Source organism: Lichenostomus cassidix, chromosome 12 (genome assembly GCF_008360975.1).
Source record: "Lichenostomus cassidix isolate B80296 chromosome 12, HeHo_3.0, whole genome shotgun sequence".
Classification (NCBI taxonomy): domain Eukaryota; kingdom Metazoa; phylum Chordata; class Aves; order Passeriformes; family Meliphagidae; genus Lichenostomus; species Lichenostomus cassidix.
Genome location: NC_139493.1, coordinates 10,893,672 through 10,952,844, shown reverse-complemented (window position 1 = coordinate 10,952,844; position 59,173 = coordinate 10,893,672). Strand labels below are relative to the sequence as shown.

The 59,173-nt window shown below is 42.2% G+C and overlaps 2 protein-coding genes across 2 annotated transcripts; one reads left to right on the top strand and one right to left on the bottom strand.

Annotated features, from left to right (window-relative positions):
* Positions 1-4,781: 4,781 nt before the first annotated feature.
* Positions 4,782-20,763, top strand: RUVBL1 (RuvB like AAA ATPase 1). The gene is made up of 11 exons (XM_085072606.1): positions 4,782-5,092; positions 5,815-5,901; positions 6,522-6,654; positions 10,577-10,728; positions 11,984-12,073; positions 12,913-13,062; positions 14,412-14,475; positions 14,877-15,075; positions 16,667-16,769; positions 19,773-19,864; positions 20,175-20,763. Exons 1-11 carry the CDS (start codon positions 4,952-4,954, stop codon positions 20,332-20,334), a joined length of 1,371 nt encoding a protein of 456 aa, XP_084928732.1. The 5' UTR covers positions 4,782-4,951; the 3' UTR covers positions 20,335-20,763.
* Positions 20,764-38,517: 17,754 nt separating this feature from the next.
* Positions 38,518-49,762, bottom strand: SEC61A1 (SEC61 translocon subunit alpha 1). The gene is made up of 12 exons (XM_085072605.1): positions 49,641-49,762; positions 48,343-48,410; positions 47,624-47,689; positions 47,454-47,532; positions 46,580-46,711; positions 45,128-45,237; positions 44,769-44,922; positions 44,396-44,556; positions 43,842-44,039; positions 43,362-43,553; positions 41,679-41,755; positions 38,518-40,878 (listed from the first exon to the last, which is right to left on the bottom strand). The coding sequence occupies exons 1-12, from the start codon at positions 49,645-49,647 to the stop codon at positions 40,692-40,694; spliced, it is 1,431 nt and encodes a 476-aa protein (XP_084928731.1). The 5' UTR covers positions 49,648-49,762; the 3' UTR covers positions 38,518-40,691.
* Between the last annotated feature and the right edge of the window lie 9,411 nt (positions 49,763-59,173).

Here is a 59,173-nt window from a genome sequence, read left to right as displayed (position 1 = left end):
CAGGCTTTGAATAGTTTCCTGTTAAATCATAAGGTTCATATACACTTCCTTGTGCTGAATCTGTTACAGCAATATGCACTTGCAAAGGGAAGGGAAAGTTTTCATCAATTCCCATAAGGCCCTAAACAGTTAGAATCTATACAAATATCCCTGTATCATATTACCTACCCTTTACTTCTTTTCTTTTAGCATTATTAGATCATTCAGAAGGAAGAAGCAGGAAAAGGTCTGATTCTCAACTAGAAAAGGCATTATCCAGAGGTCCTTCCAAAACATCTAAAATAACAGCCATTTCTCAACAAGCCTTGACAAAGTAGAAAGGTCTAAAAGTTTTCACAAGTCTTGAGACAACTGGCAATGAGGTCAAGGAGGTCCCATTCAGCACTCACAATGTAAGAGGCCACAGCAGAGCTCAGGTGAGATCCATTTTGGTCTGCCAACTTAACACAGAGATGCATTTTGCTCAGCCAGAGTTTAGAAAGATACTGGATAGAACTCATGAATGATGAAAAAGGATAATTCTTTCTGTTAAGGATAGCTAAGGAAGGAGGATAAAAATCTGCAGGAAAAATGGATTTAATTCCACTCCTCACATAACAATGGTCGCCCTTCTTTTACACCTGAGTGACCTGCAAGAAGGAGAGGTGTAAGGCAGAAATGGGGGTTTAGTTTTCTCCTTTTAGATACAGAAAATATTTTCAACCCTCTAGATAGGGAAGCAGTTGTCGTTCTGTAGAGGGAAGGAAAAACCCCAATACCTATAGCTTTGTTGTTACCACTCAGAATATACCTCTGTCTCCAGGATGTGAGAGCCTGTGGATCTGATGTGGCCACATATCACTTGAGGAAATATTAGAGTGCACATACTACCTGTGAAATGAGTAATTTAAATCCCCAATATCAAGAAGAAGGAATCTGATGAAGACATACATAAGCACTTTAATTCAGTATTTAGAAAGGTCTTTTCTGTTAGCTTACAAAGTTTTAAAATTAATTACAAATTGGGAAATTAAGATGTGACATTTGGTAAGACACCTCACTCCTATTGCTTTGAAGAGTCAAAAAAAATCAGCTTCCTTTGCAGGAAGCACAACAATTCAGCACCACTACCACCACCACCGCCTACCCCACATGAAGGTCTTGGTATTACTAAAAGGGAGAGGGGAACCTGGCAAAATGAAAGAATCCCAACTTCCCCAGATTCTTCTATATCCCTCAACAAAATTTGTACCATTTAGCTGTTTTCCCCTAAATACACCATTCTCCTTCCCAGTTGTCCTTTCCTATATGGAATTTCTTCCTTAAAATGTGTTCACTTTAATTGCTAAAGTTTATGGACTCGTGGGAGAAAGGGCAGGAAGTCAGACTTCTGGGATAGGGTAAAAATGTAAAGGTCATTCACACACTCACACACACGTACTCTCTCTCACTCCAAAAATAATACACTATTTGACAGTTTCAGGATTCAGCATGTCCCACTGAAATTTGAAAGCTTATGTGAAACTAGGCCACGTCCTGTAACCTCAAACATTTAGTCTAGGAAAACAGCTCTCAAGTCTCCAGCTCCCACGTCGGGTATCACATGACGTCTGTGCCAAATAGGAGACCTCAAACCAGGGGGCAAAAGAAACGTTGGTAAAATGAGTTGATTAAACCTGGGGAATAACAGTGCAGACTGTTAGTGACAGGTATTATTTTTTCTGGTTAGCTGGCTAGTGAAATATTAAATTATACTCAAAGCATTCATAGAATGAGCTGGGCAGAATGGTCACACAACCTACTTAGGTTCCATCTGATGGCCTGGACAAAGGAGAAAGAAGACTTATGCTTTGGAATTAAATTATTTTATCCTCTCCCTTTAATATGTGAACTATTAAAAAAATCACAAAAACCTTGTAAAAGTTGAGTTTTGATATTTCCTGATACTGATGCGCCACAACACAAGACACCAGCTATAAAAGATGATTTACATTATTGAAGCTCAGTTCTAAACTTTCCAGTAGTTCCATTTGTACTCTGCTCTTTCTGGGGAATAAACAATTAATCCTGTGTGGTCTGAAGGATTATTGTTTATTTTCCCTCACCCAAATGTCCTCTTTTGGCCCTCTTTAACTGCAACTTCAGGAAAACACTCAAAGAATATATGGAATGAGTAAAACAATCAATACAATGAGCAATGCCAAACCTGGCACAGTTAAGTAATACCTGTGAGCAAATGAGGGAGAAGCCAGCCCCACATTTATCAAGCAAACCATTGTTTACTGGTTCTTATTTATATTGAAGTATCCTCCTCCACTACAAACACAAACCCCAATAATTTTAATCATGTTTTCTGCAGGTCAATACTAAAATTGTACCTTCATTGTGGCAGCAGATTTTATTTACTGAACAGCAATGGTCACTATCAGACAGAAGTTTTAGGCTCTAAATTGTGGGTCTGAGACATCATATTGCTGTAGACAAACAACACTCTGGTATCCACTTTTAGCAGCAAAAATCCCTAATTCATATTTCTAAACTTAAGGAATCTTATGTAGCATATCTGATTTTTATAGACATAGACTATTTTTATCCTTCCTCTAAGCTACAGTGAAGATTAACAGCAACACTCTATTCCTACCATCTACATTCCTGTATATTGGATTTCACCAAAAATAAATAAGCAAATATTATTAAATAGACTTTGAAATGCCATAAGCTCAAAAACAGGTCTTGGTGCAACATCAAACAAGATAACATGGACCATATGGACAGGTTTCAGTCTAAGTTACCAAATTATTATGTATTTCACCCTTTTGAAAAGGAGGGTCATACCTAGCCTGAACCCCTTGATAGCAACATCACTGTCTTCAGAGCTCTTACCAGACGTGCTAATTATTCTTCCAGAACTGGCAGAAACTTGAACTGTGACCAGACTTACCCACAGCACTTGCGGCAGTTTAATGCACTGGAGAAATCAAAATTGTATATTTGCACTTTTACAAAGGAAAAAGTCTGCAGTTCAGTACCTATTAGGCATTTGTATTCTGTGACTAATATGACCCTGAGAGGATGTACAGAGTCTAACAGCATACACACTTTTCTAATTATTTAAAGACTAGCTCATATTTGTTAGTCAAAAATGCTTATCTGAACAGTTGTAAAGCAGGATACACTTACAAAGGTGTTGAACCACACATGTGTGCAATTATATTGTAATTACAATTTTAAACTCGAATATGTAAATACAAACTGACAGAACAATTAACAGAAAAAGAAAGCAACAAATAGCAACGTTTTTTCTTTGCCAGATGACATTTTTAACAAAACTAATGGAAGCAATAGAACAAAGGGGGAATGAATAGCATGCATATGGTTCACTGGGCTTCTGCAAACTGAACCATAACTCCCATCCTCACTAAAACTGTTTGTGCTGTCACAGGACTGCTTTTGCAATTCCCATGACAGTGCATCAGAAAGCCAAGATGGCATCAGACTTCAGTTCTGCCACATTAATCCACTGGCTTTAAACACTGCAGCCACAGCCATGGTTTTATAATCACAGAAAACTCTATATACCCCTGTCTTTTTCGTAGGAGAGATCCCAATAGCTACAAACAAGGAGAACCCACTGGAACTGCAGATTCCCAGTTCCCATCTAGCATTTCACTGTGAGTGGTCTCCATATCAAGCTTTTAAATACTTCATAGAAGATGCAGCAGAATTACCACCGAGCCACAGTTAGGAGCTACAACAGCCTAGAAGCTGAAGCATCACAGACTCATGGAACTTGGACGTTTCTGTGAGGCCATGAAACGAACTGTGGAGAAGCTGGAGTGTTTTCACCCATTTCAATTGCTCAAAGCTCACAAGGAATACGTGCTGTAGGTGCAGCACATGTCCCAGCCTCAGATGCTTACAGGAAAGCTTTGGAGATGTGGAATAGAATTATCGTGCAGTTTCACTGAACACTAAAAACTAGTGAGCAACACCGAGCAGGTGAGAGATCACCCTTGTATTCCTTGGCAGGGGAGCTGGGCTAGATATCTCCAGTAGTCTCTTCCAGCTTTAACAATTCCTTGAATCTCTGACAAAGTTTTAGAAAACCCTTGGAGAGCCTCAGCTGAGTTTGGCGAGCTGAAGGCAGCAGAAGCTCTGCTGAGGCTCACGGCTCCTGGCGCGCTGTCAGGGCGAGTGACAGCACAGGGACAGGGGCAGCAGCCCCACACCCAGACAGGGACAGCCGGGGCTTCCCCAGGGTCGCCAGCGGCGAGAAACGCTGGCACCAGCGCCACACGGATTCTAGGGAGGCAGAAAGTGCTGATGGTGCTGCAGGGCCGAGAAACCTGCGAGCGAGAAGGAGCTGGTTGCCCTCCGAGAGGGCTGCGCTCGCCTCTCCCCACACCGCCCCTGCCAGTGCACGGAATCGCAGAGCCAGTTAGGTTGGAAAGACCTCCGAGATCGCCGAGTCCAGCTCATGACGGACCACCCCCTAGTGAACCAGACCCTGGCACCGAGTGCCACGTCCCGCTCCCTGAGCACTTCTAGGGACACTGACCGGGACACTGACCGGGACACTGACCGGGACACTGACCGCGCCACCTCCCCCTTCCCGGCCCCACTCCTCCGCAGCGCCCGCGCCCACCCGGACCCTCCGCGCGCGCCGCACGCGGAAACGGGCAGGCGGACCCTAAAAACCTGCGCCCCTGCGGGTGACGGGCGGGCCGCGCGGCCAATGAGCGCCCAGAGCGCAGCCACGGCGGCCAATGGCGGGGCGGGGGCGGGGCGCGTCGGGCGCGCGCTGGGAGCCCCGGTAACGCGCGGGCCGCGTGTGAGGCGTGCGGGGCGGCCGGGCCGGAGCTGCCCCTGCTCTGCTGTGCCCCTGCTCTGCTCGGCTCTGCTCTACTGTGCTCCTTCTCTGCCCCTGCTCTGCTCTGCCCCTTCCCTGCCCCTGCCTCGCTCCTGCCCCGCCATGAAGATCGAGGAGGTGAAGAGCACCTCGAAGACCCAGCGCATCGCCGCCCACAGCCATGTCAAGGGGCTGGGGCTGGACGAGAGCGGCGCCGCCAAGCCGGCGGGAGCCGGGCTCGTGGGGCAGGAGAACGCGCGGGAGGTGAGCGGGGCGGGCCGGGGGGTCTGACAAGTCCCGGCAGCGAGTGGAAGTCCTGCCTGGGCTCCTCCGTGTCGCTGCTGCGGTGGGAGATGCGGTCGGGGCTGTCCTGGCGCCGCTCCTGCCTCGCGCAAGGACGGTGATGCTTTCCCGGCTTTCAGGCGTAGAAATAAGGGTGTTACAGGCGACGGAACCGAGCAAAAGTCAGCAGATTTGATGTAGGTTGGGATTGGAGCATCCGTTTCAATGCAGCACCCTGGTAAAACCATACCAGAGTCATACAGTGGTTTGGGTTGGAAGAGACCTTAGAGATCATCTCGTTCCACCCCCGTGCCCTGGGCAGGGACACCTTTACTGGACCTGGCTGCTCAGAGCCTCGTCCAGCCTGGCCGGGAAAGAGGATCTTAGAGGATCTACGGCTCGGGCAGCGAAGATTAGTTTCCTGCTTTACTTTCAGACCTCTCTCTGTGCGTGGGACTGCGGGAGGGAAAAGCAGTCGGAGCTCACAGATTGAGTTATGTTGTCTGTGATTTTTAATGTCTGTGTCAGATAAAGTTATTGTAAAAAGTACAGAAAGTTCCTCTAATCTTGCCTTCCTTTTTGTGTACATGAAATTGAAATATTCACGTTTAGTAAAAGCTATTATTTCTAAACACTTTTAATGATGTTGAAACAAAAGATACTGCAGCAATACTTGTGTTAACAGTATAAATGCTTATTTGTAGGCGTGTGGGGTTATAGTGGAGCTAATCAAAAGCAAAAAGATGGCTGGCAGAGCTGTGCTGTTGGCAGGACCTCCTGGAACTGGCAAGGTATTATTTTTCTATTTTGTTAGGAAATAAGTATTTCAAAATCTATTTTATTTGAGTTTGTTGTCAAAACCATTTTAGGGTAGTGATTACATAATGTTTGCATCTACCAGATTTTTTTTTCATCAACATGTGGATACAGTTTCTTGCTTTATATTTTTACTTTTGCCATGTCATCAGCATTGGCAGTACCCAGTGGTGTGTTCAGCATCTTTAATGTGAAACCACCTCTTGTACGTTACTAAACACAAACGTTACATGGGCTCTGAAAGAGTTTTAATTTTATACTAAAAGCCAGAATAGTTTTTGTTTGGTTTATTTTTACCCCCATGCTATTTCAGGCTTTTTGCATCTGTATGAGATGTCAGATTCAAATGCCTTGTCAATACTGTCTTTGAGGCTTTTTAAAAGCTTTTGGCCAAAGCCACGTTTTTTGGAGGAGGGATGTTATATGTGAGAAATACATGTCAAGCAGAATAGTCTTACCATTTAACTGATATATAGAAAGTGATATGATAAGGAAAGTTAACGTTGTGCAGAAATAATCCTTTCTTAATTATCTTCAGAATTAATGTGTGGATTTTGTGGTTTTTGGTTTTGTTTTGTTTTTTGTTCTTTTAAAGACTGCTTTGGCTTTAGCTATTGCTCAGGAACTGGGAAGCAAAGTTCCATTTTGTCCTATGGTTGGAAGTGAGGTCTATTCCACTGAGATCAAGAAAACAGAGGTTCTAATGGAAAACTTCCGACGTGCAATTGGTAAGCTTCAAGAAAACAGAAGAATTAAGTATTTGCATGATACTTATTTTGCTTTTTCCCAAACATCACAGGAAAAATTTTTCAGTGGTCATGACGTTCTCAGATTTTTGTATGCTTATTTTCTTCAGTGCTGATCCTAATTTAGTGACTCTCACACTTAGTGGAGTCAGGTTTTCTGCTTAAAACCCACAATTTAATTATTATATTATGGTTTATACTTCACCAGATTCTTTTCTCATCCTCCACATTGACCTCTCGGTTTTGCTTGTAATTCTGAATAAAGCTGAAAGAAAAAAAATTTTTACTTTCTTACCTTAGCAGAAATTCTTGTAGACAGAAAACTGCTCCTCCTGGTTTTTTTACTTTTAGTGCTTTCATCCCAATAAAAAAACAATCAGTCTTAATCAGAGGCTCCCAAATGGCAGCTTTAGTGTGACTTACTGTCCCAGCAAGCTCAAAGAAAGCTCCATGCCAACTGAATAAACACTTTATGTCTTCCTCACTTCCACGGTGCATTTACAAGTTTGAGTAAAGTAAATTGGTTTAATTTGCAATACAGCCTCAGTGACTATCTAAAATCTTCTGAAATTGCTGCTGACAGCTAAAAAATGCAGATAGAAGTGGCTTTCATTTGTGTGAGGATTGGCTAAAGACAGCCTAGTTGATTTTAGTCCTGAATGTATTAACAGTTACTTGTCCTGTTTTAGTACCATGTTTCCTCTTGGACTTCATCTGGCAGCAGCAGGGTGAAGAAGTCTCTCAGTTCTTCAGTGAAACAAAAGTACTCCATTGACTTTTATAAGAAAGCAACTTTCAGTAGTCTCTGGTCCTCTGGTTACCATGAAACTGGCAAGGCCTGGGGGAGGGAAGCCAGAGACTCAGTAGTCTGCAAAATTTCCTTGATGTGATGAAGTTCCCTGTCAAGAGATTTGGAAACCTGAACCAGCAGATGAAACTTATGCCATCCATGTTGTCATTTCTAGAGATAGCAGTATTTTAACTCTCTGAGGTTTAACAGCCAGCTACATTGTTAGTTCCCTGCATTCCCTGAATGTCAGTAGAGAGACACTTCTAAACAAATATTAGTGTTAATGAAAGATGGAACTTCTTTTACTCTTTTCTTTTGAATTCCATGGCACATTTTCATAACACAGCCTTTATTGAATATGAGCATAAAAACATTCTCAGAAATACTTTAAAGGACTAATAACCACCATTTCTTGTAATTAAACACTTTCTAGCTGGGTTTTAATCTCATGTAGGTTTTAGTTTCCCTGCTTGGTAAAGAAATATTTTACAAGGGTGCATTTTTTAAAAAATGATTTTGTGCAGTAGCATCTGGGTCTGGTTGCAAAGGAAGCTTCTGCTCACATGTCCATCAGTACATCAAGTATTCATTTAGGTTTTACTGAGTTTTGTTTGTTTACATGTCTCCTTGGTAGCAGGTTGTGTGTACATCATCATTGCTCATATCATACATTTTACTTCCAAGGGGTTTAGCCACTTCAATTTTTTTAAATTACCAGAGATGTTAAGATCAGTTTTTTTACTTAATGGTTGGGGTTTTTTCTTGGAAAAAGAAAGCGTCTGACTGGTTTGGACCCATTACTTGATAAGAAAGCAGGAATTACTCTTGAGTTTTCAGAATTTTTATTGTTGATAGTCTTCTAGTAACAGACTTAACATAGTCTCACGGCCAAGTAGTGTTTGGCATGCAGTAGAGAGGTTATAAATATGTAAGAAACATAAAGGGACAGAGTGGGAAATAAGGAGATTGAATTGTTGCACAGGTTAAAATAAACTTAACCTGGGAGAGATTAATCCAGTATAGAGCTCATTAGCAGCTGGTGAAGATGATGATAGCAGCTAATGTTAGAGGTCAGTTGCAGTAAAAAATAACTGCTGCTGTAGCCGCTTCAATAGCATAACTGTTCCTTGTGTTGCCAGGTTGTACCTGTCAGTGAGTCAAACAGGCACTGTTTAGCTCCATGGAGTGCTGTTGAACCAAAACATGAAATAGCTCATAATTGCTGCCTTGGATTCGTGTCTGATTTGGAAGTAGAAGATCTCTCTGTTTAAGAACTCTTTTGAGAATGAAGTTCATAGTTGACACATGCAGATTAATTTGGAATCAAAGGATAATCGGCAGCAAGTTCAAAGCATCAATTACCTTTGTTCAGATCATGTTCATCTGTAAATATTTTCTACAGACACATCTCTGAGAGCACATTAGTCTGGATTAGAGGCAGCTTCTGAAGCAAATCCCTGGGTTTGCCCTCGCTGACTTGGCTTTGACTTGTGCTGTGGAACAGAATGAGCACGTGGATTCTTTTCAGATGAAATGGAACTGGAAGATTCATTGCATGCTTCAGAGCATACGAAACATACCCTGAACACAAACAGGCTGCCAGGTTTTCAGAGCAGAATAGAGCTCCTGCTGAAAGTTTAAAAGCAAAACAAAAAGAACAAGCTAACCTGGTGCAGTTTATGGCAATAGCATTTTCAATGTGCAGATTCCCGTATTGCTTCACACTCCTTGCCTATGAGCCAGCGTGATGCAGCCTTGTCTAGGTCAGTTTTATAACTCAAAGGTTCATTAATCTCTGTCTGATGTTTTGGCATACCTGAAAAACATTTTAAAAATTACTGAAATTAACTTCATATACAACTTTTTATGTAGTCTCAAGTAAAAGAAAGCAAACATTTCTTACCAAGAATTTGTCATGTTATCCACAGTTAAGCTGTTTCTCGCATTTCAGATCCTGGGTTGAATCTGGGCCCAGTAGAGGGAGACAGACTCGTATTTGTCAGTTCTTTACAGTTCCTATCAGCAGCTCAAAATTACTGGTGAAGTGTCTGATCTATTTCAAAGCAAAATGAAAAGTTACGGAACAAGGAAAGTTTTATAAAGTCACAGTCCCCTCAGACTCTGCAGGATGACTTCCTTATATCTTGTTACAGCCCATTCATTATTTTTGGTATGGCATGTGTGTCTCATAAAATACTTTGTAGGGTCTCTTCAGATGTGGATTCTTTGAACTTCTGTGTAGCTAGAACATGTGCATAGTTGTAGTGGTGGTGGTGATGATTGTGGGTTTGCTTTGAAACAGTTTACCTGTAAATCTTTTCAGCTCTATATTATTTATCAATTTAAAATAACCTTGTTAATTACAGTAATTGTGACTAGAACAGAAGATACCCAGATACTGATGATTGCTTAACTGTCTGAAGAATAACAAAGTGAAGATGTAATCTTTAGCTATTTTGAAGTAGTTTTAAATTTGCATTTTAGCAGTTTCTGCTAAATTTTATCTAGCTCACCTTTTGCTATTAACTTGAAAAAAATTTTAAATTATACATTAATCCTTTAGTAATTTTATGATGTTCTAGCACAATATTTGTTAATCAATTTATGTTATATTTTTAACTCAGTTGCTAAAATGTAAAGTTTTTCATGAAGTTACTTTTTCTCTTCTATCTTTTTTTTAACTTTGCGGGGCTTTTCTGATGGTCCAAAAATTGTGTAAAACTGGCTGTTATAGTGATGTCACTGGTTTCAGAACATGATCTGTGTTTCTGGCTTTAGCATAGGGGAACAAATCAAGCAAATTCCCTCCTTGTGGGCGTGAAAAGAGAGAGGATCCTTACATTTCCTTCAAGAACTAATAATAATAGAAGAAAGAAATTTCTAAAATTTTAATAAACTTCTTAGCAGGTCAGAACTTGGGCTGAGCTTTCATTTTAATGCAGAGGTTGAATATTCTCAATACTGAAGAAGAGTAACAATAATTCATCTTTCTGCATTTAAAAGTGAAATATTACCATGAAATGTAATGCAGCCTAACAATATGTTATGTTTTGTTGACTGTAAAACAGCAGACTCTAAGTGTATACTGAAACTATTCTTAACAATTTCTTGCAGGGTTGAGGATTAAAGAGACCAAGGAGGTTTATGAAGGAGAAGTCACAGAGCTAACTCCCTGTGAGACTGAGAATCCTATGGGGGGATATGGCAAAACCATCAGCCATGTAATTATAGGACTCAAAACTGCAAAGGGAACCAAACAGTTGAAGGTATGTGTGGTAGAGTCTCAGAGATTTTCTTAAGTGTTTTGGGTTTGCAGCTTCTATTTTTAGCACTTATTTCCATTTCAAGTCCTTGATCCCCATCTCTGTCAAGTGGGGCTGCCAGGAGGCTGTTTTCTTTTGCTAGACAACTTTATTCTGACTGTTTATGTTTATCTGCTTTAAGTTGAATATTTAGATATTGGTCTTGTCTCCTACTAATTGAAATAGGAGCTAAACCATCATCACTTGGTTAGCAGCTGCTGTTATTTCTATGCTTGGCAGTACACACTTTATATCTTCAGTGAGTTAAAAGTGAGTTTTAGTACGAAGAGATCCTGATGCAGTTTTGTAGATCACTAGTACCACAAAAAATGGGCTGAGTTGGCAATCTGAACTTTGTTCTGTCTCACTCTTTGATAAACTCTAACCTTGGCTATAAATTCATGTTCATGGTAATAAACATTTGAGAAAGGCCTTGTTTGGTTTTGTTTTCCTGATTGTTAACCAAATTTTTGAGGATGGCTTTGGAAAATCTTGCCTGTTTCAATATAAATTGTTCTTTCTGTTACATCCTTTCTTTCTACATGGGGGTGTCATGCTCTAGTGAATATTTGACAGAAGACTGGAAATTGAGCTGGTATGTTGCCAGCTCAGGCCCACTTTCCTTTTGTTTTCTTGTCTCCATTCAATTTCCCTGTCAGACTAGGAGAGAACTAAAAGCTGTCTCTGTTGCTAAGAATCATCTTTCATTTGTTGACTCTGAAAACAAGGAAATTAAGAGCAAAAGTGAATAAACATGTACCAAGAGAAACAAAGGCATCTAATATATTCCACTCTCCCTCAAACAGCTCCACAGAGGATAAGGACTCAAGAAATCAAGGAACATAATTCACAGCTATAGCCAGATTTTTTTATAAAAGTTTTCCTAGAAAGCTAGAGAACTACAGTTTCCTAGGTATAAATACATTGTCACATTACTCAGAGGTATGCTTTGTAAATGGTATCATTATGTTTCTGGCACTGTCAGTTCCTTTTGGATAGCAGATTTTTTTGGTGAGACAGTAAGTTCTGTGCATCTTCTAGATTTATTCTCTATCCCTCCCCAAGTGTTACAGCTTTATAAAATCCTAGAGGTGTTGTGAGGGTAAGTTGCAGTTTAATTTTGTCTGGTGGGAGTGAGCTTCAAACTGAATTTCTTTACCTTGATTACCATAACAATATGGAACTGTTTTGGCCAACTGTGCTGTTTGCTTGTCTCCAGCTGGACCCGAGCATTTTTGAAAGCTTGCAGAAGGAGCGAGTGGAAACCGGTGACGTTATTTATATTGAAGCAAACAGTGGAGCTGTCAAGGTAAAAGAAAAGTTCTGTACTTTTATGCAGGTGTATGTTTCTTGCAGACCTTTCTCTGCCTTTGTCAGAAGGCTCTCTGATTTATTAACCTTAACTGACATGAAATGGTTACATGGAAATTCTAAAAAGAGCCCAGTGCTTTCCTTATCTGGAGAGAAAAGTCTCTTCAGCACCCAAAGAATGTGGTGATCTGGTTCACAATTAAGGTCATCTGGCAAGGAAGCTATCACTGATGCTGTCTGGATGAGTTTTCTTTTCTGTAAGATCAAGGCATCTCTAAGGGAAGAGGGGAAAAACCAAGCAACTTTAGTCATTTTCAGGCTGACATGTGCAGCGTATTTAATCTTTCTTTTATCGCTCTGGTATTTTCTCCACAAGATATATACATGTAGAAGGGAATACTGCATTAGTTAGCATTCTTTTCATATCTGATGTAGAAAGTAGTGTATAGTGATACTTGCTGTTTAATGGATGAGCATAATATTTTCTATCATATAATAAATCACCCACCTACAAAGGAGTCTTGAACAGTTCTCCCAATCTCTGGTTAATCTTCTGGATTTGTCCTTTAGCAAGAATTGCATATGGTTAAAAGAAGGGGAGAGAGGGATGGAATATTCTTGCCACTGAAAATAGCAGGTGTTTTTCAACCGAGTTTTTGAGCTTTGATCAGTAGATAGGGTATGCCTGTTGCTAAGCAGGGAGTGGGATGTCTGGATTGTCAGCTGAGGCTTGTCAGAACTGGGATTGTGAACTAACCCCTTTATCGAGTTCATGTCACTCAAGGTTTTGGCACTGAAATGAATTCTATACCTGGGTTTCTCTTTGCTGTTCCTCAGAGGCAAGGCAGGTGTGATATCTATGCTACGGAATTTGACCTTGAAGCTGAAGAGTATGTTCCCTTGCCAAAAGGTGACGTGCACAAGAAAAAGGAAATTATTCAGGATGTCACCCTGCATGACTTGGATGTGGCCAATGCTCGACCTCAGGTATCTCACTTCACAGATGAAGTCTTTACAGAAAAATTATTTGACACAGATGTGATGTTACCAGAATAATTGAGATAAAGGAAGTTGAGCTGTCCTAACTCACCCTCAAAGATTCCAGTAGGTGTTACTAGACACCTACTGACCTCTAAGGCCGGTCTAGCTCTCCTCAGGGAGGTCATGCTGCAGCTGGCTGCCTCAGGCCCCTGCCATACAGGTCATAAAGAAGGAGTTGTTCCCTTAGGATTCATGCACGTGGTCATGGAATACTGGTCAGTGTAACACTCCTAGTACTACAGAGAATGGTCTTGGAGTTGTGGAAGAACTTCCACACAGGTATTTGGGATCCACCACATTCACAGTTAATGCATAATCTAGACCCTGCTCTCTTTCCCTCCACCACTGTGCCCCATCGCTTGCAGAAAAAGAGCAATGTGGGCTGTTCCCTTTGACCAGGAAAAGAGATTATTGCTTTCTCTCCAGAAGGAAAGCTACTGCAGATGTGAGGTAGCAGCAGCCAGACCTTCATCATTCATTTATTTTCTTGAAGTTCTGAATGCAGATTAATCTATTCTGTTCTGTGTTTATGGTTTTGTGGCCATGAAATGGAAACTGCAAGGACTGTGATAAAAGGTGATTAAGTATTTTTGACTGCTGTGGATTTTTTTGATGTCCTTGCTTTCTTCAGAAATGTTTCTTAGCCACTTGTTAAACTTCTTTGTGAATTTCAGTAGACGTCTGCATGTATTGCAGAAAAAAATAGAAAATAAGAGAATTACTTCTTGCTGTGTCTTAACATAAATCCACTCTTGAGGGAATTTTATCTGTGTCAAAAACAGAAGTCACTAACAAGTTTAAAGGCTGGAATCCCTACAGTATAGTAATACAACTCTTGAACTTACTCAATTTCAAAATAAACTTCCTTACTTGCAAAAAAAATTACCTGATAAAAATGGTATTCAAAAGTCATAAAATTTAGAATAATTCTGTTTTGACAAGTTGAACACCTACTGAGCCGCCAGGCAATCCAAGTCTCTGTTTTCCCTGACAATTTCATCCCTTAAGAGTTCCTCTGTGACAGCTTTTTTAAGAGAGGATGTCTCATCTTGATTTTTCATGCTCTTCAAATGAGCAAGGCTGCACAAAGGATGAGAAGGTAGCTAGGTGATTATGTTTAGAATGCTGCTGTGGTGAAGTGACCTAAGCTTTGACAGGTTAGCAAAGACTGCTGATATAAAGCATCAAGTTAGCTGTAAGAAACAACTTCTTTAACCAGTTCCTGATCTGTAGAATTCCCAAGGTACATGCTTAATACGTGACCTCATAGCTGATCTGTAACTTTCTTTTCCTAGGGAGGGCAAGACATCCTTTCTATGATGGGACAGTTGATGAAGCCTAAGAAAACTGAAATTACTGGTATGAATCCTGCATGGTATTGTGAGACAAATGTAGTCTGTGTTTCCCAGTTAGAAAAGGATTAAAAATAGAGTGCTGTATCTAAATTAATGCCTACATAGTACCTATTCATAAACATTCCGATTCCAAAAAGCACTGATACAATTGCTAGAATTGCAGTGGCTGGAGACAGTAGAGCAAATTACTGGTTCATGCATAAAGTGGTAAAATATATACAGTGCTCTGCAACCATCTTCCTGGGGAGAGGTCAGAATGTCCATGCCTTCCCCCTTCCCACAACATTCCTGGCACAGTGTGAGAGGTTCAGGCTTTCAACAAAGAGCCACACTGAACAGCAGTAACACACAAATTCTGAAAAATGTTCACTAGCAGCACAACCAACAGTTCCTTTTTGTTTTCAGACAAACTTCGAGGAGAGATAAATAAGGTGGTGAACAAATACATCGATCAAGGCATTGCAGAGCTAGTGCCAGGTGTGCTCTTTGTGGATGAGGTTCACATGCTGGATATTGAGTGTTTCACATACCTGCACCGAGCACTGGAATCTTCTATTTCCCCCATTGTCATCTTTGCTTCCAACCGAGGAAACTGCATTATCAGGTATGATGTCTAGGCTTGAATTTTCCAGTTTGCATTGGTCCATAAACCTTGGAATTAGCTGTATCTGTAGAGTTACAACCTCTGAAGGCTTTTGTCTCTGCCAGTGACACCTGTGATAATCCTCTACATGAGTTGCAAGCTGTGTCAGTGCTCTTGAGCTTCATGATGGGACAAGCATTTAATGCCAGGCTGACTGGAATTCCTCCTTTCCACTAACACATCTCTCCTGCTCTAACAGCTTCTGAATTGTTTCACTTCCTGAGTGATCTGTAGCAGATACCATTCTCATTGTATACCTCAGTACTTCTGTTGCCTGCACATTAGGGACATCAAAAGCACCAGGACTACAAGCCTCTAATGTCATCATTTCCTGCTTCTTCTGGAGTATTTTACTGTTTGCTATCCTAATTCCATCAGACTTCAGCTTTTTAGTTTTGCTTTTAAAGTAAAACTCTCCTTTTTCCTACTACATTGGTCTGGCTTTTTGTTATTCTTCAGTCTTGTCAACCAACTTGTTTTTCATCTCCACTCCATCTCTTCACTTTGATATTTTGCACTCACACAATGCATTCTTTGCACGTTCAGTAAAAGTGCTCTCCTCTTTCAGAGCACTTCTGTAAGTTCTACTACTAGAACTTGTGGTCTAGGTCTAATTATGTCTAAACAAGCTGTCATTAGCAATGATTGCTACTCTTTGAATTGATTTAATTCAGCTGTATAACCAGCTTTTCCTTTCCCTCATAGTGGCTCATCTGGTATTAATCTTTCTCTGTTTGCATTGCTTAGAAGTGAAAGTGATAAGCCCTTCAAAAATGTTTAAGGTGGACATTTCAGCACTCTCTTTGCAAAGGTATAAAAAGGCTGTCTTGTAAAAGTAAAGGAAGTAGAGATATGTCAGCATGGATTCACTGCAAATCTTGTTATGAAAAAGCTGTGATTTAAGAAAGGAAGTTTACCATATAATAGTGGCATCTAATACTGGAGGGCCATGGCCAGAGCTGCAGTGCCTAAATACTAGCAGTGAACTTAGAAATGTAGTTCTTTACCAACGCTTCACTGTTTTTACTGCAATCTATAATTCTCATAAATTAAATCTGGGCATCTTTCACTTGGGAAACCAAGAGTACACGTGTCTGCAGGCTTTCTGTTGGGTGTTATATGTCAAACAAAATGGTTAGGGATCTAGATCTTGCTCTGTCCTTCATAAAGAGACCTCCACTTCTCAGTTTGCTGGATTGCAAGCATGGGATATAAAACACTGAAGTATTCACTGGAGGGACTGGGGAAAGAATGGAACAGAGCAATGGCTTGCTCAGCAAGAGAGGGTGTTCTCCAAATGGATAACAGTATATATAATTTCTGTTGATACTGGTAAACAACTAAGTAAAATTAATGTTTATATTTGTTTCTCTGGGGCTGTCCGGAATGAATCTCAGACCAGAATGTTTCCTCTCTCTGACCAGGATGTGTGTGTCTCTGTGGACACACAACAGTTGGAAAGTAGTGTAGTCACTTTTTACTGATTTTAACCAAATCAGTGTACTGAACTCAGAGTAGTGTCTGATCTCTTTCTGTTTGGTTTCTGCTCTAGAGGCACAGAGGACATCGTGTCTCCTCATGGAATACCACTGGATCTGCTGGATCGAGTCATGATTATCCGAACCATGCTCTACACACCCCAGGAAATGAAGCAGGTATGCACAGCATTTTAAAGAATTTGTAACAAGTGCCCAAAGTTGTGCACAGCTTCTGCCTGTTCTGTTACTGTGGAGCTGTTTGATCTGTGGTCGCTGGGGCCTGTGCCAGAAAGCTTCCTGCTTGTTAAAAGCCTGATTATCTAGGAGCCAATACAGTGTGCTGGTTGAAACTGTGCACACAACTTCTCTGTCTGACTCCCAGCCACTGAGGAGTTTCTAAGCAAATCGGGAGCTGAAAGTGGCACCTCATTTGCACAAAGTGAATTGTTAGCTGAAGCACTGTCTTGCACAGATGTGCTTTCCAGAGTTTGCAGGTTTCAGCAGGTAGTGCTTTTTCAGTTGGTATGAGATGAAGTGTCACATCATGGGATCTTTAGTCCCAGACCTCGGACTTTTCCCTCACATGAGACATGAGAGGGATTGAGCAGTGCAACTTCATGCACTGCATTTTTGCCTTTATGCCCTGTACTGTAGCTTTAACCTATTGGGGCTGTCTCCTGAAACTGGGAGAATTTTCATGCTCGTAGTCAAGTTTGGAAATGTAAGCACAGCAAGCCTGGCAGAGATATCCTTGGAAATGCCTGGAAGTTTTCCTGCGGGGCCATCACAATGTATTGTGTATCGATTATAATGCTTGGTGCCATTATGATGCATTGTGTCAAAGATCCCCCCTGATTAGCGTCTCAATGCTGGGAAGTGACACAATGCAGAAGACATTAGGGTTTACCATGTCAATTCTTTGTATTATTTAAGAGATAGTGTCAATGGAGGAGAGCGTTGTCACCAGATAATGGTCTCCTGCTGCTGGATAAGTGCCAAGGTGAAGCTGAGGCATTTATCGAACATAAACATAGAGGCAAAGCTTCATTTCACTTGGTTTGGGGAGCTTTTCAGTGATGCTGTTCTGAGCTGTTCTCAGCATGGTTTTTTTGTACCTAAAAGGACACTTTAAAGCATTGTGGTGTGGGCTGCAGTAGAAGCAGCTCAGTGATTTAACAATACAATTAGGTTTAATCTCTATACAAAACAAATTTTCATATGTGGCTTTTACTCAGTGAGGGAATTTTAAAGACTGTCTTGAGTTCCCTGTAGTAAAAGTGAATTCTGTGTAGTTGGTGCTGTATTAGTGCAGATAATACGCCTGAACTGCTGATTTTCAGGAGAGCTGGGTAAATAATGTGATTTCCAACCTCCCCAGGGCTGAAGGAAAGGAAGTGTTCACGGTAGCATTTCCTAAAGCTAAAAATAGAGTCCAGACGTGGTCCCTTAGTCAGATAATCTTATCTTCCCTTAAATTAAGACTTTTGAATGACAGCTTCTCATGGTAGAAGAGGAGGAGCTGTTACACTTTGATTTCTAGCTAAGTACAGTTGGAGGGGGGTAAAAATAAGGCATCCATAAGTTTAGTTCTCTTTGCTCCTGGTTGTCATTCATGTTAGAAAAATTTTGCTGATGATGTTTCTGTGTGAGACTCTTTGCCTTGGCCTTTCACAATTGATTCCTGTATCAGCACAGAATCTGTTCATGTATCTACTGAAAGTTTGTTCATAACCAGTTCAAAACACTTTTTTTCATGTGTTGATAAAGTAGAAATCCCATTGTGTAGTATTGTTCTGAGACAAGACACACAGTAACCTTAGTGCAACCAGAATAGGGAAAAAATTCACTTTTGTGCATATTCTAGTCAGGTATTGTTGTAATCAGACCTTTTTGCATACAGGCCTCCTGTTGGATATTAGAGGTTATAACTGAGATGTTTTGTTCCTAATGTATTTTGCCTGATAAACACTTGTTTTCTTATTCCATAGTAAATGCATATGTAAGCAAGCTGGTGGGTTAATGGCTTGGGCCCCAATCCTTCAGTAATGTTCTACCAGGCTGCTAGATAAAAAGTTACTTTAAAAAACATCGTTAAAGATGTGGCATTCAATACCTTCTTTGTAGCAGAGGAAGAACAAAGTAGCACTGTTTGAATGAAGGGAAGGGGATGTCTAGGTGATCTACAGGTAAAAAAATCTTCAACCTGAAATTGCAATTTGCAGCAGCATTGCCAATATTCAGTGTTAGCATTCAACTTAGCAACAATTTTCTGCCATTTCAAGCCCCTCTCTTTCTCTGCTCCCTACTCTGGCTCCCTGAGCGCATTTTTATGGCTTTAATTTAAACGAGTGCTTCTTGATATCTTGTTTACAAAGCTGCCAAAGTGAAAAATACCTGTATTATATGAGGCTTGCAGTTCCAGAGTTATCTCAGCACTACAACACAACATCATTATCCAGTCTGCCCCTTATCACTCAGCTGGTAATACAGACTACCGAGAGACTTGTGCCACTTTTGTTACAGCTTTATATGCTCAGGCTTATTGGTGATATCTTCCTCTCCAACTTTGTAAAGATCTTCAAACTGGTACAAGCCTGAGACTGTTCTTGAAAGATTAGATTCTTCTTACTGATTTTTTTTTTCTTCTTGGAGGAATAGGTGAATCACAGAAAGTAACTTTTTGATTTATTTTACTCTCTTCTTGTCAATTGAATAAAAAGTGTTGTGAGCTGCTAAGGAAAGGGTGTAGCTTTCTGGAGGGTTTTTTGGAGGGCTCTGCTGTACAGCAGCAGTGATACACTGCAGAATTCAGTAACTTATGTGTCCACAAGACTCCAGCTGCCACTAATTTCTCACATACTTTTCCATCCTCTGGTATAAGTTCTCATATGCTGCCCTGTATTGGTAGGTAGGCTTTACTAACCATGCAGAGTTACCATGAAGGGTTAGCAGTCCAGATGTTACTTTACCTTCCTTTTGTGATATTAGTTTTTTCAACATACTTGCCTGTTCAAAGACATAGAACTCTACAAATTCTGGTTAAGTGGTAAGTTACACCAGGGTAACTCTCCATACTGTCTGCTTTTATAGCATCTCTCATCTCTAAGCTAACAGTTTAGATACAAAGTAATTTAGCACGTTAATTGTTTGGGCTGGGACCTTACTTATTCTTCCCAACAGATCACAAAACTTCGTGCACAGACAGAAGGAATTAATATCAGTGAAGAAGCTCTGAACCACTTAGGGGAAATTGGTACCAAGACAACCTTAAGGTAAGTTGGGCACACTTGTCTATTAAGCATGGCTGGGTCTAAAACCATCCACTGCAGGATAACTCACTGTTGGAAGCGAGACAAACCTCTCCGTTACAATGATGTGGTCTGTTAACAGCAGTGATAACATTAAAAAAAAGAATGGTCATGCTTTTCTCCTTTAAGGAATGTAAGTGCTGCAGGGCTTGCTGACTTCTTCATACTGCTGGTAGAGCTGTGTGTTTCCTAGCAAATATCCCACCCTTCCATATCTTCAGTTCCCTGGGACGCACTGAATTGTAATTACTCTTCTGCCTCTGTTTGATCACAGGTATGCTGTGCAGTTGCTGACCCCAGCTAACCTGCTTGCCAAGATTAATGGGAAAGACAGCATTGAGAAAGAGCATATTGAAGAAATAAATGAACTTTTCTATGATGCTAAATCCTCAGCAAAAATCTTAGCTGATCAACAGGAGAAGTACATGAAATGAAAAGCTTATCGTGTTAGATGCTTTGAAGTAGCTTTAACCCTTAGCCAGGGCTGGCTTAGTTATTGAATGAGAAATGTTAATGGTTTGTCTCTTTTGGGACTGAAAAATATTTAAATGTTGGACTGCTTTGTCAGGCCAGAATTAACTATTGAGTGTTCCTGTTTCATTATCAACAATAAGATGCCCCAAGGTGTGTGTGTAACATCTTAGTCTCCCTTTTATCAGTATATATGAACCAAATAGCTCTTGACCCATCGGTTTTGTCTTTACATTTCATTACAGAAGAACTCTAACTGAAGTTGATGCTTAAAAACAGTCTATTTTCTTTATGAATCCTGTTTTAAAATAGTTTCCTTTTACAGATGAGAACTTTTTGATTTTGAATTGAGGTTTGTCTGAAGTGCTTTATAATAAAAAATGTCAAGAATAGTGGAAGTGTGTGTGTGTTCACTTTGAGTGTTGACCTGCCTAAGAAACAGTCAAAATAAGTTGGAATTAAGTCAAAGCCAAGTATGAGTAAAATGGATCTGCAACACAAAAACAGATTGCAACAAAGGGAAAAATAGAATGGGACCTTTTAAAAGTGTTTACTTCTTTGTAGGGTTTGGGTTTTATTTTATGAAGACTTCCTTGGAGAATGCAGAAATACATAATAGCAGTTAAATTGGCCTATTTAAAGCCTGTCCCCCAGAGTAAATTAAGCTTTTCTTGTGTTTTCCTAAACCAGTTTAAGTAAAACTTGCTTTCCATCATGATTAACTATTTTTTTCACTATCCCCACTTTCTTGATCACTCAGGATCAGGAAAAATTTTCAAACTAAAACTGAAATCCCACTCTGCACTTCAGCTTAGTCTCATGTTCATAGTGTGCTTCCCTGTTTTGCAAAGCATGGAAATCTGATTGCTTCACAGCACTCTGAAGATAAATGATTAAAGATTCAGATCCTTGTAACACTGAAATACAAATCTCTGTAATCACATAAATGGATGTATTGGGAAAAATGTAGAAGCCTTATCAAGTGACTAACCTCACATTCCTTATTAGAACCTTTAGGGATTTAAAACTGTGTATACACTACTTAAATAAACATTTACTGGGGTGGGGGGGAAGGGAAGAAATAATAACTTAGCACAGGAGCCTGGTTCGAAATGTCCTTTTTAGCACCTGCAAAGTGAAGAGGATGCTCATCTACAATTTTAATCTGTGTTCCTCAATGAGACACTGTCTCACAAATACCAAACAGATACCCAGCCTTTCATGAATCCTTCACAGGAAGTCAGTGGTTCCTCATGTGGGGAGAATCTCAGTAATTTTGCATTAGGCAGACACAGGCATTTTCAGAGGTGGGTTTTTTTGTTTGTTTTAAAGGTGAAATCCACCTCTTATGCATTTTGCCTCCCTAAGAGGTTTTCTTCTAAGCCTTTGTGGTAGTTAAAAAAGCGAAAATTATCACAAAGCCATAGCACGCATGTTTGTATAAAATATAGTTACATGGCTTAATTGCTCCATATCAAATGTAACAAAGCTTCCTTGTTACATCAGGGAATTCTGCCTTCTAAAACATGCAGAGGCTCAGTCATCATCTCTTTGGGGAAAGAGTCCAGCTGCTAAAAATCTCTGTCTTCACCCCTTTATGCTCTAGAGGCTTGTCTCTTCCTTCTGCTGAAGTGCTGTTAGTGGAAATTGCTAATGATTTTTGAGCTCCAGAAACTGTGGACTGGACAGCAGAGACTGCTGGAGAGAAAAAAATAGAGCTGGAAGGAAGCTGAGTGGTTTGGCTTTAATAATGTTTTGATCACATTCTACCATCTCAGTCATGTAAAAACCTGTCCCATTCTTCAAAGTAAAATTCAGTACTCTTGTCAGCCAGCCCTAATTAGCTTCTGTACTTTAAATAATCTATCTACTCCTTTCTCTACATCTGCAACTAAACAATAGTGACAGATAGATTTAATGAATGATTTTTGGTTTATCTGTGAATATTTTTGATTGAGGAGCATTCCTGCTTTCAAACCTAAAATCTGCTCTCTTAGTGACTCCAAATAAATAAAGATTGCAATTACACCATCAGACTAATTTTCACTGTGCTTCTAAAATCTCTTTACTGTGGCTGGATGGCACGTTCTGTTTTAGTGCTATGGCAGCATAGAAAGAGACACAGTGAATTAAGCTGCTGCATGATCAAAATTGAAGCTTTTTTCTCTGTTGCAGTTTGAAAGTCCTTCTTGGCAATGATGAATGTAGTTATTTAAGAATATAAGTACCATTTTTCTTTGAGTTTTCTGAAACATCTAACTGATCAATTTAGAAAGAAGTTTGAATAAGCCCTAAATACTTCTGCATGCCAGAGCAGTTCAAAGGCCCAATCAACACTTGATGGCATTGGCTTTTTAGTGATAAATTTGTCTCTGCTCACTCGGCAGCAAAAGACCTACTGGGGCAGTGAAGGGTGGTGCCTCCTGGAATACTGAAATCTTAAGACCACTGTTCCCACTTAGCATCAGCAGGAAGGGGCAGAAACTCTTGTTTCTCCTTTAGCAAGCCAATTGTTCCTTTGCTTACAAAATGTTCTTTATAAAAAATTCAAGCTCTATAAAACTGGGGAGAAATATCTGTTCTCACAACTAGCAAAACAAGTGATTCTCTGTAAAACTTGAGCTGGGTAGCCTGCCAGACCTCAGATACAAGCAAAGACCTGGGAAGGAGTGAACTCTGTGCCACACACCACAAATAAGCAGCTCCATCCGACCCTGGTTGCACAGCACACTTCATGACTGATGGTGCCTGTCACTGGAGACTGACTGCAGGTACACAAGTGTTCTTCAGGAAGAAAACAAGATCTCAAAATACACACGGGGGGAAAGCAGCAGCAATCAATCTAAATCGGTTTTCCCAAACCTTGAGCAATTTGAAAAAAAAATAAATCATTACATCATCATGTAAGACCATCCTTACCTCTGCCAAGTCTGTGGCAGAGCAGAGGTCCCAAAGAATCCCCAGAAAGGAGCAAAAACCCTTTTGATGGGCAGCAGCAGAACTCAGTGCCTGGTGTCCTGCTGTTAGCTACAGGGTTTGCTCCTAGAAGCCCCCACTTTTCCATTCTGCACCTTCCTGTCTGAGCAGCAAACGAGCTCCTGCCCTGCTCTGTAGGGCTCTGTCCCCATAGTGCCACCTCTCTGATGGCCATTAGGTGCCTACAAAGACACAGAGCTCTGATACAAAGGGGAAATCCTTCCTCGCTAAGTGGTGAGCCAATGTTTATCTGGCCTATTAAGTGACGTCCAGCGGAGTTACTGGTGTCAAAGCTTTGCCCATGAAAAAAGTCTCATATTACTGATAAAAATAGTTCTGTTGAAAGAATCACTACACCATATTCAATAGTTGCTGCTGAAAGATCCTCAGAAAAAACTTCTGACACAAAGCTGCCCCTTGAAGGAGGAAGGCATAGGCAGTAAGGAACATTCCCTCCAAATCAGTTTGGTTATTAATATTAAACGTGAAGGAACAAACGATTATTTTAATTCTTTTCTTCCTATTTTCCGCAAAGGTTGCACTTAATGCATTAATCTTCCCAGCGAAGTTTTTACGACCGATTGCCTACACACTATGAGAAGTTTCTCCATCCATTACTCGCAGGGAAACGGGTCCTGCTGTATAGGAAAATATTTGTTACATCTTATCAGGGTGACACATAATCTAACAACAATTACAGCAAGCCCATATTTTGTACTATTTCGGTTTCAACGTGAAAAATAGTTCTAATATTAAACCTGGAGTGGGTGGGGGTTTTAGTAACCAGCTGAATATTATAAGCTGTGATTTCGTCTCGATGTGGAGCAGTGCCACACTTGGATCCTGCTCTGAGACAGTGGATACACATAAATCCAGTGTACGTGCCTCCTATGCAGATGCCATGGTCTGGTAGTACCTGAAAGTTGATTCCTCCTCTTTATACATGCCAAGGTCAGAAATTGCCATGTCTTTGGTTCTCATGTGGCCAAAAGCATTAAAAAAGCAGTTAACCTTTATGAGAAAAACTCTAAAAGCTGACCCAGCCAGGAAACCAGTGCTGTCAAGAAAACTCAAGACTATACACACCCTGAAAACTTCCTATCTCAAAAATTGGTCCAGATGTCCTCAGTGGGAAAAACTCTGATTCCCTTCTTGCTTTGGCTTTTGCCATTTGGAATGGGGATACCCACAAACAGCACCAGGGTGAGCACAGCAGCTCAGAGCATGGTGAGGGCTTTGCTGTGGGTCAGCAGGTATGAGGCACAGGTACAACCTTGCCTTGGGCTGCAGGATGGCCAGAGGCTGTGCTGGTGTGACACCAGGGACCTGCTTTACAGCCTGCAAGGCCAGCAAACACTCGTTTGGGAAACCCTTCCCCATACTGCTGCCTGAGCACACAGCTAGGGTGTGAGATACCTCAGTGTTCCTCAGGAGGAGAAACACTTCTGAGAGGGGAAGATGATGATGCTTTTTATTTCTTTTGACAGAAGATACCCTAGTAATCAAGAGTCATTACCAGCAGAAGTTTAAAATAAACTCCACTGTTCTCATCCAGCCCCAGAATGCCCTGAAGCAGAGAGAAGCTTTCCCTGCCTAAAATTTTGGTATCTTTAAAAGGAACAAACAAGTGCCATGCTCTGCACCAGCTCTGGGAGCTGGGTATAAACATTCACTTTGGGCTCTCAGTTCATAATTTGTATCTCTTCTGCCAATTAATAGCTTTGGAGCCTGTGCATCAATGTACATATTTAATTGTGCACATCCAAGTGAGTCATTGACACCAGCAAAGCAGCAGCACCGATATCCTGGGAGTTACAGCCACAAAATCTATTTTAGGGGGAACTTTAGTGATAAAGTGAGCAGGCCAGGGAAAGAGAAGACCTTTTCTTCCCTTTAAACAATAAAAATTAAGAACTAATTAATTTTTATTAGAGAGCATTGTGAACAACCTTCACTTGGGTTTTTATGCTGGGTGCCAATTAAGGATTTCCAAACAGGAGAGGACATAACACTGACCTGACCTTGTAGCTGTGCAGCCTGCCTGGCACTGCTGGGCTCCCTGCCCTGATCTCCAAACCTGACACCAGCTCTGCCACTGCCCAGCTCCCCTGGCTGACAGCCCCACAACTGCCAGCAGCCAGGGGAGCTTGTGATGGTTTTCTGGTGTAGAACCAGGCAAACAAGGGGAAAGAGAAGAGATTTAAGCACGTTTCAGATTGGAAACCAGGCATGGGAAGGGGTGCAGGGACAGCCAGGAAGCAAAGAGCACACTCACATCTGCAGCTGATGCTTTATTCCCTTCCCAAAGAAAGCTCACATTCCTGAGTTTGCAGTGAAAAGTGGGAAAAAGGCACAACTTGAGGTTTTGCTGCCTGCTCAGCATGGTCTCTGATCCCCCAGCCCTGTGCAGATCCTGTCTCCTGTGGGAGGGTGGAATCCACTGAACTCCCCTGGCCACAACAAGCTCTGCCTTTCAGGGTGCTCAGCACTCCTGTGACAGTAATAGTTGTGTTCTGGGTCAGTGATTCATCCCCTTGATGCCTGGCTTGCTGTTTTCTGCCCTGGGGTATCATTCCCCCTCAAAAGCAATGGTGGTAACCTGCAGGGATCAAGCACTGGTGCAAGCAGCAAGACAGATTTTGCTTTCAGACAAATCTGTGACTTCCAGAGAGCTCATCTGAAGCCACTGGTGCAGTACAGAGCAGTGAGACCAGCACTGACAGACCACAGAGACCACAAACGCTCTGGATTCACTTGTGCAAGTGGAGACCTTGTCCAAGGACAGCAGCAACTGTACACAAAACCCCAACACTCAATCACAGAGCCCCCAAGCAAGCCCTGTGTGTCCCTGCAGAAGCTGCCCCATGTGTCAGAGCTGCCAACCCCTGAAGGTGCTGGGGGGTCCTGTGTCACACATCTCACCCCCAGGTGTGTTCAGGTACCTGAACTGAGCCCCAGAGCATTGCAACAAAGATGAAGCAGAGGAGAAAAGTTTTTTAAAACTGTCTATTAACCTTGTATCTGTTCTGAATGGGACATCTGCTGTACAGTTTTCAAAATCGTCTTGGGCACTTGAGTTAGAGGTCCCTGCTCCTACAGCTCCAGGCCATGGATTGCAGACAATGTTGTAGGCAAAAGCATCATTTACTCATTTTAGCACCAGCAAAACATATCTGAATCACCTCAGCAGAATATATACGAAGAGTTCATACTTTTAAGCATCCTCTGGAGCTCTTGCATGGACACACCAAACCAAATGTCCAGGAGCCATTTCCTCTCCTGAGATCTTGGCAAAATCTGCATGGAGAACAGAGCTCTGCATGCTTGTCCATTCTGGATTCAACCCTTCTGCATCCATGAGGGAAACATCCCTCAACAGCTGTTTTCACCACCCATTATTACCAACATTTACCCCAGCCATATGGTTCACACACCCACCGACCACTGTCTGCAGAAGTTCTCTGCTTCCATAGAGAAGGCAGGGAGCAATCACCACTGAATTTTTGGAAACCAGATAGAACAAACTGCTACTTTAGGAGATGCTGCCTAACCCTCCCTGCTTTCCTTCTGATCCCATGGGATTTGAGACTGTGGACCACAGAGACAAGTACCCCCGATTTTACAGACAACCTGTTTGATCCAGATCTTCATATAATCCCCACTTTTATTAGGATAAAAACAAAACCAGATTCAGATTAGCAAATCAGTTGTAGGGACAAGGAGGCACAGAATGAGAGAACTGACTGCCAAATGCTAATGCTAAAGAATTCAAGCCCAGGGGCTTCATCCCAGGGAGGGACTGACAACTGCAGAGCAGAGCTGGGCAACCTCTGCTAAAAACCACAGGGGATAACTGCATTTGAGGACATTGCTGCTTATCCCTTAAATTAAAATAGATATGTTCCTTAAATACAACACAAGGAGCCCCCTCAGTGCTTCTCACAGATGTGGTTGCCTGCTGCTCTCCCCAGCCCCCCAGTACAGGGCTGCCAGCGTCTCTTTCACATCTAGGGTGGGATATAATCCCCCAGACTTCTCCAGCTGCCTCCTCCACACTCGATTGCTTGGAGGGGCTGATGGGTGTGCAGTGCTGGACACCTGCAGTGGCTCCTTGGGCACCTCCTGCCATGGCCCTGGGCACAGCACACGTGGGCAGTGGCTCCAGGCAGCACAGCCTGCAGCCTGGTCCATAGGCAGGGCTTTAGGGAGGCTTTGGGTTAATGCACAAGGAGCCCCAAGGGCCAGGGGCAGCCATGCTACAGCATGGAGACAAAGGCAGAACTTCTGGAAGGCACAACTCCTCCTTTTGGGGAAATAAGGCAGTTTCTGCACAGGGCTGCTAATGATGGCACTGTGGATAGAGTCTGGCTGGATCCAAAGGATGGACCAGAGCAGGACAGGAGTAGCTGCAGGGAAACTCACAGGGCTTGTAGCCACACATTTCTTCCTCCAGGCTGCAGAGGCAGAGAGACATCCCTGCCGAGCATAAATCCACACACAGTGGAGTCATGCAGGTTTGTCAAAGACTCCCAGCTCATGGGGCTGCTCACCAGTCCCTCCCACCTTGGCCAGCTCTGCCGTGCAGGCGGATGGTGGCTTTCCAAGTTGCTCCTGTCCAAGGGTGAGCCCAAGCTCCCTCTCCCTTCACAGAGGGAGTCCTGAAGCACTGAAGGCCAAGAAACACGACAGCAGCTTCAAACCCACCGCTGGCTCCCCGCTGGAGGCACAGGCACCTCAAGCAGCCAGCATCACCTCCAACTTCACTTTTTGATTAATGTTCCTCCAAACTTTCCTTGGCTCCCCGCTCTCCCACTTTCTGTCACCCTTCTCATTACAGATGTATCTTTGCATCGAGGAAAGCGGGAGGAAAAATTGTTCTTTCAGGGTGACAGCTGAGCGAGGGCTATATTATTAAAGGTACCAATCATAGGTGCCGAGCTATCATCGCACGATGAATGCACTTGTCAGGAGCCTGGGGGGAGAGGGAGGGAGGGAGAGAGGTGGTGGGACAGCAGCTCTCGCTTCCCTGCTCCTCTCCTGCCTCCCCCTGCTCTCCCTCTCCTTTAATGTTGGCCACCTCCGCTCGCCTGAACTTGGACCTTCAGCGGCGACAATTTCTCTGGCCTCGACAGCACGATTAATTTCTCCTGCCCTCGGCGGGGCCTCCGAGTGCGGTGGAAGTCCAGCTGGCCTGCTGCTGATAAGATGTACCTTTTGATTTGTTTTGTCTTTGATTGCCTTTTCTGTCACCTACAATGGCTGGCCGCCTGGAGACCTCCACATCGCCTGACTGACGGATCTATTTATCTATAGGCTGCTCCCCGGCTTCTCCTCCCCCTCGCTCCCCTCCTCCCCAAACCACCACCTTGTACCACTGAAGTCCCAGTCTAATAGAAGCCATGAAGGCTCATCCACCATAAAATACATCTGCCATCCTCCTTCTCTCCAAGATAAAAGCCTGTCAGTGTTACTTTCCAATTCCAGGCAGCTTGATTAATGGTGAAAAGCCACTGCAAGATCGACTTCTGGTTTTTACAAGCGCTGTCAGCCGGCCCAGGGTTATGCGAAACACACTCATAGAAAACAAAACAAAATGAAAAAAGGGTTGGGTGGGGAGGGAGGAGAGGGACAGGAAGGAGGGGGCGAGGGTAACCAAATCATATTAGGCTCAAGACTAAATAAAATAGGAACCTGGAGCCATCAAATACCTGTCAGTCGGGTGCAGAAATACACTCTGCAGCTCATTGTACCAAGGCAAATTATGGCAATAATAAATCATTGTTGAAGGAAGATTGTTGATAAATTTTTTTTTGGATGGTGGCATTCAATAGGGGCTCTGGGACACCTGCCACTGGGCTTGGAGCGAGAGCCAGAGCAGGTTATTAGCCTGTCACTCAGCCCTCCTCCTCACACCCCGCAGGGATCACAGGCAGTGGGACTAGAATAAAAAGTCTGGTAAGAGAGATATTAAAAAAAAAATTAATTAAATAGCTGAAATACTCCTACAGGAAAAAAATAAAAAAGGGGAGGGGGTCAAAAGAATTACAGCCCCTTTTTTGATAAAGAGTATTTTACAGTGGCCCAGCCTAGTAGTGCTTCAATCACTCCACTCCATCTGGCATCAAGAGGCAGATATCTCTGGGGTGAGATACAGCTCTGGTGGAGAGAGGTAATGCTACGCACTCTGGAAAAGTCTGGGAAAACACACAGCCTGAAAAAGAAAGTATGGAATATTCCTGAACCACTGAGAGTGGGCTTGAATGGTCAGGAGTGGGGTTTCTTCAGGCTCATCCCACGACAAGCAAAAGCATGAAGTGTGGAGGTGTGAGGTTGGGTCACAGCTTACCCACAGCACCTCTCAGCACAGGAGTCTCTCTCCTGTATGGGATTATCATCCACATCCAGACCACCCTCAGATAAATCATTCACTGCACCATCTCTGCCTCTGAGGCAAGTTTCCCATCTGAGCTGATCAATTCCACCATTTCTTGGGTGACAAGGCTTGACTGCATCATGGGACAAGGTGCAGATTGCCTAACAAAACAAACCCACTTTCCTTTCACCAAGCGTGGGCAGGGCTCAGCATCACCTTTTCCAAACTGGAAGGCCAGGCTGATCAGGAGACATCACCTTTCCTCTGCCAGTGAGAGGGGTAGCTGGCAAGGTAGATGTCATTTCCAAAGACCTCACACAGATAAAATCTGCATTTGTGGGGGTGATATGAAGAACACATCATATGTGGCTGCTTAGAGTGTACAAAGTTCCCAACACAGCCCTCACAGCCCAGCACCACCCTATTTACCCATCACTCTGGACAGCAGCTCTGGCCTGTTTGTGGGATTTCAGGTTATTTCTATTGCCTGTTGAGACACCAAGGAGAGGACAGAAAGGACTGAGGGAAAGGGCTGATAAACAAGGAGCCCAGGATGGCAAACCTGAGGGGTACCAGGAAAGAGAGAATGGAAAATAAAACTCCCCGAAACAGGAGACCAAAGTGTGAGGAAGGAGGAAAATATAGAGAATGAAGGGAAAAAAAAACCCCAAAGAGAAAGGCAGAAATATGCTAAAAAAGGCAAGAGAAAGCACAACCAGAGGGGAGGAATAAACCGTCTGTACAGCAGATACAATCCCAAAGAAAGCAAGAGGAGAAGCACAAGTGAGATGGGATGTTTCAAGGAAGGTTATGCACCACAAGAGAAGGGAAAGAGACAGAGGAAGAGTAGAGAAGTGAAATGGAGAAAGCAAGAGAAAGAGAGAGCCTCCTGGGAAATGCAGCAGGCTCTCTGGTAACCTTCTTCCCAGAAAGCTAATGCCAGTGAAAAAAAAGAGAGAGGGAGAAAGAGACAGAGAGAGGAGAGAGAGAGAGCGAGAGAGAGAGAAAGAAAGAAAAACAAACAAACAAACAGATACCCCAAACCATCCAACCAAAAAGTGTTGAGTAGAGAAGCAAATCCACCAAAACCCCAGGATGAGGCTTTACCTCAAGTCCCGAATCAAATAATGTATTCAATTCATGTTAAAGACACCTTCACAGCCACATACTTTCCAAATTTGTGTGCTTGGGGGACCTCAAATCCTGCACCCCCTTTATCCCATTTTTGCTCAAAACGCTCAGTTCCTCTCATTTATCTCAGCAGCCAAAATCTGGCATGATTCACTCCCACCCAACTTGTCTCCGACAGCTCATGTGCAGCATCAATGCCAGGTCACCGAGCACTGCAGTGCCAGCTGTGGGGACACGGGGCTGGGCTGTGGGGACACGGGGCTGTGGGGACACGGGGCTGTGGGGACAGGGGGCTGTGGGGACACGGGGCTGGGCTGTGGGGACACGGGGCTGGGCTGTGGGACAGGCTCGCTCCCAGGCAGGGCGCACAGCCCCGGCACAATGTGCCATTGTCCCAGCGCTCCTTCATCCCGCCGGACACAGCTCGGGGATGAGCCGCGGGGACTCCGCGCTGATGTGAGCGACGGCAAACGAGGGGTGACAGGAGGGGACAGCAGGGAGCAGCCACAAGGTCGCCGAGCGGCAGCGGCCAGGGCCACCGCGGCAGGCGGAGGAAGCCACCGCAGGCTCCCTTTGGAGGGGAAGCACAGGACAATTTTCCATCTGGGGGAAGTTAATGACTTCCACACTTCAGCTCTTCTCACCAGCCAGCCCGGCAAGCGGCAGAGCCAGAGATCCCAGGGACACTGGGGCTCCTGTCCCCTCTCTGCCCTGCTCAGCTCCGGCCTGTCCCTGTGCCCTGAGCTCTGTCTTGGCAGCAGCATCACCTTGGCATCATCCCATGGCTGCAGCACCCTGCAGGCATCACCCGGGCTCGTAAAGCTCCCCAGAGCCAGCACAGCTGCCACTCCTGCAGCACCATGGCAGTGCTGAGCCCTGGGTCCAGCCAGGTGACACCCATGCCCATCTTCCCAACAGGAGTCAGAAACATAAGGCTCAACATAAATATATGTATAAAAATATATGCATTTTTGAAGTGATTATGTTAGTTCTGTACTCTGCTGCTTGAAAAAACAAAGCTTCCTACAGAATGAATAAGTACTTCAGTTTGAGTTATTACATGTTAAAACAGGTAACTATAACTCCCATTTATTGCTGGCCAACTTTACTGTCAGTCCTTAATATTGTACTCTGTTAACTACATTAAAAAGAATCTATATTGAAATCTCACATCCTTTTTCCCCCCAGCTAGTTCTTCAAAACAGAAGTTTTTATGTATCTGCATTATTATGTCTGGATTTAAGTTCCACTTCAGAGCCACAAGATATAACCTCCTTTTCTGTATACACATTAGCAATATTGATGCTTCTTATTTTTAATATCTTATGCTCTTCTATTTTAGGAATAAAAGTATTTAATTTCTCTGTCAGTGCAAGAATCTCTGCATGAAATGCAATTTCATTCCTAACATGGGCTGTATTTTGACTGTGACACAGTAAAAGAAATAACAAGTATTCTAGAAATATGACTATTTTCTGTATGTTATCTAATTACACCAAACACCATTTTTCATTATTAGACAAGCAGACAAAGTTTAGCTCAAACAATAACTACAGGAAATATTTCCCTTTTCCTAAGAAACCCAGGGGTTTTCCTCCAGTCACAAGATTTTCTCCACTCAATAGCTGACTTCATTTTTGAAATTTTTTTTTATAAAATTCAGCACCTTTGTCTGTGACAATCTCTCTCCTATGCAAGGCTTGAATGTCACGAGCATTCAAACCTGGCAGACTGTTCCTTACTAAACCAGACCCTGGGAGCAAGATCAGTGCTAGCTTTGAACCTGGCTCAGAGCTCATCACAGATCACTCTGTATTCACACAGTGATTCTCGTGTGTGTGGTGAGAAAGGCAAAGGGATCTGCTGTGCCATCACACCTTTTTCCCTCCCAGGGAGCACAGCTCTGTGCCAGCCTGATGCAGAGCAGTGGCTCAGCAGCATCACTGCCACCACAGCCCGGCTGTCTGGAGAGGCAGACAGAGATGGATGGCCAGGACCGCCTGATCAATAGACCTTTTGTCCAAGCCTTTATCACAAACAATAGGAGCTGCAACAATCCAAAATATATGTAGGTAAATACCGGGAACAAGCAAGCCAAATGCTGCCACAGGGGCCAAAGACAATTCCCCAGCACCACCTCTGCTGGGTCCCAAGTGGGGAGTGTCAGGATCCTCAGCCCTGCTCCAGCCTGTCTGTGCTTTTATCATCCCAGTTCTCTCCAGGTCTGAGAGCTGCACGTGGTTTTCCAGAGCAGTGACCGCAGGAGTGATGTGTTCAAACTCAGTATTAATGTAAAGAACTATTGCAGCAGCTTTATTGAATGGCTCCAGCCCCTCTGGACATCTGTATTGTACAACTTGGGTACAGGTGATAGGCACCTCAGATTGCAGAGACTGATAACTATATATTCCTAAAGGGTCCTGTCCCTCTGGATAGATTTTTTCAGAGGATGAATTTGCTTTGTCCAATCCAGAAGGCAGGATCTTGCCAGGACTAGCCACACAGATCATCACTTGTCTTCAGAAGCACCAGCCACCTTCCCTCACACAGAATCAGAGCAGGGTGATCCCACCCCACCCATGCTGGGACAGGAGGAAAGCACTCATCAAATGGCATTTAAAGACCAACAGAACACATATAGAGGAATAAGCAAGAAAATAAAAAAATTACAACCAGGGATTGCTAAGCCTTTTAGACAGAAATATAGCAAAACAGTTTTACATGGACAAGTGCTCTTGCTGTTGTTGTAAGATGAAAACAAACTGTGTGAAGCTCATCTCACACCCTTTGAAAGGTCATGTTGGGCAAGGTGGCAAAGCTCCTGTGCCCCATCTGACTTGGCAGCCAAGGGCACAAGGTTCTTGTGCCTTCCAGCAGACTGTGTGTGCACAAAGCTCTGATGCACAGGGGAAAAGGCAATCTCTGGTCTCTGCTGCCCACCTCTCTGGGCATTCTTCCTGCTCCTCAAACCCCTTGGCTCTCCCTACCACTTACAGCTGTATTTGGCAAGACCCACATCATACTCCTGCCAGAGGATTTACAAGAGAAAGGCAAAGCTGCACATTATTGCTGCAGTAATGGCTCTGCAGGGTAATGGAACTAAACAGCATCTTTTCAGATGACAGAGGTACCTGCTGAGGGGGCTCCAGGCTGGGGAACAGAGAGCTCCTCGATGTGCTTACATTTGCAGCAGCACATTATTGTGGGAAATGTGAGATTTGCACAGTCTGAGGGTAACTTCCACAGAAGCACTGAAGCTCTGACATGAGAAATACCTGTTTTGTGCAAGAACCTCCCAGTACAGACCCACCTGTGGAATCCAAGAACATAGGATGGCAGGTTTTGCTCAGGTCTTTCAAGATGCTGGCTGGAGCCTGGGCTACATAAAAATCCTTTTTTCCTGAGGGCTAGAGGATGCTGCTTCGTTATGCTCTCACAGAACTCCCTGAGCTGCAGCAACGTAACCACCTTCAGCCAATTTCATTATGTCTCCAATAACACCTTTCAGAACCCCAAAAGTATCAATCTGTCACCTCTGCTTAGGTAAAAGGTCTAGATTTGAGTCGATTTTATAGCTATTATGTTGAACAACCAAAACCATAGAGAAATGGTTTTGTCTCCTCTTATAGTAAAGGTAAAGTGTTAAAGTTGATGAATTGCAGGCACTCAGAGCTCTGATCATCATTTAATGGATTATGCATAAAGGAAATACTCTCTGGAGAAGTAGAGATATTCTACATGGCTGAAATAATATCAAGACTGCGATGTATCTGCAAGTCTGCATGACCATAATGGCACATGGACCACTCCATTCTCTGACCCCCATTCTCCTACAGGTATGAGCTCACTGCTCACACACTGATTTTGGGATTAAGGACAGAATTAAGTGTATTACTTCATTAATTAATTGTTAAAAGACAATTGTTTTAGACATCTACTTTATATACATGTATGTGTGCAGTTTGGATCTGCATTTCAGTCACTACAGAGTTAACACTTCTGGGGACAGTCCCTCTCCTGCTCTGCAGGGTTGTTTTTTTTGGTTAGAGATGGGGGTTTTATTCAGAATGTACAATCTTTGGAGCTCCAAAATCTCCATGATAATGTGACTACAGCCAATACCCACAAAAATGAGAGCTCACATGCAGAACAAACAACTCCTGCAATACAAGTGACAGATGAGAACCCACCTCACAAAAATGGGAACACTTCTAGTCTATTTGCTCTGCAACTAGAGCTCTTTTCACATGAGATGTCCCTGTCACCATCCCAGTTCAAAGGATCACGGGAGCTTCCAGCTATCCACTACAAAAAGGTGGATACCTGTGTTTAAACCTAAATAAAAATGACTTTGATGTACCTCAGTTGCAGAAAGTAGTGTCAGACTCCCTGGCTTGTGCTGCTGTGTTCCATCACTAAATTAGATAAGTCTTATCCCAAATGTTGGCTTGTTTCCACCAGCCTGCCCTGCTTAAGGAATGGGAAGCACTGAGATAAGAGGCAGCTCTTTTCTACCTACTTAGGAAAATTAACGTGTCCTCCCCAATAAATCTCTCTCCCTTTCAAGAGTCACTCAAAGCAAGGGGGACAGGTTAAAAAAATGCTCTTCTAATAACTTAAAAATCAACAGTTCAAGCTTTATCCTCAAACATCCAAGATAAAAGTGCTTAGAAAAGGAATTATTTTAACAAACACACTTTCCTATCTTACAAGTTTCGACATCTGCAGAACACAAAGAGAACTTTGTACAGTGCAAAGGAAACATGAGGTCAGGCTGGGATACCAAGGTTAAACAAATCATTGATTTCTATAGCACACAGGTATTCTGGGCTTGTCTTGCAGGGGAGATCCAGCAGGCAGCTACCCCTCTGCATTTTAATCACCATCCCCAGCCACAGCACACACTCACAATTTGTTGTCAGCAGTCTTCAAAATCCTGGAGCTCCAGAGCATTTTCAGATACACTGATTTTAGGAATGGGCACATTGTACCACCACATCCCAGCTTCACAAGGACACATCCCCTCACTGACTTGGCCCCTGCACTGCTTCTTCCCACAATTCCTTCATGGCCTCTCACCACACACCCACCAGTTACTCTGTGCAGCTGAGCTCTGCAATCCCAAATCATTGTGTAAATGACCCCATTTGTGGTCATGGGGAGCCCTTGCTCTACCTGCCCTAGGCACAGTTCTGCAGCCCCGTGGAATCCAGCAGAAACAACCATTCCCTATTCTTGCATTGCCAAAAGATAAAGCTATTTAAACAAAAATAATAATCACACTTATATAGTGAAGTTAATCAGGCAAAATGTTCTGCTCACTGTTCCCTGTTCCCAAATGTCTGGAGTTGCATTTTTCTTTTATAAATCTTCACACCACAGGTATAAAGAAGAGACACATCAGAGCTGTAAGAACATCAGAGAGCTTCAGACACGCTGAAGATTAAAGTGGATAATACTCATCTGAGATTTCAGATAGCTAATATTCGCCAGCAGTGCTCACACCATTTTTGGAACCATCCACGTTAGCCTTAATATCTAAGAAGGGGAATATGGGATTTTATATATGTGCCATGTATCCTGATTTTCTTCAAAGCAATATAAAGATGCCTGAAACAGCTTCTTAAAAAATGTGTGTCCTTACTGTTCTATTTGCTCCCTCTGTTTTAAGCTCCCAGGTATTCCTATTTCTAAAAAATTGGCCCAGTCTTCTTGTTCTCCAGCAAGAAATATCTCAGAGCCAGCATCTCATCTCTGACCTTGACAGCCCCCTCTGCGATGACAAAGTGTATCATGTCTGTGCTCCCTCAGTCTCCAGCCCCTGTGACACAGCTGCCAGAGGAGGTGCCAATTGTCAGGGTATTTCCTTTCTGCCAAGCGCTGCCAGCTTGGCTGGAACCATGCTGGCAATGGCCAGAGGATTGCTAGAACCTGGCCCACAGAAGAGTTTCAATTTTAGCAGATCCATCCAGGAGCATATTATAAACCAGCAGCTTAAAGTCTAGCTGGCTAATTAGGTCCCCAGCTCAGAATATTGATTTCGGTTTTAAATGCTTCTTTTTTTGTCTTCTTTCCAATCCCATAGACTGTCTCAGTCTGGGCTTAAGTGGCAGATGAAGAGGCTGTTACAGCAACTGCCCCTTGACACCCAGCATGTTTGAAATACATTAGAAAACACTATCAGTACTATAAACTCCCTAAAAGACTATTTTCAGCCTTTCAGCTTAAAACAACCTCAATCCTGGCCCCAGTTCTAGGAAGCACAAATAAATATGTGCCTGAACTTTTTACATTGTATGATGCTCATCGGCACAGCAGCGAAGGAAAAGAAAGGAGAGCATTTGGAAGAGATTGAATCCTCCTTTCCCTGCTGCTTGACTCGCAGGGTAACATTGCCACCCGGCGGGCAGAGGCTCCTGGGCTGGGCTCTGCCGAGGCTGGGGGGAAACTGAGGAGCTCCTAAAGCTTGTTATTGCTTGCTGCAAGAGGACAACTAGGGAGAGCAGTTACTGGGCTACTCAGCTTCCTCCTTCACCAAAAGCTGGCTGAGAAACCTATTCCACAAATCAGTCTGTTTACAGAATGGGACAGGGTTATCCCCAGAAGAAATCAAGGGAGCACAGTCAGGAAATGTTTAGAGTCAAGCAACAACCTTCAGAGTTGCAGCCAAAAGGAATTAATTTATTTTTAAATATAAAAGCCCAACCACAACATGTTTGATAAATTAGCAAAGAAAGACCATTTGTTTGCCATCCCAAAATTATATGGAAACAGGCCCTAGGAATAAGTGAACTAGCATAAACCAGACAATTTTTAAGGCTTCACGAATAATGACAAAAAGGACAAAAATCAAATACCCAGCAATTAAATGCTACAGAAGCTTTCACGTGAAACCTGCAGTGCCGAAGAAAAGGCTGTGTCAGTAATTTTGTACAAACACAACCAGCAGAAAGGATCTCAGATGTTGCCCTGGTGTTGGTGTCTCACCCAGCTCTCTTGCACATAACTCATCACATCTACAGTGACCTCAATTACTTCTGTGATCTTATGTGTGATGACATAATTATTCCTACAGCAATTAATGTTTATTAATGCCAGTTTCCTGGTGAAAAATTAAACAGTGAGGGAGAAATCAGGCTGCTCTTTAGAATCACTTCATACAAAACCAAAATTGTGGCTGAACTTCTTGCATTCAGTAACAGTATTTTAAGTAAATTTGCTTTCAAATAGTGGGATATTTCTATTCAGGAGGAAGGCAAAATCCTCTCTTAAGTTTAAAAACTCAGAAGGCAAAACAATATTGGGAATATCATCAGCTTTGAGTTTTGTTGTTTCAATTATCATGCTACAAAAAGACTGCCACTGTATCTCTCATGGAAACGGTTTTTGTTAAACTGAATCATCACTGCCCCACTCGCCTCCTAGTTACTTGTGCAGCACCTTTAGAATTGCAACTCAAAAAAGAAAAGCCCAGAGGAATGGTCAAGGTTCAGTTATTTTGCAACTCACTATTGAGAGACCTTGGAGCATGTACAATTTGTCTTTATTTCACACTGACACTGATCTGTTTTGAGGACATCACTTTCTCAGTCTTGTAGGTGGGTAATGTTTTTCTACAAGGGTTAGCATTGTAGCAGTCAGTATTCAAGCACCAAAAGCCAAGTGCTAGCTCCAAAGATGTACTTTATTTCATTATAAAGCAGATTTTTTAGGCATTATTTCTTTTTGTGAACATCCACTGTATGGCCAGCAGGTCCTGCTTTGAGGACACAGCTGTTTGATAACAAAGACTTAGCACTAGACAACAAAAATACAGATGCACAGAACAAGTGCTGCTTAGACACCGAAGAGTAAATTGTCTAAACTGCAACCAGTTCAAACAGATGATATGACCAAAAATACAAGTACAGCTCCAGCCCAGCCAGAGCTGCATGCACAGAAGCGGACTCCTTTCTATCAAAACAAAGTTTGTATTGGGCTTCTTGGAAAAACAACCAAAAAAAATCCCCAAAGCAGAATCGTATCAGAACCCCTTCCCTCTCCTTTTAATGCCACCTTTTAGCTGTCCCCATTTCACATCACAGTTGTGCTGTGGTGCACTAGTACTTTATGAAAAACAGAAAAATGATTGAACGTAGAATGACATCAGAGTGAATGGCTGACAGTGATCATTTTGTGGACAGTTCATCCCAATTCTTTCATTCCTTTTCCAGTCGTGATCCTCACACCAGGCGTTTTGACTTTCATTGATAGGTGCATCTCATTCCACATTTGCAGATTTCCCACGAGTTTGGTATCTGAGCTCAAGGTATTAACAAGGGCTTCTGGATGTCATCTGTGCTCCTTGGGTGTGTAACAGAGTCTCACCACTCCAGCAGCAACAGTGACTCACATACTGTCTGCCCAACATGCAAAAATGCACAGAAGGCATGTTGATGCAACACAAAGAAAAGTTCCAGCATTATAACTCATCCTTCTGGTTTCCATGTTGTCCAATACTGAGTGAGCAAAAGTGTATTTACAAGACTCATACACAAATATTTGCATTTGGTCCTAGGCACCTGATTAGTACCGACAACCTAAATTAAAATGGAAAATTAACTTTTATTCTGGTCCATTACAGCCTTTACTGTAACCTCTCCAATTTGAAGGTGTGATCTTCAAAAAAGGAATCCCAATACCTTCTGAAAGAGTATTTTCCTATGTACACCACTCAAATCCATGAGATTATAGGATGGAAAAGCCTTCTACATAAGCCCCTTAGTGGAGTTATCTGACAAGGGTCTCGTATCTAGATCTACAGAAACAGACAAGTAACATCCATTCTTTCCACACTCTTTTGTGATAATGAGACTCAAAATTCAGTAGATATGAGTAAGCAGATAACATCCTGATTGCTATGAGATCAGAATTCATGATCAAGGAGAGGAAGTTTGCTCTAGCAAAGAGCACAAGCAGATTTGCATCTAAGCAGCTGTAACACTCATTTCTTTCAGCCGGCATCAGAACTAGAAGTACAGCCACTAATGGCAATAAAAACTCGTTAGAAGGTTTTACAAAGTTGGTGTGACCAAGTGTCAAAGTAGCAACTCTTAGGCACAGGTTCTGGCAGAATCTAGATTTACCTGAGTTTTCTGCTTGTGGAGGAGGTGGTGGGAAAGGACACATTCCTTTCTTATATAGAAACTTGACAACAGTCTCAAGCCAATACTCAACATCTGACAAGGTCTAGTGTAGTAATTACAAGACAAAACATTTGGACTTAGAGATATCACTTAGTAAAAAGAAACAACTGCCTTTCAAATCTGCCATACTGAAAAAAAAAACCAACAAAAAACAAAAACCCCAAACACATGAAACATCTCTTGTGCTTACAACCATAATTATGGAACTTGAGCATCAGATGAAGAGATTTTTCTCACCATCACTGCAAAGGAACTGCAGAAACAAGTTAAATGGAAAAGAAAATCCCTTCCAAATATTCATTTAACGAACATTAATTAAAACCTGTAAAGGCTTCAGGTTACTAAATGTGAAAGGGGCTCAAAAAATTTTCAGGAGTCATTGAACTAAATCCAAGTCAGAAAGCTGACTCTCCTAACACATAATTAAAAAACAATTTTCTTAAAAAAATTTTTTTGCACATCTTCCTCATCAATTTATAAAATGCAAACAGTATGCTAGAAAAGTTTGAACATAAGGGAATGTGCTTTGGAAACATTATTAAAATATGTGTTTCTATAGAATGACACTATCAAGTTTATGATACTTCTTTTCACCTGACTGGCTACACTTTGAGAATGTCCCTCCTCTCTTTCCTGGGTCCATGAGAAGCTAGGTTTAGAAAAGAAGAGCTCCCATACTGCCAACTTCACTCTGTTCCTTTACAAAAATTTCAAAGTACTGATAAATGATGGTGACAGCAAGCAGAATTCCAGTTCCAGAGCCAATTGCCCCAAGGAAGTCTGCCAGCACAGACAGGGCGCCGATACAGAGCCCACCAAAGGCAGCAGCTGTAGGGATGTACCTGGAAAACATGAAATGAGAATACAAAAGGGGCCATTAGAGGTTGCTCAGGATAATAACAAGAAAGTTGCTGGCAGAATACTCTCTTCTCTTATGGCTCTGCAATCCAAGGTAAGGAACATGCAATAATGCCAGAACACTGGGTAAAGAAACAAAAAGCTCAACCTGACTGGAGGAAAAAAAAAGCCACACTAAGAAGAGAAGGTATTACAGTCTATCATTAAATTATGCACAGATATTAAACTTACAGCTACTGGCTCTTCAAGTCATCTGTATGACATCAGATGACTGAAATCCAAAGTTACAATAACATTTCTATAGCATGAAGGGTACATAGGTCCTACCCTGAAACTTGAAATCAATCCCTGCCTACATCTGCACCTAGGAGATTTAAGTAATTGCTTCTAAAAACTTTGTTTTTGAAGCAAGGTCTGCATGAAAACAGTACTCAAGACTAATAACACATGAAAAATTACATCAAGAAAATACTTGTGTGTCAGTTTGAAGTAGTAAAGTACACTGAAATGCTCATTATTAACCACCCTGAGAAAAGTATATAAATGAAAAAATATAACAGGAAAAGGTCCAGAATTTAAGGCAAATTCTTTAAATGCATGGCAAAAATAAGCTGTACTGTACAAGTCTTCCATTAATGAGATAATGTTCTATGTCTCATGCACGTAACATTGAAGCTGAGAGAGTATCTGTGTTCTAGGATCCAGAAAATGGAAGTCAAAGCAAACTTTGCCATGCATTTGCCCATAAGACTCTGCATGAAGAGCCAGTGAATGTGTAGCTCACCTGTTGAGTTCATGTACCATTGAAGTTTCTCTGTGGCCTCTCATTACCATTTGCTGTTCTTTCAATTGCTTGGCAACCTGTATTGAAGCAAGGAATGGAGCAAGTAAGTTTAGTGCCATTTACCAAGTTCATGGAATGCAGTACTGTGGGAAAACAGAAGCAAGACACTGCAGTAAATGGTGGTGGGGTTGGGTGGTTTTTGTATTATTCTGGGGTTTGGATTGGTTTTTATAGTATTCATTTTAGCTAAAAATAGCCATTATTTTAACCTCAAACAAACTACAGTCAGGGGCACTTTTCTTCTTGTCAATTATGTAAAGCTTTTTGGATAATTCTAGCTCTATTGAGAAAAGGAAAATTTGGATACTGGTAAGCTCTCATATACATAATTCAATCCATGCTTTGCCACCTACCCTTCTCCTGATGAGGGCTTGGGAGAAGTTGCAAATCCATCCCATGAAGTGCCCACTCCATTTCAGTCTCCTGCATTCATTCGAGCCAACTATTTATTTGTGCAGCCACACTAGAAACTAGACTTAGAATCCCTTCTTGGAACATTATTCTTAAACTGGATTTCTGCAGTTGCACAGGCTTACAGCAGAGCCCTGCAAACACTTTACTAACAATTGTGGGTAACAAACTCTAGTAGGGGAACATGAGGGTGCTCATCACTGACTTCATGTACTGAGAAAACACACTTTCAGATGATTAAGCTGCCAGTTTTCCACTACAGAGTAAACATTTAAGTAATGATTTATCAACTTTCATTTCTGACCTTTTTACTTAAAATTACTTAAAAGTAATTTTACTTAGTACCAGGAAAAAATATTAAAGTGTTAAAAACAATATGTTGATTTACTCTGAAATAAAAACCTGACTAAACATGGCTGTGAGTGCCTCCCTGCATGCCTGACAAGCAGCAAGATGCAAGTCCAAAACAAGAGAGTGCTCACACTGTTACAGTAACCGTGCAATTACATATTTGTCAAAGAATGGATGAAACCATTCCATATGGCTGCCAAACTTAATTTCCTACCCAAACCCACACAATACAAATACACCACAAATATTTTCCATCTTGTTTTCCAATTCCAAATGCAGAATGATATAGCTCCTGAATGATAAATATCCTGTAGCAAATGGAATTTTTGAGAAGCTAGGCTCAGGTACATTAATGCACTGCACTATATTCTCCATTATCAGTGCTCTCAAGTTAAAAATAACAACCTCTAGTTAATATTCCCACAAAAGAAGCTCAGAACTCTCTGTGTCAGGAATGGCTGTCAGAGCTTTACCTGCAAATTTTTCAGTGGCAACCGCCTTGCATACAGTGCACCTGACATGTGGCACTGTAAGAATTTCTACCTCTCCTGTTACTTTTCCTGCTCTTACACTGATCAGGTGTTTCTATGTTCTAAACTTCCTAAAGTCAATTAAAGCATTTTTTAAAGTTTTGATATTGTTTTGAAAGACCAGTATAGAAAACAGGGTGAAAATGATCCTCATTCAGTCTTTATCTTCTCCAGTCACAAAACAGACATAGTCCCTGTTTACACAAACAATGAATATTACCAACAAGATTACCAGCAAAACAGCTTCTTCAGAGAAAAGTCTGCCTTATTCTTACAACAGCCCATCTGTTTCCATCATGTAAGCTTACATAATTTGTCGTTTTAAACTTACATCTTTGGCAGAGGAGCCAGAGACTTCAATCCATGTCTTAGAGAAGAAAGCACAGGAGCCCAACATAAATACAATATAAACAACTGCATGTACAGGGTCTTCCAACACTGAGGAAAAGGACTCTGGAGGTGACAGGTAATAACAGAGTCCCCCAACTGGATAAGCACGAGCAGGGCCTCCAGATGATGTGTCCTGCAAGAAGGAAGCAAGCAGTCAGTCACCAACCTTCTCACTATTTCTTAGCCATTAAGCCAAGTCTGGGTTTGTAGCACCTTTGTGTCACTGCATCCTTACTACTGCAGCAGCACACACATTGACATTCATCACAGCAGCTCTCATGCTACCAGTAATTTAAGGAAATTACTAATTTAGGAGTTTCAGTGTGCATGACCACCTATAATATTCAGAGACCATCTCTTCAAACCCACGTTTCAACAGTGCCCTTATAAAGATGTATGCAAGATGAGAAGGAATACTCACAGACCAGGTGCCCAGCAGGCTGACCAGTAAGTTGCCACTGAAGCGGGCAGAAAGCATCTGGGAGATGACATACAGATTTGACACCAGGGCAGACTGGAGAATAATGGGAATGTTGGAAGTATAGAACAACTTGATGGGGTAGGTGTTGTACTGGCCCCGGTAGCGAGCAGATTTGATAGGAAGATCCACTCTGAAGCCCTGAAAAGTTGTCAAAAGAAAGTCCCCTGTTACATTTGAAAATAAGCCCATACCAGAGGTCATAAATTGCAAGTGCAAGGCCTTGACAGCACCAGAAGAAACATGGAATCATTTTGTGCAAGCACAAACACTCTACCCAGAGGGATCTCCATGAGAAACCTTCTGCAAAGGGTCTGCAAGCCTGCAGGGTTGTCTAAACACACACACACAAGAAGGCATTAAAGATTCAGTCATCAGAAGAAATCTGAAGTTTCCAGAAGACTGAACAAAGCATCTTGTGAATATATCATTTCCTGTAGAAGGAAGCAGATTACAGACCAACTTCCATACAAACTTCCCTTGTTATTCCAACTGACCTGGAAATAAATGACAATGGCAAAGACAAAGATGGTGGCAATCAGATTCATGAGGTTGGGAAGATTCTGCCGGTAAAAGGCCTCACGGAGAGCTCGGACTTTGTCTGTGCGAGTAGCCAGAAGATGGAACAGAGCAATGATGGCTCCCTCGAATTCCATGCCTTGGGAAGGAAAAGAAAAAGCAAGTTAGGTGAGCTGTGATTGCCTTCAAACTTCAGTGCTTTGTCTTGCACTTTGCACAGCAGCACTTGCTGCATTACTACACAGCCAAGATGCTAGAAACGGCATTTGGCACTAAGTTAACTCAGTAGAAAAAAAAACGTTGTCTTTTTGTACAAAATACTTGTAAAGAAAACAGTTTGTGCCATATTACCTCGCCCTGTGTTCACTGTAGTGGGGCTGAATGCTTTCCACACGATGGTCTCACAGATATTGGTAGCAATGAAGAGAGAGATGCCAGAACCAAGACCATATCCTTTCTGGAGCAGCTCATCCAAGAGCAGAACTATCAAACCAGCAACAAAAAGCTACAGTAAAAAATAAATACAGTGTTAGTTCCATGTCTCTTTCATTTTGTTAAAAAAATAACATAACATATATTAAAAGATTAGACTATATATGAAGAAGCAGGTACACTTGGGCCTTTTTTCTCCAGATGTGGGACAGCCTGTCCATAAGGCTGACTTTTTGACCCTTTCAGGGGAAGATTAAGTAGAGAAGACTAGAAATTACCTGGATTGTGATAAGCAGGCAGATACCAGCACCCATCTCAGATGGGTCTCCATACATTCCAGTCATTACATACACAATAGACTGTCCAATGGTAATGATCATTCCAAACACTACAGAATAAAAAGAAAAAAGTATGTATTTGTCCTGGATATTTATGTCAGTGGGCAATTAGAAAAACAGAAATCACTTATTTGTAGAGAATCTTGGTTTCAGCTGAGATAAAGTTAATTTTCTTTGTAGTAGCTGGTACAGTGCTGTGGTTTGGATTTTCCATGAGAATAATGCTGATACCACACTGATATTTTAGCTGTTGCTCAGCAATGCTTACCTCAAGTCAAGGACTTCTCAGTGTCCCCTGCTCTGCCAGCCAGCAGGTGCACAAGAAGCAGGGAGTGAGCATGGCCAGGACAGCTGGCCCTAGAGATATTCCATACCATGGAATGTCAGGCTCAGCACATTAACTATAGGGGATGGCCAGGAGGGGCTGATCACTGCTCAGGAACTGGCTGGGCATCGGTCAGCACGTGGTGAGCAATGCATTGTGCATCACTTATTTCTCTTAGGTTTTATTTCTCTCTCTCCTTTTCATGACAGTCGTTATTGTTATTATTATATTTTACTTTGTATCAGCTATTGAACTCTTTTTATCTCAACCCACGAGTTCTAGTATTTTTTCTGATTCTCCTCCCCATCCCACAGGAGGGAGAGTAAACAAGTGTCCCATGTGATACTTAGTTGCCAGATGGGGTTAAACCACAACATTTGGGATGGAACATGTAAATCCTGGGAAGTTTAAATTCAAGGGCAAGTCAACTTTGTTGTCTGAAATCTGGCACTGAAAATAGAAATACACAGATACTTCAGAAACAAATACATTTAGAAACAAGTGGGTTTGGCTACCAAAGACTGCTTTAGATAATGAAAACTCTGAGGGTGTAAGATATTACTGTAGCAATTTATTATTTTTTTCAGTACACAGATCAGTAGTAGTGTACAGCACCAAATAGCTACAAAACACACAATTTTTTTTTAAGTCATTATCAACTGACCACAGAGACCCCTTATTGCTGAGAAGGAACCATGCTTGGAACTGCAAGGTATAAATAGCTACAACCAACATATTAATCACTATAAAATATTTAGATTAACATTGACCATCACAGTTCAAAAGTTGAGTCCCCACAGTCTCTACATGGCTTCACTTACCTGGGGAGATTACAGCAGCAATGCCAACTGCACTGATACTTTTCACACCTTGCTAAACAGCTAGCAAGGCAGAGAGCAGTCAGTAAGAGACTGATGAAATACAGGTATCTGCAGCAGAACACCAACACACCCCTGACAGAAACCCTCACCTGCAATTCCACCATTCATCCCATGGTAAATTCACACTTTCCACTGTTAGGGTGAGACACTCCAAACCACCAGTGCTTAACATGAGCTGTTACTCACATTTCTGGGCTCCATTGAATAGAGCTCTGTCCTTTGGGGTGTCACCAACTTCAATTATCTTAGCACCTGCCAAGAGCTGCATGATGAGGCCTGAAGTGACAATGGGTGAAATGCCCAGCTCCATCAGGGTTCCTGCCACACACAGGAAGAACAGTGAAGTTCAAAGTTAGTTTTTATCAACCTTTACAGCACAATGGAGAAGATCTAAAACTCCAAATCTCCATGCATCTAAAAGCTATCAATGATAACATAAGCTTGTTAGAAGTCAGTTTGGTATGTAGGACTCCTCAGCAGTATGTTCACTGAAAAAGACTTCTGCCATCAAGAAGAGATTTACTCTGCATAAAACAAAGTATGACATAAATTGATAGCCCTAATGACATAGAATGACAAAGTGAATTCAGAGAACTGTTACCATTCTTAATTCATAGCTGCATTAGAAAGCTTCCTCAAGAAACAGAAATTTATATAAACTACTACGCATTTCAATCTTCTGTGTGACAGACTCAAAGATGTCACCCAGGAAACTACAGCACTCAAGGAATATGATTGGAAACACAAATCACGGACCTTGAAGATTGCAACAGCAGCAATGCAAGTGATTACAAACTGTCTCTTCCCTAATCATTTCCCTGAAAAAAACGCTCAAATTTTGTAGCCATAATGAATTGCACACAGTCAACCATAAAATCATTTTGTTCAGAAAGTTGTGCATTTCTCAATGACACATTGGTTTATGACTTCACATAATACTGAAAAATTACTTTTCCCTCTCTATTTCAGTTTTTATCTTCATTAAAATGGAGTGCAATGTAAGTGCAAAACAATTTTGATTCAAGCTAAAAAAAATGCCCTTCTGAAAGACTGAACATACCTCTATTTGATGCCAAAATCACTCTCATCCAGTAGAAAGGATCTGCTGAGTCTGATGACATAATGCCAAACAAAGGAATCTGCATTTCCAACCAAGAGATTAAATTAGAGACTTCATAACATGCTTTAAACATTTCAGCTCTTCCTTAAAAACAAGGGAAGGAAACATACCTGGCAGCATACTAAGAAGATGAAGAGTGTGATAGCTGTCCATAGTACCTTTTCCTTAAATTGAATCTAAAGAGAAAAAAGACAAAACCAAAAACCAACAAGAGATGATAAAGCTGTCAAGATAAGAAGACCTAGTCATCAGGCAAACTTTCATAGTAGCACACTTGATTTTCTTGTGAAGGGACAAAGTACAGAACATCCTAAAGAAAATAACTTACTGTTCATCCCTTTTATCCCACATAAGACCAAGGAAAATGACAAAGCTTTATTCAAGATTTAATCCAAATAAACAAGCTTATGCCAATGCAAGGTAATTCTAGTACTTCACAGAAATGAGTCTTACATTTTCATGAGAAACAGCTTATAACGAGAAAAAAACAATAATACAGAGCAGCTTATCTGAGCAAATAATCTTAGATTAGACCTTATGAAGCAAAGATTTTCAAGTTGCTGTTTTAACTTACTGCAGTTTACACTCCAATCTTTACTGCCTTCAACATTTCAGCATGCACTGCTGTGACATAACCAAATCTGCACAACTGCATTTATTCTTGTACAACTACATCCACAACACGAGATGCACCACACGTGCACTCCACTGAAAAAACTAAAACTGCCATTCTCCCAACAGGGAAGAAACCCCAAACCCCACAAATGCAAGCTTGAAACATTTTATATCACACAAATACAAACCTAAGAAGAAAATTTTATTAACTTACCTTCCGTTCTGGCTTTTGAATTTCAGGCAAGATAACACAGAAGGGCTTGATCACTTCAAGAAATTTTACTGTGTGGAGATAAGTTAAAAAACAAAGTGAACACACAACGAACACTGGCAAAAGCTCAAGCAAACTCAATTTGGACAGGTACTGTATATAATAAAAGTCCCAGTTTTGGGAAATTTTTGGTTGGTTAGTTTGGAGGGGTGGGGTTTGTATTATTAAATTCTTATCTGTTTTAAATACACAGAGATTCAGCTAGTATGGTTTGAGTACAGTATGGACTAGGAACAGAATTAAAGAAAGTCAAGCTTTTTCCCATTTCACTAAGTAGGTTGACAGCACCAAAAAACCCTTGTCATAAACATGAGTTTATGACAATAAATAGAATAATCCATACCCTTGAACTTTTACTTCATGGTAGTTTCTCCCCAGCCTGATATTTGAGAAAAAAGTGCCTTGGGTATTGTATATATATATTACTTATGGGCCATACAGCTTAAGAATTCCTACACTGTTCATAACCATTAATTCAAGTTAGTCTACAGGTCATCTCATGCCATGATCCCCTCCTAGCCAAAAAGACAGATCCTTAGATCACAAGTCTGTCTTAAAATAAGCACATAATGAAGGGGCTCGCCAAGTCACAGGCTCTCCCATGAGCACAGAGCTCTGAATCGGAAGAAAAATTAATTCCAAATCTGCTAAGACAAACCTAAGGCTGCACCAGTGTTTTGGACTGATTTGAACTAAGAAGAGGACAACAGTGCAGAACTGAAACTCCTGCTGCCTTTCCACCCCTCCATAGCAGGCTGCAACTGCAGCGGCAACTCAGTGACGCTGTAAGCCCAGCCCACCAAGGATACTTTGTTAATTTCACGCGATTGTGCCCGAAAAGTTACACTGGTGCGAGACAGTCAATGTAAAGCAAAGCAAGGGCCTCTCCAACATCCACAGCGATACACCAAACGACTGAGATGCTTTCCAAGCAGATTCTCCTCGAGGCACGGAACCCTGCAGACTGCCACTGATCGGATCACTCCGGGCTGCACACACAGTATGCAGCTCCCTCTGCCAATGTCCCCGCACGGCTCATGCCCGATGCCCGCGGTGACATCCCGCCCGCCCCTCCCCGGCACCCTCAGCCTGGCCGGGCCGGGAGCAGCGCTCGGCACAGGGCACACAGCGCCGGGCTCCTTGCCCGCGACCAGCTGCCACCCCGGCAGCGGCGCTTCCCCGGCCAGAGGGGAGCCGCAAGGCCGCGCTGGGAGCCCGGCATGGGGCTCCCCGGTACTCACTGCCCATGGCGGCGCCGGCGGAGCAGCAGCGAGCGGCGGAGGGAGGGACACGTCAGGCTCCGAGCGCGGCCGCCCCCTTCCGCTTCCTGCCACGCGCCGCGTCCGCCGCCGCCGCCGCGCATGCGCAGGGACACAGTCGCACCGCAGTCCGCCTACAACTCCCATCGTGCTCTGCGGCCAGAGAGCCTGAAACCTCATGGTGCGGTGACGCAACGCGCGGCTTGCTGGGAGTTGTAGTCCTGCCCCGCCGCCATAATGGTGCGGTACGGGCCTGGCTCCCGTGTCAGATTGTGTCGAGGAATGCGTGTTTTAGCTACCAGAAAGCGCAGAGATTTCAGCAGATAAAGACATAAATAACCACTTAAAATTAGTTTTCTGGTTTTGTGTTGTCATAGTGGGACGTTGTAGCCCTGCTCTGCAGTAAGAACTCCTTGCACCCACCACACAACAGTGTGTCACACCTCAGATGGCAGAAAGAGTGGCTTTATCTTTGTCTGAATGTCTTTATCAGTGGCTTTGTCTTTGTCTAAATGGCTCAGCTGCCTTTGGTCATCTAGAAGTCACATGTGCAGCTAGTTTTCTGGACTCTGTGGTCAATGGAGATGCAAGTGGAGAAATGCTCTGCTTAGCTTACACCTCTGGAGGAATGCTCTGCTTATCTCACACGTGTTTTCAGATTAGATTAATCATCCTCCAGAGGTTTTTGTCGCTATTTATCGTAGAGGGAGCTACGATTTCAGCCCAGATACCTGTATTTTATGTGTCAGACGGCTCCAGGTGTCACACGGTGTCCCACAGTATCACACAGTGTCACGCTGTCACACAGGCCCTGCCTGCCCTAGGCTGTGTGTAACACCCCCAGATCCAGCTGGGCTTTAATGAAATATGAAACATTGCTGAAAATGTGAAGCTTTGGCCCACGTGTCGAGAAATTAACGGGACATGGACACGTCACTGTGTCACCTGGCAGCACCAGCAAGGGAAACGTGCTCAAAACTGATTGTCTGAGGTATTTCTTTCCCAGAGCCACTCAATGTCCTGTGTGTTTTCCAGGCCTTTACAGGGGGAGTTATCAGTGCTCTGAAAGGGAAGGTAAACAGAAGTCAAGGGAAAGATTAAAGCAAATAGAAGTGCTAACACAAAGCAATTAAAGTCAGTGTATAGAAGGCATAACGGCTTCCACAAAATCTCCCTGATATTTTCTAGACACTTAGGTCTGCTATGCTTGATTATTTGAATCCTTCTTTCCTGAGGTTAATTTAAAAGACCAGCCCTAATTCCCATTTAATTTTTTTTCTTTTACTTTTTTTTTTTGTTGTTGTTGGACTGTATGCCTGCCCTTCTGAAACCATGCATCTCATCTGTGAGTTATTGAAGGTATCTGCCAGTGGGTGTGAGAATGTTTTAGTTCTTACGCAGGGTTGTTCATTTCAAAACATGCAGTTTATTGAAACTCGTTTTAATCCGCCCATTTCTAATGAGAGATAAAGCAACTGCTTTCCAGCTGACATGCTGTCTTGCAGAGTTGATTTGATAAGATTGTTTTGGTTTACTAATGTAGACACTGTGCTGGTTTGTCAGAGCTGATAAGTGGAAAAGAGGGGAGAACCAGCAGTGGTCTTGTGGAAGTCTGGACAAGGAAGCACAGGAATGACCAGGGGGTTGAAGGTAGAAGCATGCAATGAGATGCCAGAATTTGCACAGTCACATACGCTTTTTGTGCTGGTAACCTTTGTCTGTGCCATAAGAATAGAGAAGAATATTTAATAGGCTGTCATTTGCGTGGCCCACCTGTCAGACTTCTTGTGTTCCTGTTTTTATTTTTTTAAAATAATTTTAGACAATAATTTGGTTCCCTACTGTACTTATAATTACATAGAATTATCTACTTAGACAGGGAGGATGAAAACTCATTAGATTTTGCCTGTGTCTCTATTTTGTCCATCCTATGCCTGAATAAATTCATATTTTGGGTGAAGAGGATACAGTCCTGCAGGTGAAATTTGCCATTGAAGTTCAATTCTAGGTAGAAAAAAATGGTTGCTGAAAGAAAGCTTTCTTCAGACCCTACAGTGAAAAAAAGAAACTGGCCAAATGTAGTAAAAAAATACAGAGGAGACAATTGCAGCTCCTTTGTATAATCAGGTGCCACTCTGCAGAACTGCAGAGTGAAAGAAACAGAAGATACAGTTCTTGGGGCATTATTACAGTAAAGCCATGTGAGACACTGAGTCAAGTTTTGGCCTGGTATGACTCCCTGACCTTGTCAGTTTATCTTGGGGAACTCTTTTGGCAGCCAATTGTGGATAGTGTGACAAAAATGGAATTTTATACACTAGGGCTGATTTTTACACTGTTTTGGAAGCACCTACTGCTGCAAGAGGACTCAGCGTAGAGTAGTGCCAGCTGGTACAACTGGAATGATGATGATGATGAGGATAGCATGTAATTAATAAGCTGCTCTTTAGAGAAACAGCAACATCTGAGAAGCAGACGATTTAAAGCAGCTTGTTCTTTTCACATTTTGCTATTCTTCTTCGAACCAAATCAGTCCCTCTTATATAACCAAGCTAATCCTGCTTCAGAAATAATGTAATTTAGGACCATTAAAAACATTAGTATTCACTTACTGGCACTGAAGTTTGTTAGCCAGTGTGTTCCACAGTTTCACACAGTGTAAATCTTCAGCCTTTACTGCAAAATTATATATCTCAATATACCTCTATTGCATTAGTGCAAAGCTGACATTTAATTACTGCTTTTCAAATCACGCTTTGCTCTGTGGCAATTGACTACAGATGCTGGACTTAATTGTGCTGAATTGTACCCTGATACAAACAGCAAAGACTGCATGATTGCTTCAATAGCCAGAGGTAAACAGTAGAAAATAGGGGCAGAGAGTAGAAATGGGGAGAGCAGCATAGATGAATTTTTCTCTGCCTCTAAATGGTTCCTTTTTGTTCTAGTCATTGCTTGCAGAAGCCAGCCACAATCTCTCATTGCAGAGATCACATTTGTCACGTCTGTGACTTGCTCACACCTTGTTCCCACACCAGTTCATTTTATCAGTGTGTCAAGGATTGCTTGTTGCACTGAGTAAAAGCCTTTTTAACGACCTTTCCTCACCAGGGAGGATGAAGGACTCTCTGCAGCTGTTGGGATCCTGGTCTCAGAGCACCTGCAGGCTGGGATGGCCAGAGGACATTGCAAAGCTATTGTTTGCACACACATGTGTAAATGCACACAAGCAGACACAGATGTTCACCTTATAAAACAAGGCTAGCTCATATTTGTAACATCAATCTGCCAGAAGGGTCCTGGACAGCAACAGCCCTGCTTGTGCTGGGTCTGTTCAGCTGCAGTGTTTGTGTGCAGTTCTCTGCCAGTAGTTGTCTGTGTAACCACAAGGTGGAAGAGCTGCTTTACTTTTGGTGCCTCCTCTGCTTGCATGGAATGCACACAACTGTGCAGGCAAGTTTTATTACCGTCATTATTTAATTGTTACAGTTCATCGATACCCAAGGGCCACTTTCAGGAGCAGAAGTCCTTGTGTTAAGTGTAATAGGATACAGTCCACAGTCCTGCACAGAGCTTACTGAAGATAGATCCCAGGGCCCCACATGGTGGTTCAGAGACCACTGTGATCTCTCTCTGCAGAGTACAGCAGTGCTGTGAGTCCCCTGAAGAGACCCACACGTGGAGAGCTCCATGAGATCCTGCTCAGATGGAGCAGCTGCATCTCCAGTGCTGATAGAACATTCCAGGGACCAACCACCACTGTGACATACTTGACATCCCCTTTGCCTGCCACCCCATGCTGTTGCTCAGGCTGTTGGACAGGTGCTTGTCAGATGTCCCTGCCAATTCATTTAGAGGTGGTAATGTGTGTGAAACAAGGTCACAAGTGGAAGCTCATGGTCGAAATGACAGTTGAGCACAAACATAAGGATGACCTTCAGGAAACCCTGAGTATACAACATTCCTAAAATAAATTGTTTGCTATGCTCCTAACCTAAAGAGACTTAGCTGCTATCTCCTTTAAGCCAACAGCCAGATTTCACTGATTGCCACAGAACTAGAGTTTTTCTTGTGCTCTATAATCAGGATACAATCTCCCAGCTTGCCTGAGAAACCTCAAGCAGCTGCCAGTTACAAAAGTGGTGTTCCTCAAGGCTCAGCACTGGGGACAGTTCTGTTTAATATCTCTATCACAGATCTGGACAAGAGAATCGAGGGCACCCTCAGCGAGTTGCAGATGTCACCAGGTTTGGTGGGAGTATTGATCTGCCAGAGAAGACACCACAGAGGGATCTGGACAGGCTGCACTGATGGGCCAAGGCCAATTATATGAGGTGCAGCAATTATGAAATGCTGCACTTGGTTCTTTCATAGCTGTTCCCATTTGGAAAAAAGATTTCCAATTTCAATATCTAAAATTAGATACCCAAACCACTTATTAAATAGAATACATCAAAAGAAGTAAGCTTAACTTCCCCACCAGGCATAAGTCCAAAACTGCAATGCACAAAAGCATTTCCAATATAATTATCAGGACATGAGAGGTTAACTGAATATCTTGCTACTGCTTTGCATGAAATGTTTTGAATTCTGAGCTACTGTTATGACTCACACCCCTCTTTCTCAAATTTGTTCACTCAGGTGTTCCTAGAGCATCATTTTATTCCGTGTATTTATGGCAATGCTTAATAAGGTATCTAAAATACAGTGTAACACTGTACCTTTAACGAGCTGTGCTCCTAGCTGGCAGCATTTCAGCCCTGCTTTCTCAATAATGAGGATCCTGATTTCTGGCTTTGATAAAAACAGACCTTCTATATAACACACACTTTGTGTAACACAAAAAGTCAGTGGCTAAACCCCGATCCTGTCAAAGAACAACAACAAAACTGCAAATAGGAGCATTGTTTCATCCCGCATCTGCAAGTGAAACCACAACATTTCAAGTAGAAACAAAAGGTAACATGTAGTTTTGCAAGGAGAGCAGCACTATTGATTCAGAAAAAGCTCTGTAATAAAGCTACCTTCTGTTTGCTAAACCGTGCCATGAGGGGGGCAAATTATGACAAATTATGGTAAAATTATGCAGATCAGCCAGCAAGGTCAGACAGATACTTGCCACCACCAGCACATGCAATATGGGCAGTTGAAATACATGCCAGAAGAATGAAGTGGTTTTACATCCTTCCCTGAGGGAGGCAGTGTTGGTGACTGCTGGCCACAGCACTCTAGCCCAGATTGATAATGGCTGGTTCTCAGCTGACAGCCTGCAAATTGTACCTGCTCGTGGTGAACCAACAGGTGAGTATTTCAGCAAGACTGAAAGGCCCACAGCCCGAGGTTAAAGTCTTTGTACCATCTAAGTCCTTCCCACGTGTTCTCTTCCTGCCTTTTTAAGGTTTGTGAAGTTTTCGGCACAGATTGGTTATTTTTCATGCCCTACTTGTTTTTCTGTGGCTTATCTATCTAGATTCTGTAAAAAAATTGTAATAGGGCTAACTAAACCAAACATTTTTGTATTTCTAGAGATTCAGAATCAGCTTTTGCTTTTATGATCTGGTTTTTAATCATCAAACTATTGACCTGGAAACACTGTTTTAAAAAACCAAAAAACCCAACAAACAACAGTGTTTGGCACATCAAGGAAAAAAGTGCTTGTCATGCAAATACTGATGCCAATTTCCCTTAAGGGCCTATAGACTAATAACCAGATAGATATAGCTCTGATAATGGACTCATTTACATAAAAATCACTGCCAGCTTGATTGTAACATTCCCCATGTGGAAATTGGCCAGGGCTGGAAATCACCACAATTAATCTGAGAGCCTTTACACCTTTGCAGAGACAGCTTTTAGCACGGAGCCTTAATTTCACCTAGGATTTTATGAAGCATTAGCAAAAATACCTTTTGTGCTAAAACCACATTGGACCTCCATTTGGGAATGGAAAAGTACCAATAAGAGGAGGCTGTTTGGTTTTCAAGTCAGCAAATCTTACCTGACACTGGGTCCCTCTAGTCCAGCTGGAAAGTTCTGACAGTAGTCAAATAACAAAGTGAACATTGGACTTCTGCATCAGCTGTTGTTTTTCAAATCCATGTTTGGCTATTGAATTTGAATAACCTCATGCATACAGGGCTATGGAGTTACATTCCCCTCTTGCACACAAAGCTGTGCTGGTGGGGTGCACACAGAGTGGGGCTGAGCTCTGCCTGTAGCTGCACAGCTTTTTCATGCAAATGAAACATGTAATACACTGACATTTCTGCATGCAGTAATTATCATGGGCATACTTGAAAAGAAAATGCTGTACATGTAAAATTCTGCTTTTCATCCTGGAATAGAACTGATTTCTGTTTATTTTATGGATATATGAAGCTCTTGCTGAATAATTCTGTGAGTCTTTCAATTTTGATCTCTTGACAACATCAGCTTTTAAATCCAAACTGTTTGTAAACTACCTTTTCAGCGACTGTCTTTCTCTTTTTTCCGGAATTCTGAGCAGCAGCAGAAATTCATCAAGTAAATTATCTTCTTGGCTTTAAAACCAAAGCTGAAACCTGAGCTGTTCCGTTTGGTACGTAGTGAATGAGCTTTGATTTGATTTTTATTGTATTTCATTCAAACTTTATTATAAAACATCTCCCAGGGACACTTGCATGAGAAACACTTTGCAAGTAAAACAGCATTGTATTTCCAGTCTCCCATCTTTAAAGGTTATTATAACATTTTTGTCATGCTTGCTTATCTCCATAATAATCCACTGTATGGCAGAAAACAGCAGCAGTTAGGTCATGGAGCTGGATGTCTCTGTAGGTTTTTCTAATGGATTTTTTTTCCCTGTACTACAAAAGGGTTTCAATGTGTCATTAACCCAGTGACCAGCACTTCTGCAGTCAGACTGTGGGCTGTCCCCAGGCAGCAATATTTCCAGTGTTCTCTGCCTCCAGTTTTGTCTCAGCTGGTTTACTGACATGGAATTCAGTGTAGATTTGAAATCTGTCAAAAACCTATTATGGTTTAAATAGAGCAGATGATCTTTATGGATGTTCAACAGTGGGTTTTATGTTGATCCCAATAGTTAGTTCCTTCTCTAGAATTATCCACCCATATTTTTCAGTGGAACTACGGTGACTTTCAGCAGCTGGATAATTTCAGGTTTGCATTTGGGTTGGGCATTCAAAATGTTTTCTTGATATCTCCTTCTTTGTAAAAATTGCAGTTTAAATCCAAACTAGATATAAATTACAATATATTGCTTGCTTTTATTGACTTTTGCTTACTATTTATCTCTCAGTCTCAGAGAAGGCTTTTATAAATGCTAACATTTAACAGGCTTGGTTTGATCCTTGGCTTCTATTTCCATCATTGGCCAAAAATCCTGCTGGGTCATATCCTCTGAGTAGACATCCCTGTGGATCTCCTAATGCACTTTATAAAATGTATCCAGTAAATCCAATAACAACAGAAATATGATTAAATACACCGTGCACACGTGGCTCCAAAAAAAGCAAGCTATAGTTTCACTTTGAATTTTTACTTATAAAGATTTACTTTCCTTATGAAAGTAGGCCATATAAATCTTTATCAATATTTACTCAGCTCAGCTAGGGAAATAAAACAATAACTACATGCTGATCTGTGCAATATCAGAGTAGAACAAACACATTAAAGTCCTCCTTAAATGCAAGTGAGCAGGATGCTGGCCAACTAGGAAGAGCAAGAGAATTGCTAACACGCCTGAGTTTTACAGACCTGCCAAGAGGCTTAGCAGCCTTTAGTGAACATTGCTGTTACAGCACCTTGCCTGAAATAAGAAACAAAGAAATCAGATTAAAGACTGAGCTGCTTAGGGCAGCAGCATTAGTATGGCAAATTTCCTGGCAAGAGAGCTGTGATTTTCGGCATCAGATAGCTGCTCGATGCTGCAGGGATGGGCAGCAGTGGATTCTTCATCCCTTCTGAAAAATACTTAACAATAACTGTCAGGAAGGTTTTATCATCTGTGAATACTGGAAAGAGGGTGAATTTCCTGTCCTGTGGTTTTGTTCATCTGCTATTTGGCATCTCTGTCTGAGAGCCCGAGAAGCCATCAAGCTGTAAGCTATTAATGCACCAGCTATGACAAGGCTTTGGAGCAATTTCAGTCTTTGTATAGTTTTTGACTGTTTGTCCCCTCAGAGCACTGCAAAGAGCTGGCTTTACAGTGGGCTGGCTCCAGAGCTGAGGTGAATGCTGGTGCATCAAGGCTTGCTTTGATGAGTGAATTTTCAAGTGGCAGTGCTGGCAGAAGCAGCTGCTGTGCCACACACCCCTTAGCAAGCACTTGTTCTCGGTGCCTCTCTCTGTGCTGTGCCAGGATAAGCAATTTGTAGCTTCATGGCAACATGGACTACAAAATTATCTGGCTGCAAAAGGCTTTTTCAAGTCCTGCAGCTGAACTGCAGATTTAGTATTTTTTATGCTCTTTTAGGAGTTCTGACTGCAATATGAGTGAATACCTTAGTTAGCTTCAGCTGAGCCCGATAATTAATGAGAGCAGTGAGCATGTAACAGCTTGGGCTTCAGCATGGGCTGAAGCCAGCTAGAGATCACACTGCCAGCTAGAGATCACACTGAATCGCTCTGACAGCTGGCACCTGCACTATTGAATCTTCACTGCTGATCATTACATCTGGCTTGGGTACATCTACTCAGCTTAAAATCACATCTCACAACTGCAATATGGCCATAGCTTTGCCTCAGTGGAGGTGTGTTCCAGCCGACAGAAGAGAGGAGCTGGAATCAGACACCTTTAACAGTCACTTTTGCTCTTACTTTATCTTACTTTTCCCTATACACTTTATAGTGGAAGAACTGTAGATTGTTCAAGTAGTTAAGTGGGCAACACAACCTTAAAAGGGTCATTACTGAAGGATGATCAAGGAATAAGCAAATTAAGAACCCCTTAAGTTTTGCTTAGTTTTATTTAATGCAGTAGCTGAGCAAGTAGATGCCACATTGTTTACACTCGAGCAATATTGTAAAATCCTTTAATGCATATTCTGTAGGTGACTCCTTGAATGCAGCAGGGTCTTTTAGTGGCTAGTTAAATGCATCACAGATTTGTTACAGAGCTCCCTGGAGAGCTGAAGCTTTTTTATGAAACATGTGGTAGATCATCTAAATTCAGGTCTCAGTTACCCAGTAAATCTACTACAGTTCTGCAAAGCACCTTCTCTTTTTTTGCTTCATAGCAACTGTGTCTAAGTGGCATATTTTATTAAATCAAATCTGCTTTGAGAAAAATACAGTTCATTCATCCTTCTAATTACTACTGTTCAAATTTAGCCTCAATTAGTGGCCTCTCAATTTGCTGAGATTAGTTCTGCCTGTGTACAAGTGAGACTGGCTATGAAGGTGCATGTAATAAGCCCTACATTCCTTCTTCTGCTTAACATATAAACAATTAGAAATGTGGTGTTGCTTTTCTATGAAGGAGTAACCAAAATGCCCTTGTTAGCTGCAGACATCCA

What these genes read in the sequence shown, in the direction of transcription:
- SEC61A1 (XM_085072605.1), bottom strand. An exon ending in GCCTGCTGGGCACCTGGTCT is followed by an intron (nt 43,554 to 43,841) that starts GTGAGTATTCCT and finishes TCCTTCTTGCAG; the next exon opens with GACACATCATCTGGAGGCCC. An exon ending in CTGGCTCCTCTGCCAAAGAT is followed by an intron (nt 41,756 to 43,361) that starts GTAAGTTTAAAA and finishes GCTTCAATACAG; the next exon opens with GTTGCCAAGCAATTGAAAGA.
- RUVBL1 (XM_085072606.1), top strand. Translation starts at nt 4,952, where the DNA reads ATGAAGATCGAGGAGGTGAAGAGCACCTCGAAGACCCAGCGCATCGCC. An exon ending in AGGGAACCAAACAGTTGAAG is followed by an intron (nt 10,729 to 11,983) that starts GTATGTGTGGTA and finishes GCTTGTCTCCAG; the next exon opens with CTGGACCCGAGCATTTTTGA. An exon ending in TGGCCAATGCTCGACCTCAG is followed by an intron (nt 13,063 to 14,411) that starts GTATCTCACTTC and finishes TTCTTTTCCTAG; the next exon opens with GGAGGGCAAGACATCCTTTC.